This window comes from Xenia sp. Carnegie-2017, unplaced genomic scaffold, assembly GCF_021976095.1.
Source record: "Xenia sp. Carnegie-2017 unplaced genomic scaffold, XeniaSp_v1 HiC_scaffold_6, whole genome shotgun sequence".
NCBI classification, from domain to species: Eukaryota; Metazoa; Cnidaria; class Anthozoa; order Malacalcyonacea; family Xeniidae; genus Xenia; species Xenia sp. Carnegie-2017.
In genome coordinates this window covers 16,859,271-16,916,890 of record NW_025813526.1, presented here as the reverse complement: position 1 = coordinate 16,916,890, position 57,620 = coordinate 16,859,271, and the positions used below count along the sequence as shown (strand labels likewise).

Below are 57,620 nucleotides of genomic sequence, written 5' to 3'. Positions count from 1 at the left end.
CTGTCCTTTAAGCGATTATAGAAAGTCAAGAAACATTTCATATTGCAAAATTTAACATCGCACTCAGCGTTTTCCACCATGCCAAAGCATTTAACTATACAAAAATTGAATATAGTTCCTGTTTCATGTTGCATTCTTTATAATTTCTGTAGCAACATGCATTGCATCTGGAGATCCTCATTACACCTCATTTGATGGCAAAAGATTTAACTTCATGGGAGATTGTGAATACGACTTTGCTAAAGATTGCAGCGAAAACAAACTTTTTACAGTCCGCACTAAAAATACACGTTGTGGGAGGCGTGTCACTTGTACAGCGGCTGTTAAGATTTATATAGCTGGTTACTTCATTCAGTTCACTCGTCAGAGACGTTCCGCAGTTGTAAACGGAGTTAGGCTTTCACAATTTCCAATAGTTCGTCCTGGTATGTGTTTCTAGGTTATTTTTCTTGACATCTTTTAAATTAATCTTTGTAATATTAAGGAAAGATTATTAAAGAGCTTAAAAATTATGACAGTAGGTAAACCCCTATTGTCACCTCATTTTTAGTAGAACAAAGAGATCTTTTTGCTTTTAGTATATAACTATGTTTTTTTTAAGGATTTAAAATCACCAATCCCAGTGGGAGTTGGCTGGTTTTTACTGCTGACATCGGAATGTCGACGAGTTGGAACAGTAGGACATACGTCAAAGTCACCGTTTCAGGGAAATTTAAGGGAAAGATTTGCAGCACATCTCTATGTGGCAACAACAATGGTCGTCGAGATGATGACAATCAATACAGCAGAAAATGTGCGTCATCATCTCAACCATGTATCATTGCTTCCCAGAAGAAAGCTGTTATAGATAAATGTCACTTGATGAGCGATGCTTCATCTCCATTCCACAAAGCGTGCAACCGTTATGTTGATCCAGCCGCCTTGATCAGTAATTGTAAATATGACGCATGTCGCTGCACAGATCCAATGAAATGTGTTTGTAACGCTTTTGCTGCTTACAGTAAACTTTGTGTTGAATATGGCGGTGTAATTGACTGGAGATTTAATGGAACTTATTTATATCCAAAACTCAAAGAATGTGGTAAAAATAAATTTGTAAACTAGCATTCGCTTTTTTTAACACTTTGACACAGAATAGTTGTTCGTACATAAATAAATTTATCCTTGAAAGTTCATTATCTGTTATGTAGAAAAAACATGCAGTAACAAAGGAGAAATTTTCACAGAATGCGGATCTGCTTGTGCCAAAACATGTCGTGATATATCACGTGGTTTAAAATGCAGTGAAAGATGCATTCCTGGATGCCAGTGTCCAAAAGGATCTTACTTGGACGAGAAGAATCATTGCGTTCCTATGAAGGAATGCCCATGTTTCTTTGAAGGAAATTATTACAAGGCGGGTGAAAGTGTGAAAGTTGGACGTTGTAAAACCTGGTCGGTATTTCTTCAAGCATAATTATACCAATAATTTTTATTTTCACTATAGTTTCGTTTTTTTGTTTTGTGTCTTTTCTTCAGTACGTGTAATATGGGAGCTATGGCGTGTGTGGAAGACCGGAATTGCTCCTCCAAAAGTGAGAATAACATTGCGTTTTTAAGGCTTGAAAGATGTCGAAATAAGACAAGTGAAATGCGGTGATTAGTCACCCGCAAAAGTTCTTAATTAAATTTTATATTAAAAACTTATGAACATGAGTTTTATCAAACAAAATACCTTTTAACAATCAGCTGTAGAACATTCACTTTTTTGCTACACAAGAAGATTTTAACGTTTTTTTAACATATATCAACTCTTTTGTTATTTAATTCTTCAAACACAAACCTATTCTAACAAATGCTTACTATACTAAATATGTTTATAGGTCCTTGTGAATCGTTCCCATGCAAAAATGATGGTGGTTGTCTCGAGGAAGGAGATACATTCTCTTGTATTTGTATCAATGGATATCATGGCAAAACTTGTGAAGGTTTGTTATGTTACACTTATAATTAAGGAACTGCACAAGTCAAATAACAATTCTTTTTATTGTTATTGCTTTAAGTTTCAATTGCTTTTATACAATATACGTGTCGCAAATAAACCAATCACAACGTTACGGCAAGTACTAACGAACATAAAGGACAAAGAACAACCCAACGAACGACAAGGTGCAGTTTACAAAATAAACTGCTCCGACTGCCACGCCTCCTATATCGGGGAAACTGGCAGAAACTTAAACATAAGACTTACTGAACACAAACGAGCTACTAAAAAACAAGACAAAACTAATCACATTGCCGAACATCACCGAATCACAAAGCACAAATTGACTGGGACTCGGGAAAATGCATTACTTACAGTACTGACTATAGACAACGGCTTACATTAGAAAGTTGGTGTACCAACTTGGAACAAACCCTGAACAGGTCACAGCAATTAGCGGGACCTTGAAAACGACTTATTCACAATACAAACAAACGATCAACAAAAAACATTACACTTCACACTAATTCACAATGACAATACACAATTGACACCCACACATACAACTAGAAATGTCACAACTAAATCACACATCACAACTAAAAATAAAAATATTACACAAATAATTCACTATGACAATACACATTTCCTGTACACCCATTACAATGACGTAAAAACCAGATAACAAATACGGCTAACCTGACGTTTACTCCTCATTTGACTCTGAAGATGACTACCGCTAAGGTTGTCGAAACGTCTGTCAACAACAACAAAAACAGTCCTTCTCAGAACTATACCAACCTGGACGATTGACATTTACAAACATGTCACATTTCATAGCTAGTTTTTGTGCAATTATATTTAATTATATGCTTTGAATATCAAGGAAAAATATCATTTACTGTAATCCTATAATCTTTCTGTCCATAGAGTTACCACCAACACCATGCGACTCTCGTCCTTGTAAAAACAACGGTATCTGTTCAATTAATGGAGATACATTTTCGTGTGAATGTGCTGTTGGTTTTGAAGGCAACACTTGTGAAGGTTTGTAAAGTTTAAGTTTTCTTAAAGTAATTTGTAAAAAAATACAATTTTATATCAATGTATAAGAGTTGAATATGGGTCAAAAATGTTTTATAATCATTCAAATATCAGATACAACTTTGTTTTTACATACTTTGACTGGCATATCGTACCAATGGAAATTGTTTTGAATGTCTAAAACACAAACAAAACTACCTCATAAACATAAGCTACATATGATATTAGCAATAAAAGACAAACTTTTAAATGCATTTTTATTACAAAAAATTCTGATATATATTTTTTTTTTACTTTTAGTTACGAATGCATGTGCAAAAGGACCTTGTAAAAATGAAGGTGTTTGTACAATTGTTGGATCTTCTTATAAATGTGAATGTAAATTTGGTTTTACTGGAAAGAATTGCGAACGTAAGTCCACTCATATATTTTCTTAATGAAAAATTAGTTTCCAACAATTTTGGTACAAATTACGTAATTATGGCATAATTTATTAATCTTTAAACTTTTCATAAATTTTAGGTGCATAGCACCAACAGAACATTAACTTGAATTTAATTCAAGTTATTGTCATTAGTCGTTATTAATTGACATAGTTTTCTATTTTAACAAATAAATTCGGCAAAAAGACTGCAAATTTAAGCATATACCTGGGTAATCATTTCATAAGTGGCCTGAAGAGTCAATGATTTTTCCAAATCAAACGAGGATATTTGTTGACACCTGGTACGAAACATGGTTCTTCAATATACAACCGGAGATTGTTACGTAAAGATTCAATAACAAAGAGCACAATATAATTTAAGTTTACTAAAACATAAATTTCTTGACTTTGTTACAAATTTTACTATAAACTACTGCTTTAAAAAGCAGCGTATTCTCCAATGTGCGCCACGTCCTGTGAACTATACCCAGACAGCACCTCACGGCCAAATAAGAAATAAGGCAACTTTGAGGCCCAAAACGTCAAGGAAGGTCAAATTTTAGGGTAATAAAATATATTGCAAATATATGCTAAAATTGATTTAGGCACTTTACATTCCAATTTCAAGCCAATCTCCTCAACACACAAACTTTTAAACGTACCAATTACACTTAGGAGGCAAACTGGTGACTTTTTCGTATGGCCTTCACAAAGCTGAGTATCATATTTTGAAATCAAAATCACAAAACTTGCTTGTGATATGGGAAAGTAATTTCTGCAAAAAAAACATTTATTCAAAAATTTGTAATCGAAATTAAAGTTGAAGAAAATTCTGTTTTAACACTTATTGTCAGTCGGTAATTGTTGACGAACTTTTGAAATAAAATCGGTAATGGGCACAAGTGAATGCGTTGATGAAGGAAAATATAAATGAGTAAAAACTTATCTTACTATAGTCAGATATAGCATTAATATATTATATGTATTCTCTGATGATGATCTTTGGAATAAAGTCGAAACACGGTGCCATCCAGTAAACTGCTATAGTGGCGAGTATCTCGCCCATACGCAGTTTTAAGAGATTTGACTCGTCTCCAATCCCTGTGGGCTTGGTAGCTCAACAGGTAGAGCGGTGGACTAGTATCCCGAAGGTGCGAATTGAAATCTCGTGCAAGTCACATGTTTTTCATGTGCATATTAAAAACCGTGTTAGGGTTTATATATTATAGTCAGATTAGGAAGTTGAATACGAGAATTTAAACTTTGTCTAGATGTCACGGGTAAGCTATTGTATTTTTTATGGGAAAATCCTTATTTAATATGATACTGTAAATTTGTTACCCTAGATATTTTAATTTGTGTATTTGATGTTTTTTTATGATTTCCCTCTGGCTGTCAGCCGCAATATTTTTTCTCCCGATTTTCATTCAACAGAATGCAGGCTTAGTGTAACAAATTCATAAAATTATTCTATGTTTGACTGACTTTTGTGCTTGTAATCTAGTATTATCTTGCAGCGTTTACTTCTGCTTTGCCTTTGATTAATTTTACGTCGTGCACGAGTGTTTATCAAAACGTATAAACGAAGACAACTTGTTTTGTATTGATTATTTGTTATGATGACTTTCAACTTTTATAAACTTAAGCTTGTAGTATTCTGTCAGCACGGTCTCATTGATTTGAATAATAAAGTTGATAACTGATAAAATTTTATTTTAAAAGATACTTGTTAATTCAACTTAAGCAGTAAAACAAAATAAAAAAGTCTTTTGATGTACTTGTCTTTTCAATATATCTGCATATTACGATGTTTCCACTCTTCAATTTGACATTCAACCCCCACCCCACCCCCCCTCCCCCAGTTGTGATCACTTTGCAACGGGTCTGAGTTTAATAACGTTCAAAACCAATTCAAAGCTACTTATGCACATAATCGCATAATATATGATTATTTTTTACCTCAAGTCTGTCATTCCGTATGCAACCAATGAATATTGTCAAATAATAATGTTGCTTCAAAGATTCTATTTTTAGTCACAATAAAAACTTCCCTAGTGAATTATTGCTCTGTCCTTTCATTTTTAAATATAAATTACGTTATTTATTTTAGTCAACGTCAAGCCAGTCTGTGTAAAAGCAAATTGGTGGAGGTCTTTCAACAAACAAGGATGGTCAACTTGTAACACCACAAACCAGTTTATCACTGGCTTATATCGCAGCACATTAAGTCCCAACTATGATGGACTTTACCGTCTTGAAGAAGCCAAATGCTGCAAATCTAGTCCAATATATATTGGACAGAAAAGTATTTGCCAAAATGCTGACTGGTGGGACTCTTTAAACAAGTTAGTATTTTCCCCCAGAATCAATCTTTTAACTGGTATTAATTGTCTGTTGGTTCATTTTCTCAGTTCTTGCTACTATGAAAATGAAGGAAACGTAAAGAATTTGGATACATTTCTTGCACTATGATTTAAAATGATTAACTTTTATGATTGTTTAGTTTCACGTAAAAATGCGTACCAATATTTACAGGTTTTTTTTTAAAGGTTGATCCAGGATAGTGCTTACTATTCTCACTTTCAATTTTGATTTTCATCAAGTTTTGTACTTTTATGCTTTTGTTACCTAATTGTGAACACTGATGGTATTAGTAGCAACCGATAGCCGAATCATTTTTAGCCTCTTAACGTGGCAACTTAAACAGCTTTTCAATTAAAAACAAGGCGCAATGTCTTGAAAGTTGTCCTTTAATTTAGTGAAAAAATTTTCTTATGATCTTTTGTCTGTTGGTTTTCCATGTGCTCGTAGCTAGCTACATTTTAACTTGTGTAGCAACACTGTCTAATGAAGATTTACGTAATAAAATTGACTTATTTAAGACTGTATACATAAATGTATAAATAATATGAAAAAATATGCAGGATAAGCTGTTTAACTCTAAATGCTGAACAGCAACAAAAAACGACAAAAAATAGTAAATGCAGTGCTCTGTGTGTCATTCAGTCCTCAAAAAAAAATAAAGATAGAAATTTATTTCCTTAAAAATGTATTTCAGAAAAGGATGGAGTGTTTGTTCAAATGGATATTTTCTAAATGGTCTCTATCGCACAAACGGACACCACTTACATAACCTCGAAGAGGGAAAATGTTGCAAACCAGTCAATCATCCCGACAAGTATAATGATTGTTACCATGAAAATATCAAGAATGATTTCAACAAAAAAGGATGGACAGTGTGTAAAAAAGTTGGCTACTACGTCACTGGGTTAAGACGAGATTCTGGGGATTGGCTAAAGGATATTGACAGTTTTAAATGCTGTAAAATGTGGAGTGGTAAGAATCACAAAAACTAATTTTTTTTTAATTATTAAGTAAAAGTAAATGCTTCATTATCTCTGTTTGTGTAGGTTGAAGCTCCATGCCAACCACGTGATAAATAAGCAAGTAATGATTTTATAAAAAAAAGTTGTTGTTGTAGTTAGAAACTGTTATTTCAGTTATTTTGTTAACTCATTTTTCAAATAAAACTTTGATACAAAAGGAATGTGGATATTTTTATCTTTTCATACCACAAATGGCATGTCCATGAAGTTTTAACGCAAGATTCCCTTCATTTCTATAATCATACTTGTCTGTATAGTTTTATTGTATGATGATACATGTATATGGCCTTCACTATTTTGTTCGTGAGAACAGTTGCGATAATAATATTCAAAATTGTGTATTTGTTATTTGTTAAAAATCAGCTACAGTATCACTCCTACTTAGCGAGAAAATTATAATTTTTCACTACACATATGGCATAAAAAAGTAGAATCTTATAAACGACCATATGCGATGTCATTGATCTATTGCTCTGAAATGGAGCTATAGTATAACAATTTAATTTTTTTTATCGATAATTACTATAAATTATTTCGTCGATTTATGAGTCAGAAAATGGGAAAGCTGAATATTCTCGCAAACTAAAACAAATAAATCGTCGTAAACAATGTAAGAAGTGATTTCAATTTCATCAAAATTTAAACCAAGAAACATAGCTACTCGTTATAGGAAACAAACAAACATCAATTTATTATCTTACTAGAGAGGTTACTAAAAATTGACCTCTTTGTTTTTAGAATTAATATCAATCTATTCAATACCAATTTTAGGCTTTTTTGCAATGGGTTGATTTCTTAGATAGAAACTTCTGGTTTGATGTCGTTCAGCAAGGCTAAGTGCAACATTAGTGAAGTTTCCAAGGTATGAAGCCAATCTTTTAAAGTAACTGTGCTTTGCTTCGTATCGCATGCACCAGCTCCGAATCATTGGTCCAAATCTGAAAAAATCAAGGACTCATGTTAGCTAGAGGGAAACCAATGATGTAACTTTCACATGCATTTTCAGTTACATACCACATTTTCATTAATAAACTAAGATACAAACCAGCAAAATCATACCTGTAAACATGAGCTGGGTAATGAACCAAGTAATGCATCTTGGGTATAACTGAAAGCCCAGGATAAAGCTGGGTGAATTTCCACAAAAATTCCTCCAGGTATGCTTCCAGGATAGCAGGTTCATCAGTGTTTGTGATTGGTGAAAAAACAATGTCAACAATTTTAAGGAGCAACAGAAAATATATCCACTTTTCTTCATCCTGAGGAATGGCATTGCCGTGAGCTGAAGGAAGGAATTTTCCATGGCTCGAAGCAACGGGTCGAATGCTCAATAAAATTATTTGTAAAATCCGGAGAAACTTTTATTTTTAAACAAATTATAACTTGTATAATTTTGTATTAAACTTTTTCTGCCTATATCTGTCCAATAAATTACTTTACGAGGAAACAGACAGATAGGTAGAAACTATAGTGAAAGTAACGTAATGAGTTATTCAAAGAAACGTGTAGGAAAATCTAAACTGTAAGAGAAAGTGAACTTTAGAAACAACAATATGGTTTCGTAACAAGAATTATTAACAGTCTGAAAATTTATGTAAATGAAAGACACAAAACAACAAGTTGTGATTAAGGAATAAAATAATTATAGGGAAAAAATCAGAGCATTAAACAATGGACAATGTGGTAATGAAGGAAGTGATGCAGCACGTGTGTATAATTGAGTATATCTGTCAAAATTTAGGGAATTCAAATGTAAGCAGGCAACTTGGCAAAAGGAAAATAAAGGAAGAGATATACAGATCCATGCCGGAACGAGACCAAAATCCTTTTAGCGGTGCTTGAACCAGAGTTGTTGGCGTATGCGTCTGACGTTGCTTGCAAAACGTGAAACTAAAGGACTGAACAAACTGAAGGAACTCATACCAACAACAGTAAGTGATACTTTACTTTCTACGATACAAACTATTGCAGAGAAACGAGCAAACAAGACAGAGACACGACACCAAATCAAACAACAACAAAAACTTGAACGTTTAAAGCAAACTAAAACACGTACAAGACAAAAACATGACGATAACTGGGTGAGGCATATTTCTTCCCGATCATTAGACGAAACTGAAACGCGACTACTATCTTACGGACTAGAACACTCCATAACACCTAGACGAATTCCGACTGAGACGATAGTATCAAGTGTCGAGGCTGTCTTAGGGAATCAAAGAGACTTGTCAGAGACACCAAAAGACGAGATCAGAAGCAGGATAGCCTCCGCTTTGCAATCGTCCTCTATACGTGACAACAACTTGACAAAAGACGAACAACAAGCACTCAAACGACTAAAACACCACTACAACATCGTCATTTTACCAGCAGACAAAGGACGCGTGACTGTGGTCATGGACAGGAATGATTACTTAAACAAAATGGACACCCTCGTTAACGACAAACAAACGTACGAAAACTCAAAGAGACCCAACACCATCACTAGTACGCAAACCTGACAGCAAGATCTGCTCTATGAGAAAATCTAACATCATATCTGAACGTATTTACTATCGACTCAGATGTTCAGTACCACGACCACCCAGACTATACGGACTACCAAAACTTCACAAACCACAAATACCCATGCGAACAATTGTATCATTTTGTGGTTTGCCTACTTAAGGACTCTCAAAGTACTTGACTAAAATACTGCAACCACTTACAAACAAATCAAAACACAAGCTACAATCCACTGAAACTTTCATTAAAAAACTGTGCACTATTTAAATACAGGACAACAATTTACTAGTGTCTTTTGATAAGAAATCACTGTTCACCTGTATTCCACTTAATCTGGCACTTACTTGTACAAAAACCCTCATTACAAACACCACGGACGTACTGCCATTAACGACAGAAGACATTATGGAGCTACTGAAGCTCTGCCTCACCTTACGACATACAAACATGCACTACCTTTTTGGTTTTACTACGTAGATGACACAATCACAGCACTACATGCAGACGAGATTGATGACTTTCACACTCACATCAACAAACAGCCACATACAATTTACCAAAGATGTCGAAGAAAACAGAACTCTTCCTTTCCTCGGCTGTTTGGTAAAACATGACAATCAAAAACGACGAACAACAGTTTATCGCAAGCCAACACATACTGACCGACTACTAGACCAATCATCTTACAACCCACCAATGAAAACAAAGCCACCACAATCAGAACATTAACAAGACGTGCACAATTCATATGTGATTCACCGAACGCTCTACACAATGAAAACAACTGCAAACCCAACGAACCCAACGAAACGAAAAGGTGCAGTCTACAAAATAAACTGCTCCGTCTGCCACGCCTCCTATATCGGGGAAACTGGCAGGAACTTAAACATTAGACTTACTGAACACAAACGAGCTACTAAGAAACAAGACAAAACTATTCCACTGCCAAATATCACCGAATCACAAAGCACAACATTGGCTGGGACTCGGCAAAATGCATTACTTACAGTGCTGACTATAGACAACGGCTTACATTAGAAAGTTGGTACACCAACTTGGAACAAACCCCCCTGAACAGATCCCAGAAATTACCGGCACCTTACAAACGACTTATTCACAATACAAACAAACGATCAACTAAAAACAATACACTTCACACTAATTCACAATGACAATACACAATTGACACTCACACATTACAACTAATAACATCAAACCCAAATCACACATCACAAATAAAAATAAAAAATTTCACTTCACAATAATTCACAATGACAATACACATTTCATGTACACATAATACAATGACGTAAGAATCAGATAACAAATACGACTAACCTGACGTTTACTCCTCATTTGACTCTGAAGATGACTACCGCTAAGGTTGTCGATATGTCAGTAAACCACAACAAAAACAGTCCTTCTCAGGATTATACCAACCTGGACGATCGACATTTACAAACATGTAACGATACTCCCGGTTTCAAATCATTTATTTTAATTTACTTCAAAAATTTCAGCTTGATAAAGGCGCTATTTGATCTATAGACTAATTCTAGCTATCATCATTTTATTTATGCAAAAAAGTTATTCCATTATCTTAGGAAGAAAAGTATGTTCAGAATTTTTTTTATCTCCAAGAACAAAGGTACCTACACGTACATCGCTGCTTTTTATTACAGAAAACATATTTCGTAATTGTCAGTACAGTACATAATTGAGAAGTAGACGTTAAATAAGGGATATAGATAATCGTTGTTTTCCATGAAGCCCATGGATGGTTTGCTCATGATACATGAAGAAACAGAAGTATAAAACGTTTAACGTCGTCTTAACTTATAAGTGCATAATAAAGGCACAGTGTCAAAAGAAGTTAATCGAAACATTGCTTGGTTTAGTTAATAAGAAGAACTCTTGTAAAAAAGATAAAACTCGAAAGCAAAAAACCCCCGTTTTCGGTCCATGCTTCCCGATACCTTTTAAAGCGTAAGGCACTAGAACGCTGCATGTTAACGTTTCGGTAGGAGATTTCGGCCCCTTCCACGCTATCCTACTTGGGGATGTCAATAGCAAGCTTCCGCCCATCAGACCCCGAGATCACCTGCGATAGGCTTTGCTCGGGGTACGCAGGGAGAGTGCGGTCGCGACCCGAAACGTCTGGACCCCTAAGCCACTGCATACATATCGCACCCAGCTTCCACTGCTAGTTGACATATATTATACATATATTTAGCTTTATATTTATATACATAAATTCAAAGACTTTACGATAGTTGTGGTATTATCGACGTTACTACTGCGCATGCCCAGACGATTTCTTTAATATTTTGGGACTAAGTGAGCTAAATGCCACAACTTTAGTGGAAGTACATATGGCTAGTCGTTGCCATGACTACAAACAGTTAGTTGAGTGGACTGCGCATGCGCAAGTGCATTGCTGATGATTTCTTTTTTAAATTGTTACTAAGCATGCTATTTACCTCAAAATCAGTCCTAGTTGATGGAGTGTGGATGCTGCCATGACCATCAACTTGGGCAGCTGGTCAAGTCGACTGCGCATGCGCAGATGATTTATCTGAAAATTTGTGACTGAGCGAGCTAATCCTCGACAATCGGTACTGGTACATACAGTTAGTCGTTGAAATGAACATGAATTCGGAGAGTTGGTAGAGTTGACTAGGTATACGCGCAGAAGGGTCGCTAGTGTCGGGGCCTTTGATTATTTTCTCCTCGCGTAATTTGTGCCGCCCATATCGGCAGCAATTATCCCAGCAAGATATTTAGGGCTTTTACTTGTTCCCAACCACTGAAATGACACGACGTCATTTCTTATATTGAAATATTTTTGATTTTATTGTGAAGAAATGACTTCGTGTAATTGCAGTTGTTGGAAACAAGTGAAAAACCCTAAGTATCTTCCTGGAATGATGGCGGACCTAAGGACGCGGTGTACACTTCTAAGTAGTGGCCTTTCTGTTTAATATTTATCATGTGGTAAGACTCAACACACTATGTTCAAATTTAAGTACATATTCTGGGATTCCAACCAACCTCCAGGGAATTATCAAATAATGTGCCTCGCAAACGCAGGCTGCTCTCAACAATAGCATAAGATATTCATTCGTATTGATCCAAACATGGCAGTCTTGACGCAACATACGCACCAAGGTTATTTGATTTGCAAATTCTAAATAGGCAGATTGCGCCAATAACACTGTCGTGGTCTTGTTGAATTTTTCACTTGTGGTTTAAATAATTGTCTTTGGTTAAAGCGGTTTACGCGTTCTCAACCGATTTAGCCAATAATTTAATTAAACTAAGACCTCGTTTACATTGCACCGGATTGCTACCAGGGAAGGTTTATTTTCTATGTATTAAAAGTCGGCGATAACGTCCAATATCAGAGACACAAAATAGATTGAATCTATCAACTCAATAAAAATTTAATCCAACCAGTTACCCCCTTTAAAGCAAATGAAGATGTTGTGATGAGCACATCCGGTATAGCGCAAACGCAGCTTAGATGAAAGAATGCAACTTCAGGTCGGAAAATTAATGTGACGACTGTTCGCATTGAAAGACAGTTTAATAAATTAACACTCATATACAAACATTTTATGATTAAACTGTTACAATTTGACTTACAGCTAAAATTATTCAACGTGGAATTACATCCCTCGTAGTATTTATTATTTTGTTAACAGTTCACCATCGATTCACACATGAGACAGGCAAGCATAAAAACAATCCCAAGCCAAAGTCTCCAGTCCTTACAAATAATGGAAACTAATGAAATAGATTGAGAGACAGACAAAATGATAATGATCTTAACATACATTAATGTGCTATTTCTGCAATGGTTTTCAGATGACATAATTTGTTGTGATTTGAGTAAGTTCCTTTGTGGCAGTTAGTAAAATGCTGTTGGCTGGAAGTGTTTCAAATCCGGTTTTACAAGAATTCGCCAATCGTATCATCCATAAAACCACTTTATTGATAATCATGATTTATGTATTCATAGTGCAGAACAATGAAACACAACAAACTACGACAAAGTATGTCATGTGAAAACAAGTCCTATCGCATTTTCTCTGTTGTGCATAAACATTGGATTCGTCTACAACAATTTGTGGGGTTTTTCAGTTTATCCTAAAGAGTCATGAAAGGTGATGATCTTTCCACTGATTCCGTAGATGAATAATTTGTTTTATTATCCTCAAGTCTATCAGCATCTCTCATAACAAAATCAGTGGAGTAAACATATTTTCGTGTAAGTTTGTGTCCTTTGAAAATTCACGGGAAATTTCATCTTCATTTTGTTGCCTAGATAACATGACAAATTCGTCATGTAAGCCTGACTCAAGGCACCCAACAGAACCCATCTTATCCATTGATACCAAATCATTAGAATTACCAGCATCTGCGCAATCTTTAATGTCTTTTTTTTCTTGCTTGCTTAGCATAATTTCTCTGCGCAACAAAGGGTTTTTACGAGGACGTCCACGTTTTCGCTTTAAAATCACATTGTTGCGCCTTTTCTTTGCGCAGACGACTGTCCGTCGTTTAGCCTTAGGCTTAAATCCCCCAAGAAACTGTAATTCAGAACACGGATTTGTGTGAAATGATAATTGATCATTGACATTAGCAGATTCGGAGATATTGTTTATTGTCGTAGTAAGGATGGGTAAATCTTCCTTGTCAGCAGGATTTTCACAGCATTCAACACCCGAGTCATATGAACATGTGGCGCCGTCGGCAAGAAATTCTAAACAAAAAAGACAGTGTGCATTTGGCATACTTAATTGTTGTTTACGTACATGACACGAAATTTTGTTGCCTTTAATTAAAGATCTTCGAAAAATGTAATGTACTCTCTTCTTACATTAAAGTTTGCATGTTTAGACTGCGTTCACATGAGAACGGAACGAAACTCTAGCAGTATAGTTTCAAACCGTTTCACACTGTTAACACGATACCCAAAGAGTTATGCTGTTGTGATTAAACTACACCGGATTGATGCCGGCTTTTAGGCCATTCGAGTCATAATTATTTGAAGTCTTTAAATTTTTGCGGACCATATTCATCGCAGTGAGAGAGGTGTAAAAAATAATCGCAGAAAAGTATTGCGGAATTAAAGGTGATAAGGCTTAACCTTTATTCAGTCAATTAAGATGCTAACTATTGAATACGTATTTTAAAATGGAAAATATCAATGGCTAAAACTAACAATTCCAGAAGTGGATGTGAAGATGGATGAAGAAAGTCAATCACAGAGGTCTTTCACTTAAGACAATAAAAACTGATTAAAAAGTATTCAATTAACGAATATTCAGACATATTTAACAATAAGAAACAGTATTTAAAAAAGAATATCCAAAATCATCGTCTTATGCAGCACTCGATCATACCTGAGATCCTTCCATGATCCCTTTTCAGTCGTTTACTCGTATCGCGAAAACTGTATTTTTTTTCTGATGACTCGTTATCGGGACAACTGAACGCTCCTTTACCGCGTCGCTCACACGTCACACATTCACATTTGCAATTACTGTCACCAAAGAAATTATCGCCATAGTAACAAGTAATTTCTTCGCCTTCATCGATATCACGCAGAACTTTTACACACGCAGTGGAAACACCCGTTGAAACAAACTGCAAAATAGAAAACCAAACAACATAATAGAAGCACTCGATATTACATAATTTCATATGTACGTACGTCCTCGCCGGGAGCTAATTTTTAAATTTTTCAACCTACCTTGCAGTTAGGTCTACAATCTAAAATAGATGATAAAAAAAGTTAATATAGCTACATTGATATTTGACAAAGAATAGGATGTTTGGGGGTGTTAGAGGGGTGAAGAAAGAGTCGATGATTTTGAGTCTTTATGATGCAAATGCCATTGTGTTTCGACTGTTTTAATAATAGAAGTTCATAAAAAGGTTTTACATTGAAGTGCTAATGAAATATATTCTTCAATTCCTTTTTTACTAGCTTATTGACAAATTGACTGGGACTCGGGAAAGTGCATTACTTACAGTACTGACTATAGACAACGGCTTACATTAGAAAGTTGGTATACCAACTTGGAACAAACCCCCCTGAACAGGTCACAGCAATTAGCGGCACCTTACAAACGACTTATTCACAATACAAACAAACGATCAACAAAAAACATTACACTTCACACTAATTCACAATGACAATACACAATTGACACCCACACATACAACTAGAAATGTCACACCTAAATCACACATCACAACTAAAAATAAAAATATTACACAAATAATTCACTATGACAATACACATTTCCTGTACACCCATTACAATGACGTAAAAACCAGATAATAAATACGGCTAACCTGACGTTTACTCCTCATTTGACTCTAAAGATGACTACCGCTAAGGTTGTCGAAACGTCTGCCAACAACAAGAAAAACAGCTCTTCTCAGAACTATACCAACCTGGACGATTGACATTTACAAACATGTCACATTTCATAGCTAGTTTTTGTGCAATTATATTTTATTATATGCTTTGAATATCAAGGAAAAATATCATTTACTGTAATCCTATAATCTTTCTGTCCATAGAGTTACCACCAACACCATGCGACTCTCGTCCTTGTAAAAACAACGGTATCTGTTCAATTAATGGAGATACATTTTCGTGTGAATGTGCTGTTGGTTTTGAAGGCAACACTTGTGAAGGTTTGTAAAGTTTAAGTTTTCTTAAAGTAATTTGTAAAAAAATACAATTTTATATCAATGTATAAGAGTTGAATATGGGTCAAAAATGTTTTATAATCATTCAAATATCAGATACAACTTTGTTTTCACATACTGTGACTGGCATATCGTACCAATGGAAATTGTTTTGAATGTCTAAAACACAAACAAAACTACCTCATAAACATAAGCTACATATGATATTAGCAATAAAAGACAAACTTTTAAATGCATTTTTATTACAAAAAATTCTGATATATATTTTTTTTTTACTTTTAGTTACGAATGCATGTGCAAAAGGACCTTGTAAAAATGAAGGTGTTTGTACAATTGTTGGATCTTCTTATAAATGTGAATGTAAATTTGGTTTTACTGGAAAGAATTGCGAACGTAAGTCCACTCATACATTTTCTTAATGAAAAATTAATTTCCAAGAATTTTGGTACAAATTACGTAATTATAGCATAATTTATTAGACTTCAAACTTTTCATAAATTTTAGATGCAAAGTACCAACAGAACATTAACTTGAATTTAATTCAAGTTATTGTCATTAGTCGTTATTAATTGACATAGTTTTCTAATTTAACAAATAAATTTGGCAAAAAGACTGGAAATTTAAGTCAGAGTCGAAGTCACATATTTTTCATGTGCATATTAAAAACCGTGTTAGGGTTTATATATTATAGTCAGATTAGGAAGTTAAATACGAGAATTTAAACTTTTTCTAGATGTCTGGGGTAAGCTATTGTATTTTTTATAGGAAAATCCTTGTTTAATATGACACTGTTAATTTGTTACCCTAGATATTTTAATTTGTGTATTTGATGGTTTTTTATGATTTCCCTCTGACTGTCAGCCGCAATATTTTTGCTCCCGATTTTCATTCAACAGGATGCAGGTTTAGTGTAACAAATCCATACAATTATTCTATGTTTGACTGACTGTTGTGTTTGTAATCTAGTTTTATCTTGCAGCGTTTACTTCTGCTTTGCCTTTGAATAATTTTACGTCGTGCACGAGTGTTTATCAAAACGTATAAACGAAGACAACTTGTTTTTGTATTGATTATTTGTTATGATGACTTTCAACTTTTATAAACTTAAGCTTGTAGTATTCTGTCAGCATGGTCTCATTGATTTGAATATTAAAGTTGATAACTGATAAAATTTTATTTAAGATACTTGTTAATGCAACTTAAGCAATAAAACAAAATAAAAAAGTCTTTTGATGTACTTTTCTTTTCGATATATCTGCATATTACGATGTTTCCACTCTTCAATTTGACATTCAACCCCTCCCCAGTTGTGATCACTTGGCAACGGGTCTGAGTTTATTAACGTTCAAAACCAATTCAAAGCTACTTATGCACATAATCGTATAATATGTGATTATTTTTTACCTCCATTCTGTCATTCTGTATGCAACCAATGAATATTGTCAAATAATAATGTTGCTTCAAAGATTATATTTCTAGTCACAATAAAAACTTCCTTAATGAATTATTGCTCTGTCCTTTCATTTTTAAATATAAATTACGTTATTTATTTTAGTCAACGTTAAACCAGTCTGCGTAAATGCAAATTGGTGGTTATCTTTCGACAAACAAGGATGGTTAACTTGTGACACCACAAACCAGTTTATCACTGGATTATGGCGCAGCGCATTAAGTGCCAACAATGATGGACTTTACCGTCTTGAAGAAGCCAAATGCTGCCAATCTAGTCCAATATATATTGGGCAGAAAAGTATTTGCCAAAATGCTAACTGGTGGGATTCTTTGGACAAGTTAGTGTTTTTCCCCAGAATCAATCTTTTAACTGGTATTAATTGTCTGTTGGTTCATTTTCTCAGTTCTTTCTACTGAGAAAATGATGGAAACGTAAGAATTTTGGATACATTACTTGGACTATGATTTAAAATGATGAACTTTTGTGATTGTTTACTTTAACGTAAAAAATGCGTACCAGTATTTACAGGTTTTTTTTCAAATTTTGATCCAGGATGGTGCTTACTATTCTCACTTTCAATTTTGATTTTTATCAAGTTTTGTACTTTATTGTTTTTGTTACCTAATTGTGAACACTGATCGTATTAGTAGCAACCGATAGCCGAATCATTCTTAATAGTAGCGAGAGACTTGCCGAGCGGAAATCAAATTCGTGTAATAAAAATTAATGCCCAACTTAGGGCTCTAATCAAAACTTTATGTTGAGCATTAATTTTTATTACACGAATTGAATCATTCTTAGTCTCTAAACGTGGCAACTTAAACAGCTTTTCAATTCAGATCAAGGCGCAATGTCTTGAAAGTTGTCCTTTAATTTAGTGAGAAATTCTTTTCTTACGATCTTTTGTCCGTTGGTTTTCCATGTACTCAAAGCTAGCTACATTTTAACTTGTGTAGCAACACTTTCTAATGAAGATTTACGTGATTAAATTGACTTATTTAAGACTATACATAAATGTATAAATAATATGGAAAAATAAGCAGGATAAGCTGTTTAACTCTAAATGCTGAACAACAACCAAAAACGACTAAAAATAGTAAATGCAGTGCACTTTGTGTGTCATTCAATCATAAAAAAAATAAAGATAGAAACTTATTTCCTTAAAAATGTATTTCAGAAAAGGATGGAGTGTTTGTTCGAATGGATATTTTCTAAATGGTCTCTATTGCACAAACGGACACCACTTACACAACCTCGAAGAGGGAAAATGTTGCAAACCAGTCAATCATCCCGACAAGTATGGTGATTGTTACCATGAAAATATCAAAAATGAATTCAACAAAAAAGGATGGACAATGTGTAAAAAAGATGGCTACTACGTCACTGGATTAAGACGAGATTCTGGGGATTGGCTAAAGGACATTGACAATTTTAAATGCTGTAAAATGTGGAGTGGTAAGAATCACGAAAACTAATTCTTTTTAAATCATTAATTAAAAGTAAATGTTTCATTATCTCTGTTTGTGTAGGTTGAAGCTCCATGCCAACCACGTGATAAATAAGCAAGTAATGATTTTATAGAAAAACGTTGTTGTTGTAGTTAGAAACTGTTATTTCAGTTATTTTGTTAACTCATTTTTCAAATAAAACTTTGATACAAAAGGAATGTGGATATTTTTAACTTTTCATACCACAAATTGCATGTCCATGAAGTTTTAACGCAAGATTCCCTTCATTTCTATAATCATACTTGTCTGTATAGTTTTATTGTATGATTATACAGTATGTGCTTCGCTATTATGTTCGTGAGAACAGTGACGATAGTAGTATTCAAAATTGTGTATTTATTATTTGTTAAAAATCAGCTATCACTCCTACTTAGCGGGGAAATAATAATTTTTCACTACACATATGGCATAAAAAAGTAGAATCTTATAAACGACCAAATGCGATGTCATTGATCTATTGCTCTGAAATGGAGCTATAGTATAACAATCCAATTTTTTTTATCGATAATTACTATCAATTATTTTCTCGATTTATGCGTCAAAAAATGGGAAAGCTGAATATTCTCGCAAACTAAAAACAAACAAATCGTCGTAAACAATGTAAGGAGTGATTTCAATTTCATCAAAATTGTACACCAAGAAACTTAGCTACTTGTTATAAAACGTTCTTGAACAGAACATATCAAATGAATGGACATATTGATCGTCACAAAAAGACAAAAAGTTATTCCTTGTCGAAATCCTCCTCACCATCGCTCAATTTCCACAGTATGGCCTTCTGCTGTCCTTATATATTTGAATTAAAACTGCTCATCTTGTGTCTTGCTCTTGTTTTCATGAAATTTTACGTATGTTTTTTCATTGAAATATAGGATAAATCATAAACACTAATGTTCATCATATTAAAATGGAAATGGTAAAAATGACCTCATAAATTTAAACTTATTGTTTGGCACTTTGGCTTGTCACGTTCGTTGATGAAAATAAACAGTTAAAAGAAAAAAAACTCTTTCACAGAATATGTGGTTGATAGTCACCATTTATTTCGCCTAGTTATACCAAATGACATTGCATTTATTGCAGTAACGTCACAATTATGCTTTTTTAAGGAAATTGATAATTTTACGATAAAATGAGGGTATTGACAATTATTTGAGCTTGATTTCTCATGTTTCCGGACAAAAAGAACTAGAACAGTGTTAACTAATACTGGTATTGTTCTCCTTTTTAGACTAACTGAATGGCAAAATATTTGTTTTTTGCTGCATTGTATTAAAATTAACTAATTTTCTATTAGTTCCAGTTCCCTTAAAAGATGGTTTGAATTTTGGTGCTCATAGATGTATGGGGTGAGCACTGATATCATGCGAATTAAATTTGAAATTGTAAAAATGACTTTTTCATCTTCTTTAAACTGAAAGCTAGAGTTGTCACATTTGTTCTTGAAAGATAACTAAGGAATTTATTAGAATAATGATATGGTTTAGAGTTGATAAACAGGACAGCATCTTATCTCAGAGAAGCTCGTCATATTGATTTTCTATAGATTGACATTCACAAAAATTGTTCTTAAAGTTGTTTGCCAAGAGAAACAGGAGGTCCTGTTGTTGATAGCATTGTTTCCAAACAAAGCAACTTTTTCATGTTTTTTATCTAAAATAAGCCAGACACAACAAGTAATAACAAGATCATTCTCGCCATCTCCAATGTATTCTCATTTAACGTTAATGTTTGTGATTTATTTCCAGAAAATAAGCACGTTGCCAAAGTTTCGTCTGCCAAAATCCATTTATTACCATGGAAGATTTAACAACCACAGAATAAGAATATACAGGAGGGTCACTCGTGTCGGAACCTTTCATATTTTTATCTTCGCGCACGTTGTGCTGCGCATATCGGATGCCATTATTTCAGCAAGATATTTGTGGTTTTTCGCTTATTTACAACCGTCAAAACGACATGGCGTCATTTCTTATATTGAAATATTATCGATTTCATTACAAAGAGATGATATCATGTTGTTCCTGAGGTTGGAAACAAATGAAAATGTGTAAATATCTTGCTGGAATATTGGCATCCATGAGAATGCGATGCACACTTTGGTGGCCCTTCTGTGGAAAATCGATGCTGACTGATGCATCTATGCCTACGATCAATAAAATTTCAATCTAACCATAGATATAACAAACCTAGATTTCTGACGTATATACTAGTTATACGCATTGATATGTAAATAATACTGGATAACGCATCATTGATGATCTTAGATTTAGTAGACATAGGTTGGTGACGCATCTCATTCGCGAGGACACCATATAATCCAAGAGTATTCCAAGATGGCGTATTAGGTTGTATTACAACTTTAATGTTTTTCAAACATTACGCCAATTTTTTATAAATTTTTCTTCTCCAATCGACCTATTTTGACAAAATACGTTTATTTTCCATCTTTTGCGCAAATAATGGACTCCTTAGATGAAACATTCATGAAAATATCCCTTTCCGAATTTATTGTGAAGCATGGCAATTGGTCACTTGACCTGTTTGTGTAATTTCTCTCCACGTACAGTCAATTATACTGCGAAAACTTCTAAACAGAGATACTTTTGGACTACGAAAACCTATGCTCATTCATTTTTGAGTTGAATGAAAAGTCATAGAGCTTACGTCAGTAGAAAAGGGTAAAAATGAATCGATAAACGACTATTTGATAAGAACTAAAAAATCTGTAACTGCTTTAAAGTACGCATGCAAAATTTTATTGAAGAGTATTAGAACGTCACCGAAAAGGTTTATTTTCTTGAGGTAATGGTAATTTTAGGGTAAGTATGGTGGCACATAAAAATTTATGATTAACAAAAAAGCAACTGGTGAAGTAGTAACTAAATAATGCACTTTTTGACGACGAACGTTATCATGGTCTTACGTTTTGGCCTACAAACTACGGCCCTCTGTCTCCCTCTGCTTTCTTGTGAGCAATATGCAACAGCGTTTTGTAAGCACAAAATTACACTGTTTTCTTGGGGTGACGTAAAAATGTTATAATTAAGTTTGCTACAAAGTATTCAGAAAGTATTTACTGCATTTACCTGACTCAATTGTATATTTTGCGTTCATTAACGCACATGTGTATAGTGATTAGTCCTGAATTGTAGTAAGTACTTGGAGAACGGGGGTAGCGAAAAACTACAGAAACCTCAAAATTAAGTTCAACTGACATTTATCATGATTTTAAACATTTTTAAAAAAATTCTGGATGTAACTAGTTATGACTGTTAAAAGAAAACATGACGTGTAACCATGATCTTTAGCGCCGCAAAACTTTGTTTTACCAGCTGACTATTCATCAAAGTATAGTGAAAATGTATAGAGAACATTCATGTTTTGTAAGAGCTATCGATATTCCTATTAAAATGATGTACGTAGATGACACAATCACAGCACTACATGCAGACAAGATTAATTACTTTTACACTCGCATCAACAAACAAACTTAACTGCTCTGACTGCCACACCTCCTATTTCGGAACACTAGCAGGAACGTAAACATAAGACTTACTGAACACAAACGAGCTACAAAGAAACAAGACAAAACCTATAACATTGCCGAACATCACCGACTTCACAACATTAACTGGGACTTGGCAAAAGGCATTACTTACAGCACTGACTACAGACAACGGCTTACATTAGAAAGTTGGTCTACAAACTTAGAACAAACCCCCTGAACAGATCACAGCAATTACCGGCACCTTACAAACGACTTATTTACAATACAATCAAAGATCAACTAAAAACATTCTCCACCTAAACGATCTCCAATTCTCCATCTATAAATATGTAACGATACTTCCCGACTCAAATTATTTACTTTAAGCTATATCACCTTAGCTACATCTCATAAAACATATAGTTATTGATTTAAACTAACTATATTCATACACCGCGACAAAGTTTAAATTTATATGTTAGTTTGGGGAAGGCGTTTATTAGAGAAAAGTGTTTATTACGGAGGGTCGTCTAATAAATTCAATGATTTATTATATTTGAGAGTGCTAAAGTATTTATAAGATCATCTAGCTACGTTACATGCATAGACAGAGTCATTAAAACATTGTATCTATAAAACAAATCAGGTATATAATATTTTAAGTGCTGTTGAGTTATAAGTAGCATTTTCTATACATTCATCATATTGCTAGCGATTTTAACTATTATTAAAATTTTCAAATAAATTTGGTCTGACGTTTGTTTGCTCATTATTTAAATACTTATTACCGTAACTGCAAAAAAGATTTTTCTCTCCCATTATTTATACAAACCATTATCTTAAAAACAGTATAGCTTTGCCCAAAACATTACTTGTTTCTTTTCAATTAATTGCGTTAGAATGGATGGTTTGCTCGTGATAGATGAGAAACAGTAAGTATAAAACGTTTAACGTCGTCTTAACTTATAAGTGCCTAATAACGGTACAGTGTCAAAAGAAGTTAATTGAAACGTTGCTTGGTTTATTAACTAACTATAAGAAGAACTCTTGTAAACAAAAAGATAGAACTTGAAAGCAAAAAAAAACCGTTTTCGCTCCATGCTTCCTGATACCTTTTTATGCATAAGGCACTAGAACGCTGCATGTTAAGGTTTGGGTATGAGATTTTGGCCCCTTCCACGCTATCCAACTTGGGGATGTCAATAGCAAGCTTCCGCCCATCAGACCCCGAGATCACTTGCGATAGGCTTTGCTCGGAGTACGCAGGGAGAGTGCGGTCGCGACCCGAAACGTCTGGACTCCTAAGCCACTGCATACATATCGCACCAAGCTTCCACTGCTAGTTGACATATATTATACATATATTTAGCTTTATATTTATATACATAAATTCAAAGGCCTTACAACAGTTGTGGTATTATTGAAGTCACTACTGCGCAAGCCCAGACGATTTCTTTAATAATTTGCGATTAAGTGAGCTAAATGCCACAACTTTAGTGCAAGTACATATGGTTAGTCATTGCCATGAGACCACGCTTGCTTGTAAACAATCAATTAACCTGATAATGACTTTGAAATGAAGTCAAAATGATGCTTTTAGGCCTTGTCTCTTGCATATATAAATCTTATCTGGAGTTTACAAGATGCTATTTTTGGAGTATGTTTCATGTTATCATTTATTCTATGGATTCATACTGTAATAAAATGTAAAGAATTTGGGTTGTTTAAACAACTTATTTTGCACGCAGTAAAGTTAAATTTAATCTGATGCAATTTTCCAACAATATTGCAATATTTTTGCAATATTTACTGAGATAAGGCCGTTTTAATTAAGACAGAGTTTTTTTAGAGAAGCAGAAAATTAGTGAAATACCTACTCAAATAATATTATTTTTAAAGTAGTACTGCATTTGAACTGCAGAAGTAAGATGTCCTTTTCATTATCATTTTTAAATGAATGAAACAATATATAGAAAAAACGGACAATTTTTGTTCATGTGTATGGCTACGTGCTTCACCTGTACATATTTAATTATTAATGCCCATATTTACATTTTTTGTTTTTCAAACCTGCTTTCTTACGTTGACAAAGTGATATAAATTGTTGTATTGTACGGTTTTTCTGTAAAAACATGAAGCATAATTTAAGTGTAATGTTCCCCTTTTTAAATTTTTGTTAATAGCATAACTTTTTCAGTTATTGAGTAGAACGAGGAGATCATTTTTTTATGCTCTACCCTTTATAAATAGAGTAAACATCATTAAACATAAGGTAATCATCATTTCATTACAGAAAACTACTTAAAGAAACAAACGCTATAAAAGCTAATATGTTTATGGTGATTAACTTATATCTAAGCTGCTTTTACTTTGACGAGGATGTTTATGTAAGATAAAATGTTTTTAAAAAAATCTATAAAGGTGCAGTTGGCAATATTTTTGTGTTTTGAATATTTTCTTCAAATCAGTTGTTTCAACTTTTGCTATGATTCTTCACACAAAGGTAAGGCACATTGTGTAGAAAATAGTATAAATAAATTTGGTCGTGAAATATAAAAAAATTGCGTTTACATCCAGAATCTTTTCTCTTATCAAAATTATTTTTGCCATATTTCGTGTTTATTTTAGGTCAGAGGCTATGGACCGATATATATAAAAAAATTGATGTCAAAAGTGAGATCGAATGCATTGTTTCCTGCGTTAAGGAATCATGTTGTCGATCTATAAACCACAGGAGAAAATTAAGTCAAGGAAATTGGAGTCTCTGTGAAATGTTACATAGTGTTCTCAACAACAGCAATGAAAACGATTTAAAACGTAATCGATTTTATGATTACATTTTTTTCAGCTCCCCATTCAAGGTAAAAATAAATTTTAAGTCAATAGAAGAATAATTGTGTTGGTAAAGATGTTCTTTCAGGAATACATAAGTATTATGTCAAAAAAATGTATATCTAGTTATGTAATATCTTAAAATATCTGTTATTTAAACACAAATTGCTTGTTCTCCATCACAAATATTAATTTTTGTTGTTTAGGAGTACAATAAAACATGCGAAGTCCAATCATGTAAGTTTAGATGGTTTTTACATACACTGTGGTTTTTTATTTTGATGTAAATATAAGAAATTTTAATTTATCCTTAGCACTCAACAAAAGTTACGATTTGCTTTTCAAAAATGCACATGTTGAGAACGTGATTCTATTGGATAATATGATGCCCAATATGTCTGCGATAACGTTGATGTTTTGGATAAAGATAAACTCAAGTCAACGAATGGCGTTGTTTTCTTACGCTATAGAAGATAGTCCCGAGGAATTTTTTGTTGGCGTTGAAAGAAATTGCCTTGTCGTCATAATGCAGTCCCATCATATTTTGTAAGAGGAAAATGTTATAGTTTACTTTCTTTCTTATTGGCAACAACTCTTTAAAATTGCACATTTAAAACTGTATTAGTTGCGTTAGCTTTAAAATAGCTTATAACACGAAATATTTTTAGTTTCAGAAGACATAAACACAATACATTAAACTATTTGGTGTTATTGCGAATAATCATACTCCTTTATTTGCATCGTTCATTAATCAAAAGTATGTTGAAATGCACAAAAAATGCCATTTTGAACACAACACAATCATTTTTATAGCAAGAAATTTGCATTAGGTTGATTTGTATTAGTTTTATAGGTGGCCCAAAAGTCCGTTTAAGATTTCTATTCAATCGATATGTTTATATAATAAATACATTATTTGTTTTATGTACATTGTTTGTCACGCAAGCGATCTCGCGTGACTTCAACGTTTGTATGCTTTAAAAGGTCTTATATTTTAGCAAGGTTGGCAACTCTTAACACAAAATTACCGACCGTTAACACAAACATTTTCACAAAACTGCAAATATCACATAAGTACATGGCAAAACACGTAAAACAATATCACGTAGGTTTTCCTAAAAATTTGCCAAAACCCCTTACAACATTTGCATTTTTTTATACTTCGAAATACATTTGAGTATTATAAAAGTACAAAAATATTGTAAATTTATTTGTGATTTAGTGTGTCAAATATTGCACATAAATGAAATTATGTATTTACTATTTACATAAATTGATTGAATAAAAATACTTGAACAGATTTCTATGCCGCATATGGTAGTTTACATATAAAACTTTAGATATGCACTGTTTTAAAACATAGGTATTCATGCTAAGTTGCATGTTTTTCCTTATTGATATTTGGTCCAAAGTTAGTATAAAAGAGGGGATTTGGTGACAACAGAACACACTGAGAATGTGAAGTAAAAAAAAAATTTCGTTCATTAAAAAAAATTTCCAGTTTCTTTATTTGTATTCCATTAAAATAGCGTTTAACAATTCTCAAAAAACAACTTGTTTCGGATAAAGAAGTCTAGAAGTATGCAATTACGATATAAAGCTTTTTATTTAATGAAAATTATACTAGTTGACTTAAACTTACTTCTATTCGTTATATAATAGAAAACTCAACATTTCGGCAATCAACGACAGTATCTGGCATCACCTGGCCATCATCATTGGTCGCACTCGTAAAAAAATATTTCTTGATGGAAGTACAATTTATAACCAAACTATGGTCAATCATTCATTACCTTTGTTACGTGGTGGTGGTGTTGTTGCTATTGGTCAAAAACTTGAATGTGAGAATGGAGTTTTTAATCCAAATATGTCATTTGTTGGTGAAATAAGTTATTTAAACTTGTGGAATCATGACGTTGTTTGTGAGAATTCCAGTCCTATGGTGCTGATTAATGATAAATGCACCACTGGTCTAAATAAAAGTACTCTTGTAGTCAAGTGGAATCATGTATACCAATTTACAAGTGAAAATGTTGTTAAAGTGCCCTCATTACGTAAGTTTAGTAAGTTTAATTGGCTTTTTAACTCCAATAATTTTATAATCAAGATGACGTATTTTAAAACAATTCTAAGTAAAAAAACTACCAGTGCATTTTACTAAAACTCATTTTCTTTCAAGTGGTTATGACTTGTTAATGTTTTAAAAAAAGAGAAAATTTTACTTATTAGATTAAAGTAAAAAGGTGCAAAAAAAGAAATTTATGTTGTAAATTTAAGATATGTAGATATCAAATTTATGTTGTAAATTTAAGTTCATTTTTTCACACTTTGATACGAAATAGTTGTTCGTTCATAAATAAATTTATCCCTGAAAGTTCATCATCTGTTATGTAGAAAAAACATGCAGTAACAAAGGAGAAATTTTCCCAGAATGCGGATCTGCTTGTGCAAAAACATGTCGTGGTATATCACATGGTTTGAAATGCAGTGAAAGATGCATTCCTGGATGCCAGTGTCCAAAAGGATCTTACTTGGACGAAAAGAATCGTTGTGTTCCTATGAAGGAATGCCCATGTTTCTTTGAAGGAAATTATTACAAGGCGGGTGAAAGTGCCAATGTTGGACGTTGTAAAACCTGGTCGGTATTTCTTTAAGCATAATTATGTCAATAATTTTTATCTTCACTATAGTTTTGTTTTTTTTTTGTTTCGTGTCTTTTCTTCAGTACGTGTAATATGGGAGCTATGGATTGCGTGGAAGACCGAAATTGCTCCTCCAAAAGTAAGAACAACATTGCGTTTTTAAGGCTTGAAAGATGTCCAAATAAGAAAAGTGAAATGCAGTGATTAATCACCTGCAAAATGTTGCCAATTGAATTTTATATTAAAAATTTATGAACATGAATTTTGTCAAACAAAAAACCATTAACAATTAGCTGTAAAACATTCTCTTCTTAGCTACACAAGAAGATTTTAAAGTTTGTTTAACATATATAAACTCTTTCGTTATTTAATTCTTTAACCTATTCAAACCTATTCTAACAAACGCTTAGTATACTAAATATGTTTCTAGGTCCTTGTAAATCGTTCCCGTGCAAAAATGATGGTCGTTGTCTCAAGGAAGGAGATACATTCTCTTGTATTTGTATCAATGGATATCATGGCAAAACTTGTGAAGGTTTGTTATGTTACACTTACAATTAAGCAACTGTACAAGTCAAATAACAATTCTTTTTGTTGTTACTACTTCAAGTTTCATGCAAAATGCAAACATCAGGTAACTGAATTGCGAAAAACGATGAAATTGAATTTTTCTATTACATAACGTTAATTATTTGCTTACGAGCGTAGTTTTTGTTAAAAAGCCTGTTTGCATGTTAACCACTATGATTTACTGAAAAATCTCCGCACGTTCCCCTTTCAGTCGTTGCACTTTATTAGGCTACCTTGTATATTAAATACGTAATTAATTTAAGAGGAAGAAGTTAAGAAAGTATTGGCCCCATGATGCACTCACTGATTTGGCTGTACTAGATTTGCGTTTACGCAATGAATTAACTGGCTTTCTACCACTTAAATCTAAGCAGTGAAATGTCAGATGTCATAAAAAATGGCAGAAAAATGAGTTGGACTCATTTATAGAAGAATATTTGACGCCATTTATATACTTAAACAAACAGATATGTTTGCAAAAGTTTTCCAACATTAAAATTCTGAGTGTTTATTCTCAAAATTGCACCTTATTTATTTACCCTTCAGTAAGGGTTTTTAAGCCTGTCAATTTGACTGTCATTGTGTAACAGAAATATTATATTTTGTTTGTAATGAGAAATTTTTTTATGTTTCTTTCTTTTATCTTCTTTTAGCTTCTTGATGCCATAAAAATATCACCTTTTTATATTTTCGTTCTTCCTAAATAAAAAAGAAATATAAAATAGGTTTACCACATTAAAGTGGGTTTCTCCGAAACTACTGCGGTTTAATATACAAATAGTAGTTATCACATTAAATTTGGTATGCTCACAGATTGTAAAAAAATATTTGTAAATTTTGGTCATTAAACAACTTTAAGAAAAATTCTATATCATTGTTATTTAAAATTTATGTCTTATATTTAGTTTTCATGCAATTATATTTAATTATATGCGTGGAATATCAAGGAAAAATATCATTTACAGTAATCCTATAATCTTTCTGTCCATAGAGTTACCACCAACACCATGCGACTCTCGTCCTTGTAAAAACAACGGTATTTGTTCAATTAATGGAGATACATTTTCGTGTGAATGTGCTTCTGGTTTTGAAGGCAACACTTGTGAATGTTTGTAAGGATTAAGTTTTGCTTGAAGTGATTTGTGAAAAGTATAATTTGACATCTATGTATAAGAATTGAATATGGGTCATAAAATGTTTTATAATCATTCAAATATCAGATACAACTTGGTTTTCACACACTGTGACTGGCATATCGTACCAATGGAAATTGTCTTGAATGTCTAAAACACAAACAAAACTACCTCATAAACATAAGCTTCATATGACATTAGCAATAAAAAACAAACATTTAAATGCATTTTTATCATAGAAAATTGTGACTAATAATTTTTTAATTTTAGTTACGAATGCATGTGCAAAAGGACCTTGTAAGAATGAAGGTGTTTGTACAATTGTTGGATCTTCTTATAAATGTGAATGTAAATTTGGTTTTACTGGAAAGAATTGCGAACGTAAGTCCACTCATACATTTGCTTCATGAAAATGTGATTTCCAAGAATTTTCGTACAAGTTACGTAATTATAGCATAATTTATTAAACTTTAAACTTTTCATAAGTTGTAGGTGCATTGCACCAAGAGAACATTAACTTGAATTTAGGTCAAGTTATTGTCATTAGGCGTTATTAATTGACATAGTTTTCTAATTTTACCAATAAATTCGGCAAAAAGACTGCAAATTTAAGCATATACCTGGGTAATCATTTCATAAGTGGCTTGAAGAGTCAATGATTTTTCCAAAGTATACCAGGATATTTGTTGACACCTGGTACGAAACATGCTTCTTCAATATACAACCGGGGATTGTTAAGTAAAGATTCAATAACAAAGTGCACAATATAATTTAAGTTTAATAAAACATAAGTTTCTTGACATTGTTGCAAATTTTACTATAAACTGCTGCTTTAAAAAGCAGCGAGTTTTTCAATGTGTGCCACGTCCTGTCAACTAGACCCAGTCACAGCACCTCACGGTCAAATACGAAAAAAGACAACTTTGAGGCCCAAAACTTCAAGGAAGATCAAATTTTCGTGTAATAAGATATATTGCAAATATGTGCTGTAGGTGATTTAGGCATTTTTACAGTCCAAATCTAAGCCAATCTCCTAAACACACAAACTTTTAAACGAACCAATCACAATTAAGATGCAAACTGGTGACTTTTTCGTAAGGCCTTCACAATGCTAAGTATCACATTTTTAAATCAAAATCACAAAACTTGCTTGTGATATGAGAAAGTAATTTCTAAAAAAAAACATTTATTCAAAAATTTGTAATCGAAATTAAAGTTGAAGAAAATTCTGTTCTAACACGTATTGTCAGTCGGCAAATGTTGACGAATTTTTAAAATAAAATCGGTAATCGGCACAAGTGAAAGCGTAGATGAAGGAAAATATATATGAGTAAAAATTTTATCTTACTATAGTCAGATTAGGAAGTCAAATACAAGAATTTAAACTTTGTTTAGATGTCTGGGTAAGCTATTATATTTTTATGGAAAATCCTTATTTAATATGACACTGTAAATTTGTTACCCTAGATATTTTAATTTGTGTATTTGATGGTTTTTTATGATTTCCCTCTGGCTGTCAGCTGCAATATTTTTGCTCCCGATTTTCATTCAACAGGATGCAGGTTTAGTGTAACAAATCCATAAAATTACTCTATGTTTGACTGACTTTTGTGTTTGTAATCTAGTATTATCTTGCAGCGTTTACTTCTGCTTTGCCTTTGATTAATTTTACGTCGTGCACGAGTGTTTATGAAAACGTATAAACGAAGACAACTTGTTTTGTATTGATTATTTGTTATGATGACTTTCAAATTTATAAACTTAAGCTTCTGGGGTTCTGTCAGCATGGTCTTATTGATTTGAATAATAAAATTGATAACTGATAAAATTTTATTTAATATACTTGTTAATGCAACTTAAGCAATAAAAAAAATAAAATAAGTCTTTTGATGTACTTGTCTTTTCAATATATCTCCATATTACGATGTTTCCACTCTTTAATTTGACATTCACCCCTCACCCCAGTTGTGATCACTTGGCAACGGCCAAGAGTTTAATAACGTTCAAACCACTTCAAAGCTACTTATGCACATAATCGCATAATATAGGATTATTTTTTACCTCCATTCAGTATGCAACCAATGAATACTGTCAAATAATAATGTTGCTTCAAGGATTTATTTTTAGCCACAATAAAAACTTCTCTAATGAATTATTGCTCTGCCCCTTCATTTTTAAATATAAATTACGTTATTTATTTTAGTCAATGTTAAACCAGTCTGCGTAAATGCAAACTGGCGGAGGTCTTTCGACAAACAAGGATGGTCAACTTGTGACACCACAAACCAGTTTATCACTGGCTTATATCGCAACAAATTAAGAGTCAACAATGATGGACTTTACCGTCTTGAAGATGCCAAATGCTGCAAATCTAGTCCAATATATATTGGGCAGAAAAGTATTTGCCAAAATGCAGACTGGTGGGACTCTTTCAACAAGTTAGTATTTTTCCCCAGAATCAATTTTTTAACTGGAATTAATTGTCAATCGTTTAACTGGTATTAATTGTGGTTCATTTTCTCAGTTCTTGTTGCTAAGAAAATGAAGGGATTTGGATACATTACTTGGACTATGATTTAAAATCTTTAAATTTTATGATTGTTTAGTTTAACGTAAAAAATGCGTACCAATATTTACAGGTTTTTTTGAAAGGTTGATCCCGGATAGTGCTTACTATTCTCAATTTCAAGTTTGATTTTTTTTTAAGTTTTGTACTTTTATGCTTTTGTTGCCTAATTGTGAACACTGATGGTATTAGTAGCAACCGAGAGCCAAATCATTCTTAGCCTCTAAACGTGGCAACTTGAACAGCTTTTCAATTAAAAACAAGGCGCAATGTCTTGAAAGTTGTCCTTTAATTTAGTGAAAAAAATTTTTTACGTTCTTTCGTCTGTTGGTTTTCCATGTGCTCGTAGCTATCTACATTTTAACTTGTGTAGCAACACTTTCTAATAAAGATTTACGTAATTAAATTGACGCACTCAAGACTGTACAGATAAACATATAAATAATTTGAAAAAATAAGCAGGATAAGCTGTTTAACTCTCAATGCTTAACAACAACCAAAAACGACTAAAAATAGTAAATGCAATCATCTGTGTGTGTCATTCAATCATAAAAAAAATAAAGATTGAAACTTATTTCCTTAAAAATGTATTTCAGAAAAGGATGGAGTGTTTGTTCAAATGGATATTTTCTAAATGGTTTCTATCGCTCAAACGGACACCACTTACACAACCTCGAAGAGGGAAAATGTTGCAAACCAGTCAATCATCCCCACAAGTATGGTGATTGTTACCATGAAAATATCAAAATGAATTCAACAAAAAGGATGGACAATGTGTAAAAAGATGGCTACTACGTCACTGGATTAAGACGAGATTCTGGGATTGGCTAAAGGATATTGACAATTTTAAATGCTGTAAAATGTGGAGTGGTAAGAATCACGAAAACTAATTCTTTTTAAATCATTAATTAAAAGTAAATGTTTCATTATCTCTGTTTGTGTAGGTTGAAGCTCCATGCCAACCACGTGATAAATAAGCAAGTAATGATTTTATAGAAAAACGTTGTTGTTGTAGTTAGAAACTGTTATTTCAGTTATTTTGTTAACTCATTTTTCAAATAAAACTTTGATACAAAAGGAATGTGGATATTTTTAACTTTTCATACCACAAATTGCATGTCCATGAAGTTTTAACGCAAGATTCCCTTCATTTCTGTAATCATACTTGTCTGTATAGTTTTATTGTATGATTATACATGTATATGGGCTTTACTATTTAGTTCGTGAGAACAGTTACGACAATAATATTCAAAATTGTGTATTTGTTATTTGTTATTTGTTAAAATCAGTTATCGCTCCTACTTAGCGGGAAATAATAATTTTCACTACACATATGGCATAAAAAAGTAGAATCTTATAAACGACCAAATGCGATGTCATTGATCTATTGCTCTGAAATGGAGCTATAGTATAACAATTCAATTTTTTTTATCGATAATTACTATCAATTATTTTGTCGATTTATGCGTCAAAAAATGGGAAAGCTGAATATTCTCGCAAACTAAAAACAAACAAATCGTCGTAAACAATGTAAGAAGTTATTTAAATTTCATCAAAATTGTACACCAAGAAACATAGCTACTCCTTATAAAACGTTCTTGAACAGAACATATCAAATGAATGGACATATTGATCGTCACGAAAAGACAAAAAGTTATTCCTTGTCGAAATCCTCCTCACCATCGCTCAATTTGCACAGTATGGCCTTCTGCTGTCCTTATATATTTTAAATAAAACTGCTCGTTATGTGTCTTCATACTATATAAAACTCAAAAGAAAAAAACCCCCGTTTTCGGTTCATGCTTCCCGATACCTTTTTAAGCGCAAGGCACTAGAACGCTGCATGTTAACGTTTCGGTAGGAGATTTCTGCCCCTTCCACGCTATCCTACTTGGGGGTGTCAATAACAAGCTTCCGCCCATCAGACCCCGAGATCACCTGCGATAGGCTTTGCTCGGGGTTAGCAGGGAGAGTGCGGTCGCGACCCGAAGCGTCTGGACCCCTAAGCCACTGCATACATATCGCACCCAGCTTCCACTGCTAGTTGACATATACTATACATATATTTAGCTTTATATTTATATACATAAGTTGTAAGCCTTACGATAGTTGCGGTATAATTAAAGTCACTACTGCGCATGCCCAGATGATTTCCTTGATAATTTGCGACTAATTGAGCCAATTGCCACAAATGTAGTTCAGGTACATATGGTTGTGCCATGTCTATAAACAGTCGGTCGAGTGGACAGCGCATGCGCTATCGCATTGCAGATAATTTCTTTATTAATTTGTTACTAAGCATGCTACTTACTTCAAAATCGATGCTAGTTGATGGAATGTGGATACAGTTGGTCGTTGCCATGACCATGAGCTTGGGCAGCTGGTCAAGTCGATTGTGCATGCGCAGAAAATTTATCTGAAAATTTGTGACTGAGCGAGCTGGTACATACAGTTAGTCGTTAAGATGAACATGAACTCGAAGAGTTGGTAGAGTTGGCTTGGAATATGCTCAGATTAATTCTCAATTAATTTGTGGCGGAACGAGCTCTGAAATTAATGCTTGTACATGCGCTTAGCAATTGTCAATCATATATTTTTGGCACGCTTTTTGTCTTCTTAATTTTTAATTTTGTTTTGACAAATGCATATCAAACTCATCAACACTTTGTTACGCCACTCTATTGCGATAATATCCCTTAAAATGATAGAGATATTTCATTTTTCTCCATAATTTTGTATCTGCATATTTTGTGCATAAACAATGATCTAATATTTATAACAGATATTATAATTTGTCGATTAAATAGAAGAAATACTTGAAAATGAAACTTCCAGAAGTGAAACAAAATCAAGCATAACAGAGGAGAAACGACCACGCCAGGATGAAGATAGCTTGATGAATTTGAACGTAGTTGAAGCACGTAGCGTACGCTCGAGAGCTTGGATAAAGATTCATGGACCAGTGAAAACACGAATGAACCATGCATAATGACGACGATAATAGCTATAGCGAGGACTAGATTCCAGTAAATTGCAATCCATGAATAACACCAAGTCTACTGAAGATATGTTCTAAAAAAGTATCGATGAAGCACTTATACAGTTTGGAAGCTCGTTGGCTCACGTGGTATATAGTAGGGGAAACTGTTTATGATGTTGCTGAAGATATGTAAAAATAACTACCCGCGTCCTTCATTTAGGACGAGGAATCTGATTTCGAAAGTGAAGGGGAAGCAATTACTACGAGAGACTTGTAAGAAGATTCGAAATGTATTCAGCAAACTTTTTAAGTACAGATGGAGCTTTGTGTGAAGAGTACTCTAAGAAATGTTAATTGTAGCAAAACATAACATACTATATGGAAAAACGTAATATATAGACTTCATAAAACTTATTAACTTAGTAAGACCTCGGAATATTTAATATATGCAAGGTCGCTCGTGTTGCTCGTGTTGCGGCCTTTAATGTTTTTCTCCTCGCGCATGTTGTGTCGCGTACATTGGCAGCCATTATTCCAGCAAGATATTTAGAGCTTTTCACTTAGTTAAAACCGTCAAAACGACATGGCGTCATTTCGTATATTAAAATATTATCGATTTCATGACAAAGAGGTGATGCCATGTTTTTCCTGAGGTTGGAAACAAGTGAAAATCTTTAAATATCTTACCGGAATATTGGCATCAATGAGGTAGCAGGGCACATTTGGGTGGCCCACATGTGGAAAATCACTGATGACTGATATATCTAAGCCCACGATCAATGAAATTGTCAATCTAACCATAGATTTATTAAATTTAGATTTCTGACGTATATACAAGTTGTACGCATTGATATGTAAATAATACTGAATAACGCATTAACGATGATCTTAGATTTAGTAGACATAGGTTGCTGACGCATCCTATTCGCTAGAACATCTTATAATCCAAGAATAGTCCAAGATGGCGTACTAGGATTGTATTACAACTTTAATGTTTTTTAAATATTAAGCCGATTTTTTATAAATTTTTCCTCTGCAATCGACTTATTTTGACAAAATACGTTTATTTTTCATCTTTTGCACAAATAATGGCCTCCTTAGATGAAACATTCATGAAAATATCCAATTTATCGTGAAGCATGGCAATTGGTCACTTGACCTGTTTGTGTAATTTCTCTCCAAGTACAGTCAATTATACTGCGAAAATTTCTAAACAGAGATACTTTTGGACTACGAAAACCTATGCTCATTCATTTTTGGGTTGAATGAAGATTCATAGAGCTTACGTCAGTAGAAAAGGGTAAAAATGGATCGATAAAGGACTATTTGATAAGATCTGTAACTGCTTTAAAGTACGCATGCAAAATAGACATGAAGAGTATTAGAACGTCTCCGAAAAGGTTAGTTTTACGAGATAAGGGTAATTTTAGCTAAGTCTGGGGGCATATAAAGATTTATGATTAACAAAAAAGCAGCTAGTGAAGTATCAACTAAATAACGCACCTTTTGACGATAAACATTTGCATGCTCTTACGTTTTGGCCTTAAAACCATGACCCTCCGTCCCCCTCTGCCTTCTTGTGAGCAATATGCAACAGCGTTTTGTGAGCACAAAATCACACTGTTTTCTTGGGTTGACGTAAAATGTTATAATTAAGTTTGCTACAAAGTATTCAGAAAGTATTTACTGCATTTACTTGACTCAATTTTATACTTTGCGTTCATTAACGAACATGTGTACAGCGATTAGTCCTGAATTGTAGTAAGTGGTTGGAGAACGAGGGTAGCAAAAAACTACACAATTCTCAAAATTAAGCTCAATTCACATTTATCATGATTTTAAACATTTATAAACAAATGCAGGATGTAACGAGTTATGACTGTTAAAAGAAAACACGACGTGTAATCATGGTCATTAACGCCGCAAAACTTTGTTTTGCAAGCTGACCACTCATCAAAGTATAGTGAAAATGGGATCAACTGTTCACTGAATCCTGTTTAAAAAAAATTGCAATTACTAGAGTCGTATTGTATAATTTATAACTTTCATATGTTTGTGTTAAACTTTATCTGTCTATATCTGTCCGATAAATTACTTTAAAGTAAATGGTTTGAGCCTGAGTATCGTTACATGTTTGTAAATGTCGATCGCCCAGGTTGGTATAGTCCTGAGAAGGACTGTTTTTGTTGTTGTTGACTGACGTTTCGACAACCTTAGCGGTAGTCATCTTCAGAGTCATTTGACAGTCAGTCCTTCTGAGGAGTATACCAACCTGGACGATCGACATTTACAAACCTATAAATTACTTTACGAGAAAACAGATAAATTTGCAGAAACTATAGTGAAAGTAACTTAATGAGTTATTCAAGGAAAAGTGTAGGAAAATCTAAATTATAAGAGAAAACTGAACTTTAGAGGCAACAATTTGGTTTTGTAAAAATTTATGTAAATTAAAGACACAAAACAACAAGTTGTGATTAAGGAATAAAATAATTATAGGGAAATATCAGAGCATTAAACAATGGACAATGGGGTAATGAAAGAAGTGATGCAGCACGTGTCTATTTCTGAGTAGATCTGTCAAAATATAGGGAATTCAAAAGTAGGCATGCAAGATGGCAAAAGGAAAATACAGGAAGAGATATACAGATCCATGCAGTTAAAGAGAACATGCATGTTTTGTATAAGCTATCGATATTCCTATTAAAATTATGTACGTACATGACACAATCACAGCACTACATGCAGACGAGATCGATGACTTTTACACTCGCATCAACAAACAAACTCAACTGCTCTGACTGCCACACCTCCTATTTCGGGAACACTAGCAGGTACTTAAACATAAGACGTACCGAACACAAACGAGCTACTAAGAAACAAGACAAAACTTATAACATTGCCGAACATCACCGACTGACAATCACAACATTGACTGGGACTTGGCAAAATGCATTACTTATGGCACTGACATTATACAACGGCTTACATTAGAACGTTGGTCTACCAACTTAAAACAAACCCCCTGAACAGATCACAGCAATTACCTGCTCCTTACAAACGACTTATTTACAATACAAACAAACGATCAACTAAAAACTTTGCACTTCACACTAATCCACAATGACAATACACAATTAGCACCCACACATTTCCTGTACACAAAATGCAATTACGGAAGAACCAGAAAACAAATACAGCTAACCTGACGTTTACTCATTATTTGACTCTGAAGATGACTACCGCAAAGGTTGTCGAAACGTCAGACAACAACAACAACAACAACAGTCCTTCTCAGGACTATACTAACCTGAACGATCTCCATCTATAAACATGTAACGATACTTCCGAATTCAAATTATTTACTCTAAACTATATCACCTTAGTTACATCTCATGCAACATATGGTTACTGATTCAAACTAACTATATTCATACACTGCGACAAAGTTTAAATATATGTGGTAGTTTGGGGAAGGCGTTTATTAGAGAGAAGTGTTTGTTATAGAGGGTCGTCTAATAAATTCAATTATTTATTATATTTAAGAGTGCTGAAGTATTTATTAGATCATCTAGCTACGCTACATGCATATACAGAGTCATTAAAACATTGTATCGATAAAACAACTTTAGGTTTATAAGATTTTAAGTGCAGTTGAGTTATAAGTAGCATTTTCTATACATTCATCGTTTTGCTAACGCTTTTAAATATTATTTAAAGTTTTCAAATAAATTTGTTCTGACATTTGTTTGCTCATTATTCAAATACTTATTACCGTAACTGCAAAAAACATTTTTCACTGCCACTATTTATACAAACCATTATCTTAAAAACAGTATAGCTTTGCCTAAAACATTACTTGTTTCTTTTCAATTAGAATTCCTCTCTATAATTTATGTGCTTCGATAAAGAAATTATTTGAAAGCTATTAATTGAGAAACATCAATTGATTTTGCAATTCTACATTTCATCATTTTATTTAGGTAAAACATTCATTCCATTATCTTGGGAAGAAAAGTATGTTCAGAGTCTTTTTTATCTCCAAGAACTAAGTTACGTATACGTACATCGCTGCTTTTTATTACAGAAAACATATTTCATAAATGTAAGTACAAATTTTAAAAAACTCAGTCTGCAGTTTACTCAGTTGAAAAAATACGAAATAGGATATGTGTCCAACTCTACGGATTCAGAACTTTGAAATAAACTGTAGAATCCCAAGATAAAGAACAATGAAAAATACATCAATTTATTAAAAAGATAATGCGTGTAGTTTTAAGTTGTATGTCTTTTATGAGAAGAATTCTTGTAAAGGAAAAAGACAAATTTTGAAAAGAAAAAATCCTGTTTTTGGTCCAAGCCTCACGATGCCCCGAGATATTTGAGAACTAGACGTTAATTAAGGGAAATAGATAATTGTTGTTGTCCATAAAGCCCATGGATGCTTTGCTTGTGATACATGAGAAACAGTAAGTATAAAACATTTAAGGTCGTCTTGACTTATTAGTGCCTAAAAAAGGCACAGTGTCAAAAGAAGTTAATTGAAACGTTGCTTGGTTTATTTAATAAGAAGAGCTCTTGTAAAAAAAAAGATAAAACTCGAAAGCAAAAAACCCCCGTTTTCGGTCCATGCTTCCCGATACCTTTTTAAGCGTAAGGCACTAGAACGCTGCATGTTAACGTTTCGGTAGGAGATTTCGGCCCCTTCCACGCTATCTTACTTGGGGATGTCAATAGCAAGCTTCCGCCCATCAGACCCCGAGATCACCTGCAATAGGCTTTGCTCGGGGTACGCAGGGAGAGTGCGGTCGCGACCCGAAACGTCTGGACCCCTAAGCCACTGCATACATATCGCACCCAGCTTCCACTGCTAGTTGACATATACTATAAATTTATTTAGTTTTATATTTATATTCATAAATTCAAAGGCCTTACGATAGTTGTGGTATTATTGAAGTAACTACTGCGCATGCTCAGACGATATCTTTAATAATTTGCGACTAAGTAAGCTAAATGGCACAACTATAGTGCAAGTACATTTGGTTAGTCTTTGCCATGACTATAAACTGTTAGTCAAGTGGACTGCGCATGCGCTAGCACATTGCGATGATTTATTTATTAGTTTGTTATTAGGCATGCTATTTACCTCAAAACCGGTGCTAGTTGATGGAGTGTGGATGCAGTTGGTCGTTGCCATGACCATGAACTTGGGCAGCTGGTTAAGTCGATTGCGCATGCGCAGATGATTTATCTGAAATTTTTGACTGAGCGAGCTAATCCTTGATAATCGGTACTGGTACATACAGTTAGTCGTTGCCATGAACATGAGCTCGAAAAGCTGCTAGAGTTGACTAGGCATACGCACAGAAGGGTCACTAGTGTCGGGGCCTTTGATTTTTTTCTTCTCACGTATGTTGTGCCAGGCATATCTGCAGCCATTATTCCAGCAAAATATTTAGGGCTTCTCACTTGTTCCCAACCACTGAAATGACACGTCATTCTTATACTCAATTATTTTTGATTTCATTGTGGAGAAATGACGTCATGTAATTGCAGTGGTTGGAAACAAGTTAAAACCCCTAAATATCTTCCTGGAATGGTGGCGAACCTAAGGACGCGGTGTACACTTCTAAGGAGTGATCCTTCTGTTTAATTTTTATCGTGTGGTAAGACTCAATATACTCTGTGCAAACTTAAGTACATATTCTTCGATTCCAACCAACCTCCAGGGAATTATCAAATGTGGCTCGCCAACGCAGGCAGCAATAGTATAAAATATTCATTCGTATTGATCCAAACATGGCAGCCTTGACGCAACATACAAACCAAGAATATTTGATTTACAAATTCCAAATAGGCAGATTGCGCCAATTGCACTGTCGTTGTCTTGTTGAATTTTTCACTGGTGGTTTAAATAAATGTCTTTGGTTGAAGCGGTTTCACGCGTTCTCAACCGATTTAGCCAATAATTTAATTAAACTAAGACTTTGTTTACATTGCACCGGATTGCTACCAGGTAATGTTTAATTTTCTATGTATTAAAAGTCGGTGATAACGTCCAATATCAGAGACACAATAAAATAGATTGAATCTATCAACTCAATAAGAATTTAATCCAACCATTTACCCCCTTTGAAGCAAATGAAGATGTTGTGATGAGCAAATCCGGTATAGCGCAAACGCAGCTTAAATGAAAGAATGCAACTTCAGGTCGGAAAATTAATGTGACGACTGTTTGCATTGAAAGACAGTTTAATAAATTAACACTCATATACAAACATTTTATGATTAAACTGTTACAATTTGACTTACAGCTAAAATTAAAATTATTTAACGTGGAATTATATCCCTCGTAATATTTATTATTTTTAACAGTTCACCATCGATTCACACATGATACAGGCAAGCATAAAAACAATCGCGTCATCCTTAGCCAAAGTCTCCAGTCCTTACAAATAATGGAAACTAATGAAATAGATTGAGAGACAGACAAAATGATAATGATCTTAACATACATTAATGTGCTATTTCTGCAATGGTTTTCAGATGACATAATTTGTTGTGATTTGAGTAAGTTCCTTTGTGGCAGTTAGTAAAATGCTGTTGGCTGGAAGTGTTTCAAATCCGGGTTTTACAAGAATTCGCCAATCGTATCATCCATAAAAACCACTTTATTGATAATCATGATTTATGTATTCATAGTGCAGAACAATGAAACACAACAAACTACGACAAAGTATGTCATGTGAAAACAAGTCCTATCGCATTTTTCTCTGTTGTGCATAAACATTGGATTCGTCTACAACAATTTGTGGGGTTTTTCAGTTTATCCTAAAGAGTCATGAAAGGTGATGATCTTTCCACTGATTCCGTAGATGAATAATTTGTTTTATTATCCTCAAGTCTATCAGCATCTCTCATAACAAAATCACGTGGAGTAAACATATTTTCGTGTAAGTTTGTGTCCTTTGAAAATTCACGGGAAATTTCATCTTCATTTTGTTGCCTAGATAACATGACAAATTCGTCATGTAAGCCTGACTCAAGGCACCCAACAGAACCCATCTTATCCATTGATACCAAATCATTAGAATTACCAGCATCTGCGCAATCTTTAATGTCTTTTTTTTCTTGCTTGCTTAGCATAATTTCTCTGCGCAACAAAGGGTTTTTACGAGGACGTCCACGTTTTCGCTTTAAAATCACATTGTTGCGCCTTTTGCGCAGACGACTGTCCGTCGTTTAGCCTTAGGCTTAAATCCCCCAAGAAACTGTAATTCAGAACACGGATTTGTGTGAAATGATAATTGATCATTGACATTAGCAGATTCGGAGATATTGTTTATTGTCGTAGTAAGGATGGGTAAATCTTCCTTGTCAGCAGGATTTTCACAGCATTCAACACCCGAGTCATATGAACATGTGGCGCCGTCGGCAAGAAATTCTAAACAAAAAAGACAGTGTGCATTTGGCATACTTAATTGTTGTTTACGTACATGACACGAAATTTTGTTGCCTTTAATTAAAGATCTTCGAAAAATGTAATGTACTCTCTTCTTACATTAAAGTTTGCATGTTTAGACTGCGTTCACATGAGAACGGAACGAAACTCTAGCAGTATAGTTTCAAACCGTTTCACACTGTTAACACGATACCCAAAGAGTTATGCTGTTGTGATTAAACTACACCGGATTGATGCCGGCTTTTAGGCCATTCGAGTCATAATTATTTGAAGTCTTTAAATTTTTGCGGACCATATTCATCGCAGTGAGAGAGGTGTAAAAAATAATCGCAGAAAAGTATTGCGGAATTAAAGGTGATAAGGCTTAATCTTTATTCAGTCAATTATGATGCTAACTATTGAATACGTATTTTCAAATGGAAAATATCAATGGCTAAAACTAACAATTCCAGAAGTGGATGTGAAGATGGATGAAGAAAGTCAATCACAGAGGTCTTTCACTTAAGACAATAAAAACTGATTAAAAAGTATTCAATTAACGAATATTCAGACATATTTAACAACAAGAAACAGTATTTAAAAAAGAATATCCAAAATCATCGTCTTATGCAGCACTCGATCATACCTGAGATCCTTCCATGATCCCTTTTCAGTCGTTTACTCGTATCGCGAAAACTGTATTTTTTTTCTGATGACTCGTTATCGGGACAACTGAACGCTCCTTTACCGCGTCGCTCACACGTCACACATTCACATTTGCAATTACTGTCACCAAAGAAATTATCGCCATAGTAACAAGTAATTTCTTCGCCTTCATCGATATCACGCAGAACTTTTACACGCAGTGGAAACACCCGTTGAAACAAACTGCAAAATAGAAAACCAAACAACATAATGGAAGCACTCGATATTACATAATTTCATATGTACGTACGTCCTCGCCGGGAGCTAATTTTTAAATTTTTCAACCTACCTTGCAGTTAGGTCTACAATCTAAAATAGATGATAAAAAAAGTTAATATAGCTACATTGATATTTGACAAAGAATAGGATGTTTGGGGGTGTTAGAGGGGTGAAGAAAGAGTCGATGATTTTGAGTCTTTATGATGCAAATGCCATTGTGTTTCGACTGTTTTAATAATAGAAGTTCATAAAAAGGTTTTACATTGAAGTGCTCATGAAATAAATTCTTCAATTCCTTTTTTACTAGCTTATTGACCCATTTGACTTTTTAGAAGCAATTTGTTGTTATAAATGAGTTTCGTGCGTTTAGTAGAATCTATCTAAATTTACCTCTATATTTGCCGTAATGTGCCATGTTTGTTTTGTTGTGACGTAGAAACGAGTACCGCCCCTTAAATACTTTAAAGTATTCACTATAGCGTATGAGGTATATGCCGTGATCTTACAAGCTTTTCAAGCTGTGGTAAAAACCACATAATTTTGTTAAAATTAAATCAGATTTTTTGAATACATGAATATCGGCTACAGACTTCTCAAATGTTACTTAATGACACAAATGTCGAGTATGTACACATGAAACTACCTCTGCTACAACATATGATGAGTACATTAGCGCAACTGTGGCCTTTAAGATGGAACATTTTTGTGCACGAAGACCAGCAACGTTTGTAGAAGCAAGCATAAAAGGTGGAAACAAGCATTGATTAACAGATATAATCCTTTTTGAAAAAATGATATGCTAAGAAACAGCAGTTGAATCCGACACAAGAATCCAAACTAGTGGGAATGTTTATTCAATGAACAATATATCTTTTAAATTGATACACATATATATATTATATGATGAAGTCGTGTTAGGATTAGGGTTAGGGTATCAGTATCGATAATGTAGTAACACTGTTTTAAAGTTTTAGAGTTTTAAAGTAAGTAATAAAAAAGCAAAGTGTATGTTTTGGCTTAATATTTCTTACAAGGTGTTCAGTGCTTGCCAGTCAAACTTGCTGAAGGTATAATGGAGAATAGATCTAGCCAGTATTGAAGACATTAAATGCATCACCTAACCTAACACAGGGATCTCTCTGCTTAGCTGTTTCTCGGTAATAGGCTTCTATTCCTTTTATTATTGCTATATCATCTTTCTTCAAACATGGATCCCGATTTAAAGATTCTACGACAAATTCCAAAAGTGTGTCGAACATAAACACGACGTGACAATAGCGTCGAAATTTTGTCTATGTTTAAGAACAAAGTTCACTCATATCTTCGCTTTAGAGGATCTTTCTTCGTTAGAAGACAGATGGTAAGCTATTTTTCCTCTTTGTGTACTACCAGAGCAACTGATAAAGTTTAGCTGCCAGCAACACAAAATTTTCCACCCGGTTGCTGCTCATTTCTTTTAGTTTCTATGCGCTGTGTTGAAGGACGGTACTCTTTTCTACGTCATCCCCGTGTCAAAGTTCGCACAAAAATCGAAAAAAAACCCCCAACAACTATTCTAGGATCAGCTTGACAAGGCCAATTTTAGTTCTGTTTTCAGAGCTAGTATCAGGGAAGAGAGATTTACAAAACAAGCTCATAAAGAGCGAAGTGAAAAGTTCATTTCACAACCACTTTCGCTAAAAGTGGCAATTAGACAAATTTTTTGAATCATGTAATGGAAAATATTAAAAAATACACGGCTAAACTTCTACTATCAATATGGTAACAGTTATATCTTCAATATGTAAGTTTAGATTATTATGAATAGTGGGGTTAGCGATAAATAAATCATACGTTACAGTATACAAACATTTATGTCGGCAAAAGAGCCACATTATGAATTGGAATGATTCTACAAAGTTCCCTACCATGGTTGATGTAAGCAGCAGGACCTAACCATAACTGAGAACAATTTTTTCTTGTGGAGAACATGATACTGAAGTCGTTAATTCCTGGACGTAATAACTTCACTTCTTCTTCACGCGTCATCTCAGCAATACAACCACATAAGTAAGGAATCTTATCACCCTTCGACCTACACAATGTTTGAAAATAGTAAAATGAACCTAGGTACAAGCAAAGTGCGAAGTTACCATTTCAACACTCCCTTTTGACTTATAGTTTGAATCGACCACAAAATGTGTCATACATTTATTTTATTTCGCCATTAGCTAACTTAATTTCATTTCTCCTGTTTTTCAGCTCCGGCTCCGGCCTTTTGTAATTTCAGAGCTCTGCCTTCAAAATCTGGCTAATTTATAGCTTCTATAACTTCAATATCAGCCTGTGCCTAAATTGTGGTAAATTTTGCAAGTCATTGTTTAAGGAGGTGTATTTTACATAATTAAGGAAGTTATTGGGCTCATTTGGTTTGCTCACAAAGAAAACAGTTACGAAGCAAAACAATTATAAACACGAAGAGGTAAAATTTATGTATATGAAGTAAAAGTTCCACACTCTAACTTTCAAACATAAGTTATCGTGTGTAAACGCAATGTTGTGTCATGCATAAAATGTTTTATTTTCATGCAAGTTTTTCAATTTTAGCAGATAGTTATCGTTTATTGATACAATGTTTAGATCTGACACGTTTACCGAAGTCTGACAGTATTTTGCAGCAAGAATAACTGCTGCGGGAGTTTTGCAAAAGATTAACAAACTCCGGCTCCGCAAGACGAAAAACAACGGCCTAACTTCGGCCTCCGATGCACAGCACTAATCATGAAGCGAGCATACTTGACTTCGTGGTAAATAAAACTTTTCGTTTAACCTATCACAAACAATAGTCTAATAAACTAGTTGTTATCTTGTTGTCCACGATGTAATGCCTATGATTAAGTATTGGATACTTTGCCTTTAAAGTAAAACTTCCATCAATATAGAATTAAATACAAAATTTCAACATCCCTTGTAATTAGTTTCGACCTTTTTACGATTCGATGATAATATTTGCCTTTTCTTGTTCACCATCAAGTTATTAAACAGTTATTGGGTATTGTTGAACATAATATCAAGAGTTATTCAAACCAAGGTCAATGTTATCTGCCGAAGCAAAGCTGAAACGGATAACATTGTTGGAAGTCTGAATAATTCTTGATGTTATGCGAAAGCCAAATTCAATAATTGTTTTATTATTCACCTAAATTGAAATAAAAGTTAAACTGATCACTGTAGAACATTTTTAAACTTTTGCTAATTTTTTCTATTAAGACGGTTTTTTCAAGTTCTCGTTTAGAAGAAACATTCTTGCCGGTCCATTATTTTCCCGTAATCGACCACAGCCAAAACGCGTAATTTTACTATGAAATGTAAACAAACTTCGTAAAGTAAACAGCAAAACGCAAAAAAATGAAACAAATAACCATTTACGTGAGTCAAAGGAAGAACACTCGGAAAACAGTTTAATTATCCAGATAATATAATTTGAAACGATTTATTTTTTATTGACAAAAACTAAAAGAGCATAAACGAGAAAGAAAGCAAGCTTTGTTTCAGGTTAATTAATGCCATATAATAAACCTTTTAATAAGCTCGCTTTTTTGGTCTTTAATGATACAATAATTGATCACATGATTACATTAATGTAATTGTAACTGCAAACACCAATGCATGACCGTACAAATTAATGCCAATACCAACGACAGAATGAATGTCCATAAGAATAACTATATTATGTCAACACCAATTTATACATCATAAATACAAATACCAATGCACAGCTATACAAATTACAATATTATGACTATATGAATGCCAATATCAATCACAATGAATGTCAATACTGATGTTTAAATGAATTTAATACCAATGACTGTATGAATGTCGATGGCAGTTATTGAATGAATGTCAAGTTGCTTCATATTCAACCCAATAGCTTGAGACACGGTATTGTAACATTAATAGACAAGGCAGACTTGGCAGACTTGCAGGTAGTCTTATTAATTTTTGTGGAGAGGGTGTTAGCTTTTGCATGTTACTATCTGTAGAAAACAGTTTGCTACAAGGAATCTAAAACTGTAGAATATGCGTATTAATGAATACCCCCCTCTCAGACTTCATCTGGACCACCCCACTTTGACGCAACATGATGGTATACTGTATTTCATAACAGAGCAACACTTATCAATACGATATGCAGGTGTGCCTTCAGTATTTTCTGTATCTCTTAAAGTAGGATAGCTAGCAATTTAGACACAAAATTGATATTGAGATATATGCACTGTACTGGATTTTCAGACGCAACTTTTTACCCGGAGTTAACGGCAGAGCTGGCATTTAGTTATTCGTGCAACTCTGTATTCGATAGCGGAATTTGTAAAAACAAGCGCGCAAAGCATTACCGTGAAACTCATTCTTTAAAATTGTTAATTGTGTTTCAAACAAAAAATTAACCGAATTAGGCGTTTGTATAGTATCCAGGAGCAGTGACGCAGCCAGCCCGCAAATTTGGTTGTGCCATGTAAATTTCTGTTCATTAATATTAATTTCTTTAGAAATCTATTGTTTTTACTGTTAGTGAACACAGAAATATTTACATAGAATGACTAAATTTGCTGGCTGGCTACATATGCCACTGTCCAGGAGCATACAAAACCGCGTAAGCGCCTGGATCATACCAACAAAAAAGCACCAGTGTTGGATTTAAAGGTGCCGGCGAATTTAGCCTTCCGGTTATTTATAGAGTTCACTTGGCAGCAATAACTGGATGAACTTGAGCTACTTTGAGGGTAACTGGCTAACTATTTACATAGGATTTACTATAGAGATATAGTTTGGGCATGCACAGTTGACTCGACCAACTATCCAAGTTCATAGTCATGTAAGCAACCATTGAACACATACATACTGGCACAAATTATATCAAAGAAATCGAAAGAGCACGCGCAGTTGAGTTAACCAACTGTCTTAGGTCATGGAAAAGAACAGCTAACTGGTTGTCTGGCTCCCCACCTTAGCTATGTCACTGTGATTGATACAAATGATTTATTTGTTATTTATACGTGAAAATTCACCAGAGAGGTTTTCTTGCAAAAAAACATTTTTATGGCCCTAGTGGTCAGAGAAAAAATAATATTTTAAGCAGCCATGGCAGTAAATAACTCGATAAATAATTTCATAAATTGTCAGTGTATGTATTTATAAATATATACGCTGATGTCATTTCCACCACAGGTGATGTACATATTTCATGTGAATTCCATTAAAGGTACATATATTTCAACGGTTAAATTACTTCATGTAATTTCCACTCCAGGTTTTCATGTCACTTATACCCATGCATTTGACATAAGTTTTATCCCAAAGTATTTCTTATTACATCATACTCAGGCATTACATCAAAAGTTGGTAGTGGTAGTGCTATGGTAGTGCTATGGTAGTGCTATGGTAGTGGTAGTCTATGGTAGTGCTATGCAAAAATAAATTGTTACCATTGCTGCCTAGAAATCACTTTCGCTCCCATTTCTTCAGTGGAATATCGAGTACATGGAACAACACACACTCCAGATGCAGGGATGAACAAACCAAGATATTTTGACAACTAGAAAAACATAACAAACTCACAATAAAAAATAGCAAAAATTAACTACTTTACAAAACTTCATAGTTGGATATGAACAACTACCTCATTTTTGAAACTTGACTACAGATACTTCAGTGAGTTCCCTGCTACACCAGTTTAAAATATGGCACACTGACAGGCAGTGATATTTAACTACACACCAACATTAGGTAAGATTATTTAAAAAAAAATACTGGAGCACAGATGTTTGCCGACTAATACACCAAACAATTAAGTAAAAGCAATTGTGAATAGTGTTAAGCACTTTCAAAAAATCTCTCTATCATAATAAACAGAAAAGTTATATATTCTACTGCAACAAGTAGCCATCAAAATTCAAACACAAACTAGAGCACTCCTCTCAGAATAAATCAAGGATCCATGCCTGACGTATATTGACTGGCTATGCTAACAACACAGAATAAGAATAAACCTGAGAGATAAGTCATTTGCGGAATTAAAACAACTGCACAACTTCACTAAACATTTTGTCTGACTAAACCAATCATAGAACACTAAACAACAACTTTAACTAAACACATAGAAACCACTTTTACTAATAGCTCCATCAATTTTAACCAAAATATCAAAACGTCTATTTTTCGTTACCATGTACCTAAACTTAGCTCACTTTACAATGCACCTAACCATTTGAATGACAACATGTTAAGTAAATGGTAAACTATGTTAGTCAATATATGATTGAAGTTGTAACATCCAGTGTCAAATGATAAAGGCACATACAATGTAGCTATGTTTAAGACATTGGAGCATGCTTAGTACATTGTAAAGATCATTCTTGAGTCCTATAAACGCAGTGAATCCGCCATTTAAATTTTAAGGAGTTATTCTTTAGAGTTAATTAGTCTTCATTACCAGTCAAAACTTGCGCTTAACATGGTTGTATATAATTTTGGGCGGTTTGATAGGATTCACTTTGATTTGTATTCATGAAGTATTCTTCTCTACTTTGAACTAACGATACAAATATTTTAAAACGCCAGCTAAAGCAGGCTGAAAACACTAAATATAATATCCATAGTATGATAAAGCTCCTGATAGGGAGTTAATACTTTGCATGCAATCCTATGATCATCATAAGACCTGTGTTTCATAAAATGAGTTCAAATCAAACCATGCTTTAAAACAAGATAACTTCACTTACATGGCTTTTAAAAGCATCAATTTGAGTTCGAGATTTATTGAGGAAATAATGATTACTCCATTGACCAGTCTCTTTCATAATTTCGCCACAAGCCCTCTCAATATCTGTGCTCGATTGAAGTTTTGACAAAGTTTCTCGGATGAGCACTTGATTTGCTTTTATAGGACGAAATCGAGCACTCATTTTATGAGTAATGAAGCCGAGATGGACATCGATCGTCAGATTAATACACATATCGTCATGTTCTGCCAGCTGTTTAGCCGGAGAAATTCCGGGTTTTGTGTAGTCGCTCTTTATTATCACCATATTTCTTAGTGAAGTAAGCTAAATTTTCCCCGTTTAAACGACCATTTCTATAAGAAATGGCCGATCCGCAAAACCACACAATGCATTAACCTTTTATCGATCACTAGAGAGCATAACAAACGCAAGTAAACAGTAAAAAATCAAACAAAATTGTTGACGTACAAAAAAAAAACCCTCGTCACTTCCTTTGTTTTGAACCGTTGAAAGTGCAACGTTGACGCTTTCAATTTTAAATTGAAATAAATATACATATGTCACGTGAGAAGGAAACGAATTCGTCTGTATCGACCACTGATCTCGAAATAAAACTGGGTCAAGCATCTTGCCCCATTGAACAAAAATACATCTGGAACGATAAGTCAGGGAGGTAAAATGAAGCCAGATTTTTTCATTTTGCAGGTCGCGCCAGTCCTTTTGTTAAAAAAATTCAAAAAATGGCATTTTTATATTTGTAAAATTACAAAATTTCTAATTTGAAGAATATTAGTCAAAATTATAGAATGTCAAAAAATCGGCCAAAAGTCTTAGCATTGCTGAGAAATTTTGAAGTAAAGACGAAAACTGCGAAAAGTCCGCGCTATTTTTGTTGCTTTTTCTGAGTTTTTGAAAGTTCCAGGTATACCCAAACGTTCAAACCACCTAAACATTGTAGTTCCATGTTAAATACACAAGCCTATAAGATGAGAAGTCGTCGAGGAAAGTGAAAGAATCTTTAGTGGAGTGGTCATCTGGTATGAGTGGTGTTAGTAGAGAACTAAGATACTTAGCTAAATTGTAATTGTACGAGTGAATTGATGAAACTATCGGTCGTAGTGGAGGCGATTGTTCTGGTTTCGGTTCTCGTTTCATTTTTCAACTCATCAACCTCTTGTCACAAATTCTTAATCTCCTACGACGTTGAAAGCCTATTTACTAACACACCACTTACTGAAACCATCAACCTATCAATTGACATAATAGTCACTCACAACCTGAGGTTCAGTATAAACAGGACAGACCTCACACAACTGTTTCTAATAGCAACAGCACAGACGCATTTTATATTTAATGGAAAATTTATGACCACATGGACGGTGTTGCGATGGGTTCTCCCTTAGCACCCATACTTGCTAACATTTTCATGGGCTCACATGAACGAAACTGGCTAGACAACTACAACGACACTAAACCACTATTTTACCTCAGATACGTTGACGATATTTTTCGTGTTTTTACTAACGAACCTGAGGCCATGAAGCTTTATAATTACATTAACACACAGCACGCAAACATTAGATTTTCATTTTAAACTGAACAGCCAGATCAACTGCCATTTCTTGACATTTTACTAACAAAATCCCATGACAGCTGTACAACATCTACATATCACAAACCAACGTACACAGGACTTCTGACGAACTATTTTAGTTTCACACTACTTTCATACAAAACCGGACTTATACGCGCACTAATCGACAGAGCATACAAATTTAACAATACGAACAATGGCTTTCAACGACACATAAAAAAATATCACATCCACTCTTTTACGAAACTCTTTCCCACTACACTTTATTAACAGAATCGTAAAACGATATCTCGACAATAATCGGGACGCTCGGACGCTCCCTATTGATTTATCTTACTTCCTTTTTATTGTTGCAATTTATGTCTCATATTACTTTTATATAAACCTTGTATCACTTATTATTTCACTCATACTGAAGATGGCATCATGAGCTGTCGAAACATGTCTATTTTAAAAAAACTTGTCGTGTATAATAAATGCGCTTTAGCAATAGTGCTTTTACGAAATTATGAAAATGCAAATTATGATATAGAGTTGGAGGACAGTGTTTTAGGCGTGTTTGTCCTTGCAAATTTGTATATCGCCTTGCGAATACATGTGCATTTGGCATGATGAGAGAATAGAAAAAAATAGCTTGTTAAATTACTGTATTGTTTAGACAAGCGGTTACTTACATGACGTCACCCGACTGCACAGGCCGAGTCCCTTAGCACTAAATAGAGCGCTTTCATTGGTATATGTTTGGAAGTTTGACGGACTGTACAGCGCAAAATTTTGGAATATGGCTTTTGACACCACTTACATGAATAGTGTAAAACCACGTAAGGTTTATATATGCACTTTAAACATGATGACGTGTAGATCATCATATTTATTGTCTAACTATATGTCATGTACCAACATTCCGTATTTATGTGCACTCCAGATTAAAAATAAAATGATGATAATGTTTAAGTTTTCTTTGGCGTTTAAATTTTGAAAATCGTTTAAAATTGTAAAACAAGTGAAATAATAATTTTGCGTTTTAACTTCGTTGAACAGTATATAGCATCATATTAAAAAATATTGCAAACTAAGAGTAAAATGTGCCTTTTATTTTTATGGTCAGTTGAATTTAAATGAAAGAGCTTAAATAATGCAAAAGAATATTAATTTTAATTCCATCGTTCATCAAAAATTTTCTGAAGAAATAACATAAGAAATATATCAATCGTTCACGGAAAAAAATGAAAAAAACTTTACTTTAATGCTTTTTTTTTAAGTTTTTATTGCACCTGTTATCTGTACAGTGACAATCATTTCCTTTATAATGACCTTAGCAATGAGTGTTGCTTTATTTGAATTTTAATCATTCTCATTCTCATCCTTCAATCGGATATTAGACTTCCCAAAATCATCATAACTTGTATAATGACAGTTGCATGATGACACACAACAATTGTAGTACTTTATTTTCATTATTCAACAACTTCATATGCACTAAAATACATTAAATAAATTCTTTCTCTAAAATATTAATACATTAATGCAGTGTTCAAGCTTCAAGCACTTTAAATAAATTAGAGTTTGAAATAATTACTTTTTTCGCAAGCTGTTGAAATTGGGAAATTTACAAAATGCTCTCGCAGTTCTCGAGATAATTTTTGGATTTCTTTTCTTTTTAAAAAAGCCAAAACGCAAAATACCTAGATGTTGACACATTTTATTTGAAGTTTTAATGAAATGGTAGCTTTCTGGATATTTTTAATTGCTAACTTTTTTATACACATAAAAATTGTGATATATAGTAATATATATAGTTTCTTCTTTACTTATTGAAGCAAAGCTGGTAATCAATAAGTCAAACGACAATGAACATGTCAATTTACCACTGATTATGGTGTAAAGTGTAAAGTTACGATGTTCAACGGCAGCATTGCCACAGTTGTGTTTAGAAACATCACCGTAGAGGTTAAACGAATTCTCCTAATTTATGTTGTAACTATTGCTTCAGAGCACCTTTAGTAGCTCTGTTTTATATAATAAGCTAAAATAGCTTGATTTTGAATTAACCTTGAAATTGGGATAAATTTTATACAACATTCATTTACCACACTCACATGGTTCATAATCTATACAAATTCTGGTAATTTACATCCCTCGAAATTTTTAATATTTTTCGTTTAATATTTTTCGTTTCGTTTTTGAAGATAATTGATGAAAATTCAGATTAAATATTGTGCTGTTTCTTCTTTCATCATATCCTTTGAATTTATGCATGGATCTTTTCAATGCACTCTTTTTGTACGTAATCTTTAAATTCAAAATGATCGCGTGAGAACTTTACCCTGAAGCGGTCAAATGTTTGTCTCAGTTGTGTTTTAAGCAATTAACACCAGTTTGTTTTTCTTTTTCTTAACAACATATCCAAATAGTTTCAATAACTTTGGCTCGCAATTTTTTTTTAATTTGAATAGAAATACGGCAAAATGTTGTACTTAAACAAATGCTTTAATTTAAAAGCAATAATATTTTCCTTGTTCTTCGTCGTAGCAAGTGCTGTGAATTTTGCTATAATGCTTCATAGCTACAAATGCGAGGGAAAATTTTTAAATTTAAATAACAGACTCTACAACACTTTTTGCAAGTGTTTTTATACTTAAATTTCTATTAAATTTTAAGAAAGTTGAAAGCATATTGATTTACTTTATAGAAGATCAATATTTTCATGAAGATAAAATATCCATGCATATATTGTTTAACATTGTAGACAAAATTTGGTGTAATACTTAACTCATCATATTTTTAATACCTAGAGAATAATATATATAAAAATAAGTTAACAAAATGCCAGTTTTTGTTTGTAAGCAAAGGATTCAAATAAAATTCAAGGATTAATATTTGATGAAATATCAATATTTGCACAGCTGTGTAAATTGTAGCTATTAGACGAAATTACACCAATATTTGTTGATGCATAACTAAGATTATTATTGGTTGCTTCAATAATTTAATAAGTAAACAGTTTTAACCATAGCACGCATTTTGTTTTCAATTTAACAAGAAACATAGCAAAATGTTGTACTCGAAAAAATGCTTAAAGTTGACAGCTATATTATTATGCCTGCTTAATGTTCTTGGTAGTAGCAGTTGTTTTGATTGTTGCTATAATGCTTTATACAAGGGTAAGAAAAAAGTTTGATGTCTTAATGAGGAGTTTGCGCTTGGCCTAGAGTGAAATATTACAGCTATTGGAAACTTTACTAAACTCACGATGACTGGGTATTTTTTCTTAGGTTGGAGATTTCAAGGGAATGTATTTAAAAAAATCGAAGTACAAAACGAAATAGAATGCATCGTAAAATGCGTTAAAGAGCCATGTTGTCGATCTATAAACCACAGAAGAAGGTTAAGCCAAGGACGTCGGAGTCTGTGTGAAATGTTACATAGTGTTCTAAATGACAGCAACCGACAAAACTTAAATCAAAATCGATTTTATGATTATGTTTTCTTTAACACACCGATCAAAGTAAGAATTGATTTTAAAGTTTGTGTGTTTTATTTTTGTACCTAAAAGCAAGTAGCTTAACTCAAAAAGAAAGTTTTACAAATTTCTCTTTCACCAAAATTCACCTAGATTTTCCTTATCATCCTAACTTTTTCGATTTTTTTTAACTTTTAGATGTACAACAAAAGCTGCAAACTGCAACAGCGTAAGTACTTCGTAGCTATATTGTATTATATTGATAAACTTGACTTATGTTTCATTCAATTCATCTAAGCCCTCAACAAAAGTTACGATTTGGTATTTTCCAATGCTCATGTTGAGAACTTGATTCTTCTCGATAATGTGATGCCTAATATATCAGAGATGACATTGTCATTTTGGGTAAACACAGTTACAAGGCGAAAAATGGCGCTGTTTTCTTATGCTGTTCGGAACAGTCCTGATGAATTTTTTGTGGGATTTAACAGATAAAGGATCATCATTACAATAAAATCGTCGACAAAAGAGTAAGAAAAATTAATTTTATTGGTTTAAACTACCGTTAATAATTCATCAAGCTGCTAAATTTGGAAATCTGAAATGTGCAAAATATTTGTATGCTTAAGGCAAACTATATTTTTAGATGCACGGAAGACATGTATTCAAATCCATCTTCAATGTATTACTATTTTATACATTATCATACATAGTTGTTTTGAAGCTGTGTTTGTTAAATATGATTGGTTCATTTTCAGCTATATGATTTAAATAAATGCAATTATTCATACTGGGAAGCAGGTAAAAGAAGGCTGTCCCCCACCTTTTCATATCACGACAATAACAATCATATAAAGTAAAAACTGAAAGAAATTTTACGCTTATAGTAATCAATGAAATTGAACTATTAATAAAAGCAAGGAATCAGAAAATACTCCAAGGTTAACAAAAATGCTATAGTCACTATTAAAGCATTTTGCATAAAAAATTCGCCAGAAATATCTCCCCAAAATACGTTGATGTTGTTAAAGGCTTTCGCAATTAATGGTCTTTTTTCTATTTTACATAAAACTTAATGTACGCTCTCGTGAAAATAGGGAGTTTTGCATGCTGAAAGACAATGCTGTAAAATCTTACTGCCCATTTTTTGTGCAAGCTAATATTTAACTTAACTCGTGTAATTATTGCATTTTAATTTGAAAGAAAATTACTTTAAATGTTGTTTTGTTAACTTTAAAGTGCATACAAACCTTATAGGACTTTAGCATAGATTGAAAAAGCAGTTTTAAAACAACAAATTTAGAAAAACAGATGAATTGAGATCAAAGCTTTCTTCGCAATTGCGGTTTAAACGCCCATATTTTCCTCACATTTTTTGAAAATGGGGTGTGGTATCCAGTACATGTTGTGATGTCATGTAAACAGCACATTCGTGCAGGCTCTATTCAAAACAAATTATTTGCTTTTAAAATAATCAATATTTTAGAGGTGTCTGTCCTTGCAAATTTGTATTTCGCCTTGCAAATACATGTGCATTTGGCATGATGAGAGAATAGAAAAAAATAATAGCTTGTTAAATTACTATAATGTTTAGACAAGCGGTTACTTACATGACGTCACATGATCACGCAGGCCAAGTCCCCTAGCGGTAAAACTGAGTGCTTAAATAGTTATATGTTTGGAAGTTTGACGGAGTGTACAGCGCAAAATATTTGTCCAATTTCATCAAAATTTTGGAATATGGCTTTTGGCACCACTTACATGAATAGTGTAAAAACCACGTAAGGTTTATGTATGCACTTTAGACTTAATGACGTGTAGTTCATCATACTTATTGTCTATATAAGTCATGTAGCAACATTCCGTATTTATGTTCACTCCAGATTAAAAATAAAATGTTAATAATGTTTAAGTTTTCCTAGCAAGACCCGCGTATCAAAAATGCACAAAGTTTGAAATTTCCCTCAGCTTTTTCAACTTTGTTCTTAACATTTGAGAAGAAATTTTCTTAAAATCATTCGTTAATTTTTCTTTTCTTATTTTTCTTATATGAGGCAATGCTGATACATGTGTTGTATTCTCCTTTCGAATCTTTTTTATCACATTTAAGCATTCCCATTTATCCAATCAACAACGGTTATTGGCATCACGTGGTCATCATCATCACTCAGATGACTGAGAAGATTTATTTTGATGGTGTAATAATTTT

At 33.5% G+C, this 57,620-nt stretch overlaps 4 protein-coding genes across 4 annotated transcripts; 2 read left to right on the top strand and 2 right to left on the bottom strand.

Annotated features, from left to right (window-relative positions):
* The first annotated feature begins 657 nt into the window (after positions 1-657).
* On the top strand, positions 658-3,537 carry LOC124457208 (adhesive plaque matrix protein 2-like). The gene is made up of 4 exons (XM_047007489.1): positions 658-1,081; positions 2,894-3,010; positions 3,308-3,418; positions 3,530-3,537. Exons 1-4 carry the CDS (start codon positions 658-660, stop codon positions 3,535-3,537), a joined length of 660 nt encoding a protein of 219 aa, XP_046863445.1.
* Positions 3,538-13,557: 10,020 nt separating this feature from the next.
* LOC124457207 (histone-lysine N-methyltransferase Suv4-20-like) lies at positions 13,558-15,827 on the bottom strand. The gene is made up of 4 exons (XM_047007488.1): positions 15,791-15,827; positions 15,081-15,100; positions 14,731-14,974; positions 13,558-14,087 (listed from the first exon to the last, which is right to left on the bottom strand). The coding sequence occupies exons 1-4, from the start codon at positions 15,825-15,827 to the stop codon at positions 13,558-13,560; spliced, it is 831 nt and encodes a 276-aa protein (XP_046863444.1).
* A 9,837-nt stretch (positions 15,828-25,664) lies between these two features.
* Positions 25,665-33,326, top strand: LOC124457821 (neurogenic locus notch homolog protein 2-like). The gene is made up of 10 exons (XM_047008013.1): positions 25,665-25,880; positions 26,997-27,388; positions 27,729-27,972; positions 28,060-28,115; positions 28,407-28,511; positions 29,538-29,654; positions 29,950-30,060; positions 31,883-32,117; positions 32,842-33,115; positions 33,190-33,326. Exons 1-9 carry the CDS (start codon positions 25,717-25,719, stop codon positions 33,023-33,025), a joined length of 1,608 nt encoding a protein of 535 aa, XP_046863969.1. The 5' UTR covers positions 25,665-25,716; the 3' UTR covers positions 33,026-33,115; positions 33,190-33,326.
* Positions 33,327-42,427: 9,101 nt separating this feature from the next.
* LOC124457206 (histone-lysine N-methyltransferase KMT5B-like) lies at positions 42,428-50,861 on the bottom strand. Its single transcript, XM_047007487.1, is given in 7 exon segments — positions 42,428-42,669; positions 43,313-43,524; positions 43,526-43,554; positions 43,661-43,680; positions 45,498-45,664; positions 49,059-49,168; positions 50,355-50,861. Coding segments are annotated over 7 exon segments (1,086 nt in total). The 5' UTR covers positions 50,661-50,861.
* Between the last annotated feature and the right edge of the window lie 6,759 nt (positions 50,862-57,620).

Bases quoted from the DNA above. Each gene is read 5' to 3' on its own strand.
- LOC124457207 (XM_047007488.1), bottom strand. From the start codon at position 15,827: ATGAAATGTGACATGTTTGTAAATGTCAATCGTCCAG. The intron at 15,101-15,790 runs GTTGGTATAGTT...CATCTATTTTAG, and splicing joins TGTAAATGTCAATCGTCCAG to ATTGTAGACCTAACTGCAAG. The intron at 14,088-14,730 runs GTATGATCGAGT...TTTTTTGTTTAG, and splicing joins GGATCATGGAAGGATCTCAG to AATTTCTTGCCGACGGCGCC.
- LOC124457208 (XM_047007489.1), top strand. From the start codon at position 658: ATGTCGACGAGTTGGAACAGTAGGACATACGTCAAAGTCACCGTTTCA. The intron at 1,082-2,893 runs GTAAAAATAAAT...TTCTGTCCATAG, and splicing joins TCCAAAACTCAAAGAATGTG to AGTTACCACCAACACCATGC. The intron at 3,011-3,307 runs GTTTGTAAAGTT...TTTTACTTTTAG, and splicing joins TGAAGGCAACACTTGTGAAG to TTACGAATGCATGTGCAAAA.
- LOC124457821 (XM_047008013.1), top strand. From the start codon at position 25,717: ATGATGCCCAATATGTCTGCGATAACGTTGATGTTTTGGATAAAGATA. The intron at 25,881-26,996 runs GTAAGAGGAAAA...GTTATATAATAG, and splicing joins ATGCAGTCCCATCATATTTT to AAAACTCAACATTTCGGCAA. The intron at 27,389-27,728 runs GTAAGTTTAGTA...TCTGTTATGTAG, and splicing joins TGTTAAAGTGCCCTCATTAC to AAAAAACATGCAGTAACAAA.